The sequence below is a fragment of the Hypanus sabinus genome, chromosome 7, assembly GCF_030144855.1.
Source record: "Hypanus sabinus isolate sHypSab1 chromosome 7, sHypSab1.hap1, whole genome shotgun sequence".
NCBI lineage: Eukaryota > Metazoa > Chordata > Chondrichthyes > Myliobatiformes > Dasyatidae > Hypanus > Hypanus sabinus.
This window is the reverse complement of record NC_082712.1, coordinates 150838523-150910611: the sequence shown is the minus strand read 5'-3', so window position 1 is coordinate 150910611 and position 72089 is coordinate 150838523.

Below are 72089 nucleotides of genomic sequence, written 5' to 3'. Positions count from 1 at the left end.
AAATTAGCTGGTTTTCAAAGGGGAAACAGTTTTGTTTAATCTGTTGGCTTGTAAGTTTTTTGCATGCTCATGAAGGGTGCTTTGACCTCAGAAAGAGGGCAGAACTGGAACATTACTTGTGCTTGAAGGATTCTGAATCCCAATTAATTTGTCTGTGCAATGAGCGAAAGAGTGTCTAATTCAGGTATTTTAGATGGTTAAAGGATACAGAGAAAATATTAATATCAATAGACTAGGTCATACCTATGCGTGTCAACCATTTAAACTTCATTTTCTGGAATATTTCTTTTTACTGTTTGCTCCTTTCCAGTCATAGAGTCATGAAGCAAAGCACTGGAATGTATCCTTTGGCTCTTCATGTCCACAATGAACATCAAGGACCTGTCTACACTAATCACACTAACTAGCCTTCTATACCTTGGACATTGAAGTGCTCACCTTGATGTCCCTGAAATGTCATCAGAGTACTGTGTCCATCACCTACAGAAGCTGCTCTTTCCAGATTCCAAAGACTCTCTGGCTGATACAGTTCTTCCCCAGAGTCCTTCCAAACCTTTTACGCCTTATCCTGAACTTATGGACTCAGATTTTAAGTAACTCTGAAATAGAGAAATAATTCCTGTTTTCCCTTTATCCTCTTCCATTCCAGGAAGAAACCCAGCCTATTCAAAATCTTCTCATATGAGTAACACTCTATCCCAGGAAACATCCAGCAGAATATCTTTTGCATTCTCTCCAGTGCAATCACCTTCTTCTTAGAATGTGGTTACCAAACAGTTTGCAATACTGTATCTGTGAATTAACCACTGTATAGTTCTACTACAGTGTTTCTGCTCTTATATTCTTTTTTTTTTGTAGTTTTTTAAATTAAAGTTCATCATCAAACAAACATTTCCATGAGATGTATTTCAGACATTGTACATATATATCATATAATCATATATATCACAAATCTCCACAAAGTATTTATCTTATAGTAAAGAGTGGAAAGAAAAAAACAAGCAAAAGGAAAGAACTATGTACAAGTAGGGAGTGATCTTTTTTCTTACAACAGATTCATTGATTTGTGAGAATAAAATCAGGCCTATGAGACATTATGTAGTTAAACCATTTTCCCAGTATGAATCAAATTGTTCCAGCTTCTGATTAACAGATGCTGTTATCTTCTCCATTTTGTAGATGTCCATTGTAATTTTCATCCATGTATTTAAAGTTGGTCTCTCCTGTGATAACCATTTCCTAGTAAGAGTCTTTTTACCAGCCACCAACAGTATATTCATTAAATATTTATCTCGTTTTCACCATTCCTGAGGTATATATCCAAAATATATGGTCTTACTCTCTAAGGGTATTTCACATTTAAAGATGTCTTGTAGGGCATTGTGTATCCCCTTCCAATAGTTTTTGATAACAGGGCAGTCCCGAAAAATATGATAATGATATGCATTTTGATTTCCACAATTTCTCCAGCAAACAGGGAGGTTACTATCATAATGGGATTTCTGAGAGGGTGCAATAAAATATCTTATCAAGTTTTACCATCCAAACTCCCTCCATTTCTGTGAATTGGTACACTTCCATTGATATCTCCATATTGTTGTCCATTCTTCCTCAGATATAATTATCCCTCCTTCCTTCTCCCATTTTGTTTTAATGTATGAAGTCGAATGTGTTTTAAGATTTGACAACCCCTTATACATGCTTGAAATGAATCTACTACGATTATCTGAATTATATGCTTTTCTAAAGAGCTCTATCAAGCATGTATTTGCCTTGGTTACATTTTTAAGCGTCTTATTAACATATTGTCACATCTGAAAATACCAATAAAAGTCTTGTTTTTCTAATAAGTGTTTCTCCTTAAGCATTTCAAAACTGAACAGTGTTCCTTCTTTCATTATGTTGCAAAGAGCTGTTATTCCTTTAGCTGTCCAGTCCTTAAATCTAGCATCCAGTTTATTTGGTGTAAAATCCGAGTCATATGCACACCATTTAAGAATTGCAATATCTCCCTCTAGATTATATTCTTTTATAGTAGTTTTCCATATTTTAAGAGTCAATTTCACCCATGGGTTATCAATAGTATTTATGTACCTTTGCAGGTTGTTATCAGCCAAAATTGCTTGTATGGGGATGGGAAGTACCCGATCCTCAATGTTTTTCCATTGAGCGTCATATGATGGGTTGCACCAACATATCACAGCTCTCAACTGTGCTGCAAAATAATAATCTCTAAGAGAAGGTAGGCCCCATCCCCCCCTTCCTTTGCTAATTGCAGAGTTTTGAGACAAACTCTAGGCCTTTTACCCTGCCAAATATATCTTGATAGTATCTTGTTCCATTCATTGAACTGATTTTGATTAATCTCTATTGGTAGGGTCTGAAAGAGATATTAACAGTCTGGGCAGTATATTCATTTTAATAGACTCAATCCTTGAACTGAGAATGAAAAAAGGAATCAGGTTCCATCTTGCCACATCTTCCTTAATTTTTTTATATAAAGGCTGATAATTACATTCCGATAATTTTGCCAAATCTTTTGGCATAATGATGCCCAAATATTTGAAAGACTCTGTGTGCCATGCCCAAGGGTATCGACTTTCAATTTCTCTTGGTGGACTATAGTAATATGAAAATAATTGGGTTTTATCTATTTTGATCTTGTATCTCGATAATTGACCATATTGTGCTCTTATATTCTATGCCTTGGTTAATAAATGCATGCATTTCATATGCCTACTTCACCATATTATCTACCTGTGCTGTGTTCAAGGTTCCTTGAACTTATACAGTGCAGTCCATCTGTTCCTTAATTCATTCCAGGCCCTGCCATTCATCATGTATTTTCTACTCTTAATTTTCAGATGATTAGATAACATCTGTCATTACTCAGCTATCTTACTAGAAGGTGCTCACCCACTTGTCTGTCAGATTGACTGCTTTCTCATGTTACTGACTGCATTGACTTTGAATTTGATCTCTTCCTGGGTATTCTGAACTATATTGACCCAGAAAACTTCCTTCAATTCACTGATGTAGAGTTCAAGTCCTTTGTGCTGAGAGAGTGTCTGCATTTGATAAAAATAGTTTGTAGTTTCAACTAACTTGCTTGCAAGTGACATCATCACCAATTTTGTGTCATCAGGAAAGTTATTAATCATACCTCAGGCATTCATATCCAAATTAATATGTATATACAAAACAGTAAGAGTCCTTGTAAGTGTACATGACTGACCAAGGCATCAATGAAAAGTATACAACATTGGAATATGTGCCAGGTCGACAATCTCTGAAGATAGTAATGGTTGGGGTCACCCGCGACTGCCCAACAGAAGGATATAGCAAACCAATTCTATTGACAAATTTGCCAAGAACAATCATGATCATGAAAAGACCATGATCGCCTATGTCATAAAGACACAACACGTAATGAATGAATGAACACCATTAGTTACAGGTTCTCAATCAGAGCATTGATGCAAATTATTGTGAATTGTATGGCAGGACTATGTCAATGAAATCAGGCTTTTCTGCACACCAGACACTCCCAGATATGAACGTATTAGTTCACGTATATACCATAACTGGGAAATAAAGAGTGGACATGAAGTGTAAAGTGTAAAGTGTTAGAAGAGGTAGGGTAGTAATGGAGAGTTGGTCTCTCAGCAAGATCTGCCAGGACTGAGATGTGTGCATGGACATTCTCAACAAAATCTGTCATGTACTGAAGTCACAAGTTCAATGTAAAGTAGAAATCACAGTGCTAATCATTTTAGTAATTAAGTTAATGAACCTAGCTACAACAGGCCAAAGTTGGAGATATCTGCAACATCATGCAGTTTGCCATCTGCTCCTGGATGAGGGAATTCACTGAAGCTCTCTGCTCAAAGAAACCAACTACATGTTATTCTCTTGCCAACAGGAGAAGTTAATATGTGAAACTTGCAAGCTTCTCCATTGTAACGTGTTCAATTTCTATTTGCACATTGTTTAGTAGGTGCTAAATACCAACTCTGGTCTAGAACAGAAACCGAACTAACCCTTCCTCTTAATATTCAACTGCTTTGTGACCATAATAAATCACATTGCCCAATGCCCAACATTTAATTAGAAGTCTGAATTAGAATCCCAAATAAAAATTATTTTTAATCATTTATAATTTAAATAATAATTCCATATTCCAGTCAAAGACAACTAATTGCATTTGGGCACAAACCAAAGAAAATCTGCAGATGCTGGAAATCCAAGCAACACGCACAAAATACTGGAGGAACTCAGGAGGCCAGGCAGCATCTATGAAAAGAGTAAACACTCAATGTTTTGAGTCAAGGCCCTTCAACAGGACTGGAGAAAAAAGATAAGAGTTCACAGTAAGAAGATGGGTGGAGGGAAGGGGGAGACCACACTTCGGTTGGACCATTGTCTTTTCAGCTGATGCAATGAGGCCACATTCAGGTTGAAGGGGCAACACCTTATATTCCACCTGGGTAGCCTCCAACCTAATGGCATGAACATCGATTTCTCAAACTTCCAGTAAGACCCACCCCTCTCTTTCACTATTCCCCCTTCCATTTCCCTCTCTCACCTAATCACTTCACCTAATTCTTCCCTTTTTTCCATGGCCTTCAGTCCTCTCCTCTCAGATTCACCATTCTCCAGCCCTTCATCACTTTCACCAATCAATTTTCCAGCTCCTTATTTCCTGCCTCCCCTCTTCCAGTTCCACCTATCACCTACTACCTTGTATTTCTTCCTCTTCCTTCCCCCACCATCTTACTCTGACTGCATCTTTTTTCTCCAGTCCTAATGAGGTGTCTCAGCCCAAAACATTGACTGTTTGCTCTTCCCCATGGACGCTGCCTGACCTGCTGAGTTCCGGCAGCATTTTGTGTGTGTTAATTGCATCTGAACATTTCTTATTCTTTGTGTCTTTGCTTGTCCTAGTACTCTGACGTAGAGCTCTAAAGAGGCTTCAACATCTGCAGTTCAATGATCCTGCCTCATACAAATAGTCTTGAGCATCTCTGAGCCTAGAAAGACTAAGATAGAGATTGCTGTATTCTGGCATAGGTTGCGGGGTCTATGTGCCAGGGCTGAGAGAATAACTCATGTTTTCCTCAATTAGAGCAGTGGATTTGTACATCACGAGGCCCGAGTACTTCCTTAGGGCAAAACCAGCAAATCCAGGACTGTACTACTCCTCGCTGGTCCCACTACTTATTGTAATCCATACCCAAGATGCCAGTCATCTGAGCTGGCATGGTTGTAGTCAGCAGGACATCCTTTATTTTTCACTGGAAATTTGTGTTTAAGATGTTCTATGAGCTCCAAATGTATTAGTGGAATTGCCATAATTTCTGTATGGTTCCCTTTGCCAAATTCTTGCAAGACTTCCTGGCAGCTTCTCTAAGTCCCAAGCATTTCATTTAGATAGCCAGCCATCTTCCATTAAAGTCATCAAATGGATCTCTGAGGCAGAAATAGATCGCAAGCTGGCATATTCACTGCTCTGTTCATCACCCTGGCTTCAGATCACTTGTGTTGATCTCTCCCTGTAGATATGCCCCAACTCTATGCTTTTCTTCAAGTCGCACACACCGCTGATTTTTCAGCTCATGGCTGCAAGCATGAAAACAGCTGTCAAGGGTTTTCACTTTCACTATCTGTTTATCATTCTTTCAATCCTCAGATAGCTGCAGTTCTGGGACATCTGGAGAAAGGCATTATGTTTCATGGGGTGGGCTCTAAAAGTAAAAGGTATTCTTCAACCATTAACTGCCACGAAATCATGAACTGAGAGGGACATACGATCTGAGAAGGAAGATTAGGTGCAAGGACACTAACATCTTCCATGGGTTCAGCCCAATGCTGACCAAGGCCTTGAGGGTAACTTCTCCTATAATAGTGTTAATGCATTATTTCTTCCAGAGCAGTTGCCACATGAGGTGCACTTGTCGCATCTGGTCACTATTGCTGTCTGCTACTGTCGTTTGTAAGACAAACTTAAATATGTCATTGGGATGATGTGTGAACCATAGCTGCGTGGATAGCATTGTGTGCAAGCTCTCTGAGTTATGTATATGACAGCTGCAGCAATGGTAGGTATGGATCCCAATCAGGATTAGAATGCAGTGAACTGAACAATATTTAATATGGCGAGGGCAGTTGAGGATTGTGACATTTGAAGGCATATTAAGTATGATTTTAACTGTTTATAAAAGGCCCTTGAACATCTTATACCATTGCTTCCCAGTCTTAAAGGTCAATCTTGATCTATCTCATTATCTATTCCCTCGCTATCTGAGCATGTGTCTGTCACTCGTCCTTTCTTGCATCCTGTATATCTATTCATCCTTCCACCTTCTCCTCCAACATCCTACAATGTAATGTTCACAAACCCCTGATTCTCCCCTCTCCTCTTGTATGCCACTATATTTGCATACCTGCTCTGGCCAGGCTACACCTTCCTTTTAAGAGCCTTCGAGTGGGTATTAAGCAGTGCAAACTCACTTTGCTTAATGCTTACCACTCACAGCATTGGCATCTTGTGGAAGCATTTCGCCATTCAAGGGTATGGTCTCAGAGGGCCAAGGGAACCTGTTTCTATACTGTGTAATTCTACATCTCCTTAAAAAGCAAAAGCACAATCATTATCAAAATAGATACAAAGTCAGCATGCTTCCTGCGTTGAACTCAACATTCAATCTCTTACCACTATCACCACATCCATTTTGGAGGTAATTATTTCTACTGATAGGAAATCAAAACAAGCAAACAAAGACTTTTAATACGAGTGAAGAGACTGGGGAAGAATTTCACACTCAGACATGTTGCAGTTTAGAAGTCTCTCTCAGAAGGTTATGTATGGCAGAATAACTGAAGGTCTTCAAACTGAGATTGATAGATTTTTGCTAATTATGTGCATTATCTGAATTGCTGCTCAGGTATAGATTAGCCGTAACCTAATTGCAAAAAGGAAGGTTGAAGAGACTGAATGGCCTAGTTCAATTTCTTTATTCCAAATCAATATCCTTCTGAAATTAAAACTTGGAGGGTTACCATGTTGTGCTCTGTGCTATCAGAAATAATATATTTAAAACATATTCAAGCATTTGTGGCAGACTTTTGAGATATTCAGTAGCTAATTTATCACAGTCCTTTGCTTCTGGCTGCTAACGTGTTTTGAAGGAGGCTGTTGGTTCCATCAGTAAGTCCAGGTTTTGTCAGTCATATTATTAATTAAATATCCTTCACTTGAGCAGAAGACGCTTGCAAGAGTTTCCAGTGCAATTATTAAATGCAGGTTTATTCAGGTGCCTCATTTATTGTGTGGATTTCATCAGTCTGTGGAAACTGTTAACATATTTTAGATTACAAAATTGTATATCTAGAAAGTAAAAATGTCATTGTCTCGCTGATTCAGAAGCAATAACTGAAACTATCATTCATTTTATAGATTGTAGTTTCAACAGAAATGTCAAACTCCAAAACTGTAGAAAATCAGCAATGGATTGTACATGGGAGCAAACGAGTGAAAATTGTGGGATTGTAAAATCCAGTCACTAAAAGAAATTTTGTTTCCAAATGCTGTCAGTAGAATACAGAGAATTGAAATGTATTTTTTAAGCACCAAGTTATCCAAAATGCAGTATAATTAATTTCAATTTTGGAAGAATGAACCGAAATAATGTGTGATTTTTATTCTATTCACATATTGTAATCATTAGCACCATTCATTCTCCAGGAAATATTACTGTAAAAAGCATTTACCTTAATTGTTTGACATTCCTATCCTTCGTGATTAATTGGAAGCATTAAAATAACATGCAAGAGAATAAGATTACCAGAAGATTAGCATTACCATTGTTTAGAGTAACTTCTCTAATAGTTAACTAATGATGGAATATAATTTTCTTTGTCACTTGGAGTTCTCTAAGCATTGCCGCACCTTTAAATGATCCCTTCAATTTTTGGATATTAAAGCCACTTGGTCCATAGAGATTTTGAAGTTAATTTATGTCATTATACTGAAGGAGCAATCCCAGACACTGATCACAAAATTCAGCATCACAATGGCATCGTTCTGAAAGTTGTTTGTCCCTCAGACATAATCTGCTGCAGGAATTCAGCAAGTTGGGCACCACTGAATAAACTAAACTGCCAAATCTTTTACAAAATAGCATCCATCACATGCAACCCATTTTGTGGTATAAATCATGCAAGATATGATGCTGTTGAGGCTGTTTTCTGCAGAGTAGGTTAATTGTTACAACAATCAGCATCCAATGTGAATTTGATGGTACTGTTGTAATTCTGGATTTCAATATTATGGCTAAAGCACTTTATTAACCTTACGGATCCGTCCAGCAGTATGATCTCCATTACTGCACCTCGATACTTTGCCTCACAAACCCGCAATCTCTCAGCTCCTCTGATCCATCCACAGGTTATTAAGCATGAGACACAATCATTTTACCCTTGTCAGTACCTCCATTTTAACTCTGTTTTTTTGTGTGTTTCCCCCAGCTATCAGTCTATGGTTTTGTAATGCCATGTGCTCCTGTCCCCACTCCTGCACTTCTCCAGCCCCTGTATCACTGAGTACTCCATCTCTCATCTGTTTCTCATTATTACCTGTATTGCTGCCACTTGTGTCTCATTGTGATCCACCTATCATCTGCCTCTCTGTTTATTGTTCAGTGTATTTCAGTCCTTTGTTTTTACCTGTTTGTTGCCAGATTGTGCCAGTGAATTTTTCTGAGCTTTTCCTGTATTCATATCAGTACTCTGTCCAACTGAATATCGACTCTGCCTGTTTCCAGAGAAATCTAAAAATTCAGAATCAGGATGACTTGATCTTTGTCTGAACTTTGACGCTGACTTTGTTTGCACTTTGGAATGTGTCACTCAATTAATATCACTGAGTGCACAGCACTGGGTCTGCAATTGGATCCCTGCTCCAGCATCCTGACAACCCTAACATATATCACTAAACCAAGCTCTTCTTTTGCTGCAACCGCTTCCAAATTTGTGCCTGTCAGTCAGAGCTTACTGGTAGGAAAACTGAAACTCAAAAACATCTCATGAAATGGCATGAGAGTGTGGTTTCCTGTTTACATTTTGAGTGTCTGATGGCGAGCACCTGGTAAACACACTCTTTACACAAGCATGTTCTGTCGCACACAATCATTACCTCGTCATTTTGCTGTCATTCTGGTGTGCGTATGCTCTTCAGTGTCTTCCTTGGTATATTCTCATAATTAACCCACTGTTTTTCCGCTGCATTGCTCCATATGTTCGGAGCCAGACATCAAAGTTTAGTTTAATTTCATTCTTCGTGTGATTGTGCTGTGTGTTTTGCTGTTTTGTGCTTTTGTCTCCCATCAGTCCAGCTGCGTACATTGCACCCTAAACTGTGCAGACGAGCTCGGATTGTCTTCATGGTTCCCCTCCCGCCAAACATGCAAAATGCTCCATTTCTTTAATAATGGGGATATGTAACTGTGTAACTGTTGATTGTATACTGTGTTTAATGTAGATGCTTCTGTTTATTTTATAATATGATTGTAGCTACATTGTGTCATGCATCATATTCTAATTCACGTGTGGTTTTGTTAATTTTGTTGGTAATTAAAGATGGTATGTTCTAGTGCCTAATAAGAGGAGCTCATCACCCTCAGCATGAGAGAGGGAGAGAGATAAGGACTGCCAGGAGTTCACACTGTATAAGTACAATAGAATAAGTACATAGCTATTACTTGTTTTCTTGTAGATATCATTTTGTAAGTATTGGCATTCTTCTTTTCACTCTTTTTACTAATCTTCATTGATTTTTGTAAATTTGATTTTGATGCATCAAATAAACAGCCTTTCACTAACGTGCTAAGCGATTCCAATCATTTTAGTTTTGGCCATAGCCCACATTTCTAACAGAGTTCACCACCCTAAGGTTGAAAGATAATATGTAGACAGTGACAAGAGCAGAAATTGAAACCAATCATGATACAATGATTTGTTATATCATCACTGCGCCCAAGAAACTAGGCATGCTTAGAACTATACAATTTTAAAACAGAACTTATAATAGGGTTGGATTCTTAATCTATTAAAAGAAAATATTTGTAGATAAAAGAAATGCAGAAAATAAAAGAAAGAAAGATGAAATGTAACAAGAATAATGGTTTATGATTGAACAGGCTCAGAAGAACCTGGAGAAATATATACGTATATTTTTTTTTAAATTTCAGTTCATTTTTAATGCTTTGTGACAGCACAGTATATATATATATATATATATAAAACAAAAAGCTTAATATCTATTACAAAATATCTTCCCGGGAATGCTGTTATTGGAAAAGACAAAATTTATTTTACATCAGTTCTTTACAGAGGACCACCCTCAGTATAATTAGTTCAATAGATCCATTTAATGTCAGAAATATAAATCCTGAAATTATTGTTCTTCACAGATATCATCAAAAACAGAAGAATGCCTCAAAAATGAGTGATAGTTAAGACTTAAGAACACCAAAGCACCCCCCCCATTCCCCCCTCCCAAGCACAGGCAGCAGTAAAGCAACAACCCTCCCCCACCCTCACCCACATCTGCAAAAAGCATTGTTATACTCCACCCACCAAGCAAGCAATAGCAAAGCTCCCAAGAAGGACCATAATCTGCAGTACAACAAAAACTAATCACCCACTTGACAATTTGACATACCGCTGGCTCTCTCGCTCTCTCTCTCTCTCCCTCCTTTCCCCCTCCCAGTAAAGGAAAAAAAGAGGTGTCCCACTTTCCCAGCTAAAAGGCAGATGTCACAAAACAACTTGCTGATTTGCGATGCTGACGTCTGTTGCTTCACTTTTTTTTTCCTTGGTGTTCCCTGACTGAAAAGTTGGCAAACAAACTTCAATGAGAGAGCGAAAGCACGATTCGCTGAATACAGAGCCCCGACAGTTGATCCACTGATCTTGATGTTCCACTTTCCCCTGCGATGTTTCAGTCAGCGGCACCGCCATGAAATCCGCCCATCAGCAGGGCCGTGAAACCCTATCATCCAGTTCAGTTACCCTATTATACAATTTATTTACACAAGCAATTCCTTTTAAGCTTTATTGAGTGCTTATTTAAATATTCCAGCAGTTCTTGAAGATGGATTGGATACTTTGCATTTAACTTCAGAGCTCATGTATACTGCTTCAAATGACATGTCCAAAATAGGGTACCCATTACTGTACTCATAAAAATGTCTCTTGTGTTCACAGAGCAAAATTAACTCATTTTGGTTGGGTGAACCATAATAATTGCCACCACTGCCTGTGATATAAAGTGCCATTGTTGATACAAATAGCTTCTGGCTGTGACATGTCTGAAACAAAACAAAGGTAGCCAGATGCTGCTTAATTCATCAGATGTTTTGTATTGCAATGTAGGCATACATAAAAGGCATCAAATAACCTTGCAACCTCAACGGATCAAAGCACAATTTAGAAACACAGGTTGATGTAGGTGGAGGTTTAATGGATTCCATGCAGTTAGCTGGTTGGACGGGCACTCAGTCATCGATCACTGACTGCTGAGGAGTAGGACACTGAAGGGAATATCAGAAATCGAAGGGCTTTCCTTGCACACTATCGATAACATTAACAGCTACTGAACAAAATCAAGGCAAGGTGCTGTATGTAACTCCTACTAGCAACAATGACAATGAAATGTTGGTTTTAGAAGATTGAGACCAACAGTTCTCTCAATTTCCTTAAAATAGGTAGGGACTCAATACAAAACTTCTTCCACTGGTCTTGGCAGTGGAATTTGAATTACATGCCTCTTTGATGTGCAACCCAGGACATTGGGTACTTTCAAATTCCACCATGAAATTGGATGTTTGGGTTTTGTTCAAGCACTCTCAAATTATTACAGATCTCGTAGGCTGAGTGGCCAAAGTCACTCGCTAGCTTCTACAGATGTACTGTGGACAGCAATCTAACTGGCTGTATCACCGTCTGGTTTGGGGCGGGGGGTGGTGTGCGGATACAGCACAGGATTGAAATAAGCTGCAGAGAGTTGTAAACTTAGTCAGCTCCACATGGGCAACTGGCCTCCATAGTGTACAGAAACTCTTTCGGAACGATGTTTCAAAGTTGCAGTATCCATCATTAAGGACCCCCATCACCCAGGTCATGCCTTGCTTGCGTTACTACTGTTAGGATGGAGGTACAGAAGCTTGAAGGCACACGCACAATAATTGAGGAACAGCTTCAAATAACTTCCTCTACTCTTCAATCTGATTTCTGAGTGGACATTGAACCTATAAACACTACTTTTTTTATGTCTATTTTTGCACTACCAATTTAATTTAACTATTTTATATATATATATATATATACAGTGCCTATTAGAAGTATTCACTCCCCCTTAGAAGTTTTCATGTTTTATTGTTTTACAATATTGAATCACAGTGGATTTAATTTGACTTTTTTAACACTGACCAACAGAAAAAGACTCTTTTGTGTTAAAGTAAAAAAACAATCTCTACAAAGAGATCTAAATTAGTTGCAAATATAAAATACAAAATAATTGATGAAGAATTCATACCCCTTTAATATGACACACCAAATCATCACTGGTGCAGCCAACTGGTTTTAGAAGTCATATAATTTGTTAACTGGAGGTCTGTTTTTGGGAACCTGTGTGCAGTCAAGGTTTTTCAATTGATTGTAGTAAATTGCACCTATATCTGGAAGGTCCAACTGCTGGTGAGTCAGTATCCTGGCAAAAACTACACCATGAAGACAAAAGAACACTCCAAGCAACTCTGTGAAAATTTTATTGAAAAGCTTTAGTCAGCAGATGGATACAGGAAAATTTCCAAGTCACTGAATATCCCATGGAGTACAGTTAAGTCAATCAGTTAAGAACATGTAAATCTGCCCAAAGCAGGCCATCCTCTAAAACTCAGTAACTATGCGAGAAGAAGATGAGTGATGGAGGTCACAAAGAGACCTAGAACAACTCTGGTGGAGCTACAAGCTTCAGTGGCTAGGATGGGAGAGACTGTGCATGCTTCACCAGTCACTGATTTATGAGAGAGTGGCAAAGAGAAAGCTATTTTTGAAAAATACTCACATGACATTTTGGCTAGAGTTTGCCAGAAGGCATGTGAGAGACTCTGAATTCAGCTGGAAGAGGTTCTATGGTCTGATTAAACCAAAAAAGAGCTTTTTGACCATCAGACTAAGCGGTATGTTTGGCATAAGCCAAACACCTTACAGCTTAAAAACACAACATCCTTACCATGAAACAGGGTGGTGGCTGCACCACACTGTGGGGCTGCTTCAATGCAGCAGGCCCTGTAAGGCCTGTGAAGGAAGAGGGTAAAATGAATGCAACAAAACACAGGAAAATCCTGGAGGAAAACCTGATGAAGTCTGCAAGAGAACTGCAATTTGCGAGAAGATTTGTTTTCCAGCAAACCGATAGCCCCAGGCATAAAGCCAAAGCTACACAGGAATGTCTTAAAAATAACAAAGTTAAGTCCTGGCATGGCCAAGTCAGACCTCAATTCAACTGAGTATTTGTAGCTGGACTTGAAAAGTGCTGCTCACTAATAATCCCCATGCAATCTTACAGAGCCTGAGCAGTTTTGTAAAGAAGAATGGGCAAAAATTGTAGAGTCCAGATGTGCAAAGCTGATAGAGACCTATCCACACAGACTCAAGGCTGTAATTGCTGCCAAAGTTGTATCTACTAAATACTGACTTGAAGGTGGTGAATACTTATGCAATCTATTATTTTGTGTGTTATATTTCTGTAATGCCCTGGTTCATATTTTTACTATTATGCTGTATGTATTTCATTTTGGTGCTCTGTTTTCATGCCTGTTTGGGTTACTGTTGAAGATAAGAGAGAGGAGAAATGTGTGCCATCCAATTAGGATGGTTCGATTAAGGGGAGGTTTCTCTAGTGAGGGACACTAAGATTGGGCTTGGGGCTTTTGTTTGAGAGGAGATGATGAGAGTAGATGCTGGAGAGAACCGGTCAGTGCATATGATCAGTGGGAGAACTATTTGTTCAAGATGGATTGTGGACGACATTCGGAAGGTGGTGTGTGCTTTTACGTTAACCGAGGGCTCAGCGCATGAGTGACAGAGCAGTTCAAGTTGAGCTGCAACTTGTGCACATTTGACTGTTTAATTAGAATGGGCCCTTTTCTTTTACTTATTCTTTACTAACCCTTCAGATAAGCTTGTTAAATAGAATTCCTTTAATTGTATGCAGAGTACTGTCTGTTATTTTGTGGCGCTAATTTGCAGCAGGGTGGCAAATGACACAGCACCCACACAAACAGGGGTTTGGGGTGGGATCGAGTGTGCCTCAATCTCAGGATTTAGCAGGGCTGCAGGTTGTCTTTCTTAGACTTACAGGGAAACCAATGTGTATCATTTGTAATTAAATCTGTTTTCACTTTGCTCTGAAAGAGTCTTTTTCTGTTGCTCAGTGTCAGAAAAGCCCACTGTGATTCAACATTGTAAAACAACAAACCATGAAAACTTCCAAGGGGGTGTATACTTTTTATAGGCATTGTGTATACATACTGTAATTCACAGTCTTTATCTATTATTATGTATTGCATTGTACTGCTGCCAGAAAGACAGCAAATTTCACGACATATACTGACGATATTAAACCTAATGCTGATTCTGATTTAAATAGTAAAAACCGCATAAAGCAGCATGAAAATCAGATAAAGGTACAATGCATTATGGCCAAAACTAATTCATCATATCTTTGATCTTGCTGTGCTTTCTGACCAGAGTAGGAGATGCTTTTATATGATAGTTCAGGTCTCAGGAGAATGCCACTCAAGTGCAGACCCATCACCTTTTTGCGGTGCTCTCCTCAGTTTACTTCAAGCTCTGTCATCACACTCATTTATGGAGTTACTTTTTCAGCATTGTGTATATCCATCTTTGTTATGTTTGTCAATGTCTGAGTTGAGAAGCCTCATGACTCATGTTAATGCATGATGCACACTCATGCTGGGCTAGGAATATAAATAAGTTTATACTTATCCATGTCATAATGCCACTCAAAAGAAGTACACAGCTTATCTCAGTGGACTTAGCTGAAGCTCATTTGGTAGCATTTTAACTCGCAGAAGGTTGTGTGATCCCACTCTTGGCTGCTGTCCAGAATGCTAAAGGAGTGCAGTGTGGTTGGTTCACCTCTTGAATAGGATGTTAAATTAAGGTATTGGTTGCTTTCACAAATGTAGAATATCACATTTTACCATCCTCTTATTTAATCTGACTTTCACAGATGAGGCTGACAGATTTCAGAAGGCATTCAACTAATGCTTCTTATTCACAACAAAACGGCAGCTCTTTGCATTCTTTAATCTTCAAATTTAGGAAATACCATGAGAAAAGGACACAGCAGAGCTGAACTGAAATTGACATTCAACTTTGCAGCAGTATTATAGGCAGATAGCATTGTAAAAGCAGCATTCACTAGAAAACATAAGCATAAATTATACACAATTTTTACAAGAAAAAACACAGCTAGTCAAAAAAAAAAGACTGTTTTATTGCAGTGACCAAAGCAGTCATAGCAACACACACAGCTTTTGCAAATGTTCTCTGCTTAGAGCAGTCATAGCATTGCTAAACTCTAGTGGTTCAAGAACAAAATGGTTGAGGGATGTAATTGTTCTTGAACCTAGTGCTATGACACTTTAGGTCTCTGTATCTCTTGCCTGATGATAGCTGCAAGATGATTGAAAGGTTGGGATAATGGAAAGCTTTGACACTCAGCAGATATTACTGATGTTGGGGAGGGATGTACAGTGCCTGTAATGTATTCGGTTGAGGACTGTTGAACAATGTTGATTCAATAACTGTACAATGATTACTGTTCTGATCTACTTCTGAAGTTATGGAAATGTTGGGAGTTTTACTGCCAGAAAAGTGGAACTTTCAAACCAGTACTATAAAGAATTCAGGTCACAATGTATTTAAAACAATGAATTTGTTCTTTTAGGACAGAGCATTGTTGGAAATTAAGTTTACCAGATAGTGAATAGAGATGCCTAGGAGCGTGAATGTAAAATCTTCACTAAGTTCTAAAATGGACGATAGTGAACTTACTGAACTTAAAGCAAGTGCAAAGAACCAAACATCTCAGTCCTCTTACTTAGGTTAATAATTAGGAAAACAAGCGCAAAATGGGGATTTAGAATGACCTTGATTTTTTACAGGACTGAAACTATTTTGTCGAAGAAGATGCACCATTAAATTTTATGTTGTGGATAGAAGTAGCATTAGCTGTGAACATCTGCATGAGTGTACAGTGTTGTGAACTTGCAAGCAGTTCTCTTTTTTACAATGAGCATGTACTGAGGAGGAGATCAATTTCTGCTGTGGACATCCATCTCCTACTCTGCTCTGCAGCTATGATCACAATGTGCTGTTCATTTCACATTCATGAAACTGGCGGAAAATGTACAGAATGACCACTGGTATACCAAAGTAATAGCTTAGTGTTGGCTCCTGCAGTTCAATGAATCAATAGGATGCAGTTCAATGGAAAATCTGCTTCCTTTATAAGAACAATAAGCAGAATTTGTATTTCTTTTACAGAAATATACTTATGAGTTTTAGTTGATCACATTGCAGATCATGGATATTCCTTGCTTGCTTTCTAGATATCAAGGCAGAGAGCTTGAGATTCACTCAGCATGTGGATTTGCTTCAGTGAGCATGAACAAATGTCTGCCTCTGATGGCTTCACAGAAGCTTCAGTATGAATACTAAAATGCTGGCAGGAATTCCTGCCCATATTTTTAAAGGGACAGTCCTCACTTTGTCACAGTGTAGGACACATCATCTATAGTCGCCAAACCCACCTCTTGTTGGAATGGCTTTCACATTTCCCCTGTTTTGATCATTCTTTTTGCTGTTTGCCAACAACTGGTAGTTGAAATGCATAGTCACTTTTTGGAAACTCATGAATATCAACACATGCCAATGCTAATAACTGCATTCTTACTGAAAAGGAAAGCAAGTTGAAGCAGCAAAACCTTCACAGCTTTGCATTTTTGTTGGGAAAACAATTTTTTTCAATCCTCCATCAAAGTTTGTCAGAGCTCCTTGGCTAGAACATGCACTGGAAATATTGTTATTTGTCAGGAACGGTTTACTGTTATTTGAATAACTGAACCATACTCTCTCTGTAAACTTTTACATGTGGAACTTAAATCAATAACTTAATGTACAGTACATAGTAGGTATCATATGAGTCCAGAGGTAAGAATGCTGCGGATTAAGCTGGCAGTATTCCAAAAGAGAAACAGTTAATTTTCCAGAGGTTCTGAAGACATATTTCACAGTTTTTTAAAAAAATCTAAGGCTACTAATTCAGGTAGTACTTGAGACTAGTGATTGGGAATGAGGTGTTGGGCTGCTTTGCACAACTGATCCAATGAAATTTCACTCCTCTGTCCTCATGATGTGGTATTTCAATGGCTCACAAATGAAATTGTAGCACTCACTAGCACAAGGTCTATGCCTTGTCCTATTGCCCCAAGAGCTTAAATTCTGAATAAATAGCATAACTTCAAGCTAGCCTAATGCTAACCTCTGGTGCTCAAAGCGAAGCTGCATTATAGTCGCAGCTGGTCATGGTCATTGGATTGCAATTTGCCAAATATCTGGTGACATTATATAGGACAGAGGACAACTGCCATACTTTTCCAGCACTACATTTGTATCTTTTGGAGAGCTGAAGGGCAAGACAGGAAATCTCCTCTATCCTTGGTGACTGAAGAGACTTTCCAGACATAGACATGTGGGTGGAGAGAACAATGGCAGTCAATGAAAGGAGTCAAGACTTGAAGGCCTGGGATGTACTGCTACTAAAGTTCACAGATTTTATACTTATTAAGATCAGTGAAATTGTCTTCAAATGGCATTTCCCACTACCTGCAGCACTGCCCCCAAACACCGCTCAGTTAATCAATTTTCAGCATTTTCTTGCTCATCTGTGGCCATCAGTGGGGCTGAAATTATTTTATTGTTTGCTATATTGTGTATTGACAAGTCTGGGATCCAGGAGCTCACTCTTTCCCACATGAAGTTTCTTATGCATATAAGTTGACATAACCATAACATAATACAGGATGGTCAATATTTCAGCCTCCATTTTTGCACAATAGAAGGTATTTAATATATAGTGCTACATTGAATCTCAGAATGCACCTGACTCAGATTAGATTGTTTCCATCTTGGCTGTGCTATTTTCAAATGGTAGTGGGTAATATAACAATATGACTTTCTATAGAGTACCGAAACTGCTGAGGAACCATTTCATGCCTCAGAGATATAAGTATGCTGCTATTACTGAGAATAACAACATCCACCATCCCATTGCTGGCTGTTGACCTGTACTAATACGCAGGCTAGGTTGGTACTGCTCTTACCAGGATAGTGGTATCTGAAGACCAATTATATTTTTAAATCCAGGAATATTTCCCACCAAAATCATCTATAATCAGTTAAATGGACAATTAATTATCATCTATTAACAAAGTTGTATTCAATGGGATAAGGCCGGGGTCGGTGGTGGGGGGGGGAGGAATGATAGGTATAGAATTGGATTGCAAGGGCAGAGAAAGGAACTTTAGGGACTTGCATTAGCAGAAGATAAATCAATTGATGTTTGTAATTTTTCACTTCACCAATACAAAATGGAAAGGATTTCTATTATTATGGGTACTGAGGCCAAGTAGATGTTATTATGGTCAACAACAGGGGAAAGGATCAGTGAAGGAGGAAATGAAATTTTGAATTGTTCAAGCTTGGCAATGGCAGGAAGTGATGGTTTAACCCCCTTCTTTTCTTACAGGTGAGACCCTCCCTGCAGTCTTCCAGAAAACTCCAAAGCATCAAATCCTTGTAGCATCACAGAAGCAGCTGGTAGAATTTTAGAAAAGAACTTTTAAGTGGCTAATGATCCCTTTAAAACTGTTGAGTGCATGTGAGACTACAAGATTAAGAGCACTGATTTCCATTTCAGTAATGCTAGTGGCAAGACAGGACTGCACATTGATTGGTAATTTGGCTAACACACTTGGTATACATCTGATAGAGGGAGATACTTCTGAAATAACAGACAAATACCTCAGACCACCAAGCTTTATATGCATATTGTTTGCCATTTAGCATCCACAGAGCCTAATCCCCAAATTCTTAACACCATGATGATATCAGGCCTGACTGTTTTCTGAGGCAAAATCTAGACTGAGTCAATTCAAGATTTTCCTGCTGGCAAAGCACATTGTTCACATTGTCAGGAATTCCTATTATCATGTGAATTTAAGCAGACTGCTAGATTGGTGAAATTTCTGGAATATTCATTGGATGTCAGTCTTTAGCTTCTGTTAGTGGTGAAATTTTGCCTCCTGAGAAATGGACTTTAATTTTGTGTTCTGGGTCTTTCTTCAAAAACAAGTACAATCACAATTATATTACAGGCTGCTAATGAAGCAAACAATAACATTTAATGGCCATCTCTAAGGAATGGTTAAATTCTACCTTGGATTGAAAGGCAAAAAAAACTCTCCATAGAGCATAGAACAGTAAAGCTCAAGAGCAGACCATTTGTCCCACAATATATTGCCAAACTAATTAAATTAACAGACAAATCATAAACAAGAGAAAATCTTCAGACACTGGAAATCCAAGCAACACACTCAAAATACAGGAGGAATTCAGCAGACTAGGCAGCATTTATGGAAAAGAGTAAATAGTTACTGTTTTGGGACTCTTTTCCATAGATGCTGCCTAGTCTGCTGAGTTCCTCCAGCATTTTGTGTGTACTGCTTAAATTACTAGCTAAATGTCCACGAAACTAATACCTGTTGCCTACACTTTGTCCATATTGTGCATTTCATACAGATTCATGCACATTCATGTGTCTATCTTAGAGCCTTTTGAATGTCCCTGCCTCCATCACCTCCTCAAGCACAGCATTCCAGACACCCAGCACTCTCTGTGTAAAATAACTTGTCCCACACATCACTTTAATTTACTTCCTGTCACCTTAAATACAGGCCGTCTGGTATTAGCATTTAAATTCTAGATAAACCTCTATCAAATTTCTTCTCTGTCTCCACCATTCCAGAGAAAACATCCTAAATTGGTCCAACCTCTTCTTATAGGGCATGCCTCAAAATCCAGGCAACATCATGGTAAATCTCTTCCGCACCATCTCCAAAACCTCCATGTCCTTCTAATGATGGGGATACCAGAGCTGAATGCAATATTCCAGATATGGCCTAACTAGAGATTTATAAAGTCACAACATAACTTCCTGATTCTTGAGCTCAGTTCCTCAACTAATAAAGGCAAGTATGCCATATCTCTTATGTAGCCACTTTTAGGGAGTTTTGAACTTGGATGCCAAGATCAATTCTGCACATTTGGCCAGGTTAGCTTCCATCTGTCATTTATCCACCTATATCTGCAACTGATCTGTAATCCCACTATATACTTTGCCAGTCTTCTATGCTATTCACAACACCATCAGTCTTCACATCTTATGCAAACTTATGAGTCAAAGCATTTATGTTTTCATCCAGGTTGTTTATATATGTCACAAACATCAGAGATCACAGTATGGATCAGCGGGGAACAACACTACTCACATATCCCCAGCCATGATAAGTCCTGTCGACTACATCCACTTCTAATTCTGAGTCCAAATGGCCAGTTCATCATACATTTTAATCTGGATGAGCCTTCCATGAGGGACTTCATCAAAATCTATGTAGACAGCATTCACAGCTCTACCTTTGTTATCTCTTTCAAAAAAACTCAGCCAAGACAGTAAGACACAACTTGCCTCACACAAAGCAATTGCTCATACATCTTGTCCCTAAGAATCATCTCCAGTACCTTCCCTACCTCTAATGTGAAACTGGCCGATCTATAGCTTCCAGGATTACACCTGGTTCCCCAAACAATTTTAAATACTTGCCGGTCCTCCAGGACCTCTCCTGTAGCTAGGGAGGTCAAGTGCTGGGACATTGAAAGTACTGCGAGCTCTCAGAAATACTGTTGTTGTTTATGAGAGAACACTGGATATTCAGTGATTATAACAAAAGAAACTGTATGTAGTTTAGTGTCTTTGTAACGTTCTCCTTCGGGTGTAACGAAACGCCGAATTTAACGTCCGGATAAACCACAGCCAATGCAAACCAGATCGCAGTAAGATTAACCATTTACTGTTCACTCTTCACATTAACATATGGTGAAAACTGTTGATAAAACAATACAAGATTGATACAGTATTTGTTCCTTCCTTAATATCACATTTCAAGTGTAAATACTTGCAAAGGTGACTATAACTACATTACACTAAGGTGCAGTATACAGGGAGAGTTTACCTGCTCCATTGACTACTTTAAATACACTTCCATGCAAACTATCCACGACTCTTTAACTAACGAAAGCATAAACATTATCTACCGTCGTTACTTCTAACAGGATCGGCATTAACATCTTAGTTCAATATATCGATTATCTATTAACTTACAGCGTTGCTCTCACTGTGATTTCTCATGCCTGCAAAACTGCTTCTGCTCAGGTGAGCCTCGTGGAAAGCCCCCACCCTCGCGCTAATTTCAAACCGGTGTTTTCCCACAAGACGCGGCGAAACCGGATGTGACGTCATCGCATGCCGATATATTTTACATGCAATGAATACAATTTAAACACTTCTAATTCTAACTAGAAAATACTATTGAATGAATTACTAAGCGAAAATATTATAAACTAAATAGCTGTCGTAAAGACAGCACACTCCCCGCTTGACCTTCGTAAGGTCACAATGAGCAGAGTACAAAACTTAGTCTCTTAATCAGTCATTGGGTAGAAGTAGAATAACTTCTGTAACTGGCCTTTGGTAAATTTTCACATCGCCTTGGTCGGTAGTCTTCAATTCGATCTTCCTGACATGTCCATCCTCGCTAGGGAATGTAGCAGTGATTCTGGCCGTTGGCCAGCTGTTGCGGGTGGCTTGCTTGTCCCTGAACAGGACTAAGTCTTCAACTTGAAGATTCCTTCGGGGTTCTGTCCACTTTTGTCTCTGTTGCAACGAGGGTAGATATTTTTGTCTCCAGCGAGGCCAGAACTGATTTGCCAAAGCCTGGACTTGTCTCCATTGCTTTGTGTACAAATCCTTGTCTGAAAAGTCTCCTGGTGGAGGAGGTGCTCCTGCCTTCTGTGTAAGGAGCGTTGATGGCGAAAGTATAAAGGGGTTTTCTGGGTCAGAAGACACAGGTAGGAATGATTGTGCGTTTATAATGGCTGTGACCTCTGCCATTAGGGTGCACAGTACCTCGTGGGCCAATCGGGTGTGTTGCTGCATCTCAGGTTTCCTTTTCCGGGTTTTCCGTAAGGACGTGAACCGTTTGACTGCCTGCTCTTTGTTATCTGGTGAGTGCTGGCATGGTTCTCTGATAGGCAATGGGGCAACCCCATTATTTGCTTCATCTCTGAAGACCTTGGTGTCTTTGGGTTTTAAAGAAATGGTATCTTGAGCTGATTGTGCAAGTTTGTTTCCGTGCTCGGTTTGAACGAAAACTGACTGACCTAGCGTCTCGTCGGTTACTTTACGCTTGGTAATGTCTTGTTGTGCTTCTTTAGGGTACACCTCAGTGAGGCAGATCTCGGAACAAGAACGGCTTGACTGAGTTTGACCGCAAACTTCTGTACAGTTCGAGCTGACAATTGTTGTCCTGGAGTGAACCTCTCCCTCCCCGCCGTCCTGTTGTGGGGGTGAAGGAGCGTTGACGGTTCTTTCATTCTTGACTTCATCACGGAGCCGTGAGGGTAAATTTCCTTCCTCGTATGGATGTGATGCAATCGTGACTCTCTGAGGTTCCTCGTAGCTGGGGAAGTTATCGAATACGTATGGAGAAGGGAGACGAGCCTGCCTGTCTATTTGAGATTGTACATAGTCGCTTGTGCGTTCCAGTCTGGTCCTTTCTAAAGTAGATCTTGCTGCGGTCAGATCACGCGACCCTTCAGCTTCTTCTATGTACTTTGCTTCCGCCACGGCAGCTTCTTCTTCTCTTTCTAGCTGCAGCACTTGCAACTCTGTCGATATTTTTGCCATTTCCAACTGGGTTTCGGCTTCTCTGGCGGCCTCTTCTCTTTGTCTGGCGGCCCTTTCGGCTTCTTTGGTGGCCAGTTTCATTTTCAAAACTGCTTCTTGTTTGGCGTAATGCAGTCGCACCTTGGCGGCTTCTGCCTTGGCTCTTGCCTGTGTGGACTTACTTGATGTCGTTCTACTGCCCTTGTCGCTGGGCGCCATCGACTTGATCCCGGATCGAGCTGACATTGCAGCACTTGGAACACCTGATAACGCCCGGGTGGGCTTACTTGATGTCGGTTTACTGCCCCTGTCGCTGGGCGGCGTCGACTTGATGCTGGATTGAGCTGACATTGCAGCACTTGAAACACCTGATAATGTCGCTTTTTCACTGTAACGTTCTCCTTCGGGTGTAACGAAACGCCGAATTTAACGTCCGGATAAACCACAGCCAATGCAAACCAGATCGCAGTAAGATTAACCATTTACTGTTCACTCTTCACATTAACATATGGTGAAAACTGTTGATAAAACAATACAAGATTGATACAGTATTTGTTCCTTCCTTAATATCACATTTCAAGTGTAAATACTTGCAAAGGTGACTATAACTACATTACACTAAGGTGCAGTATACAGGGAGAGTTTACCTGCTCCATTGACTACTTTAAATACACTTCCATGCAAACTATCCACGACTCTTTAACTAACGAAAGCATAAACATTATCTACCGTCGTTACTTTTAACAGGATCGGCATTAACATCTTAGTTCAATATATCGATTATCTATTAACTTACAGCGTTGCTCTCACTGTGATTTCTCATGCCTGCAAACAACTTCTGCTCAGGTGAGCCTCGTGGTGAGCCCCCACCCTCGCGCTAATTTCAAACCGGTGTTTTCCCACAAGACGCGGCGAAACCGGATGTGACGTCATCGCATGCCGATATATTTTACATGCAATGAATACACTTTAAACACTTCTAATTCTAACTAGAAAATACTATTGAATGAATTACTAAGCGAAAATATTATAAACTAAATAGCTGTCGTAAAGACAGCACAGTCTTCATGAATATTTAGTTCTGTTTCACAATAAACATTTTTATTTATATTAATAAAACTATGTTATTTAAGTTTATCAGTGAGTAGTTTTAAAATTGGTTTTAATCTTTTCAGCTTTTTTGGAATGTTAATTCCACACAGCTTTCCAGACCAAAAAAAAATTAGTGCATAAAGGATTTTCTACCGAGCAGAAACAGAGTAAAAGATAGAATATTAATGATGAGAATAAACACAGCAGAACAACTAACTAAAGACATTAGTTAATGTACATTTCTTTCCATTCTTCTAGATACCGTAACTGCACTATGTTATGTCATCAGCTGGGCTAGCCATTATTGCTTGGTTTTGTAAGGATGATGAAATATGTGAAGAACTGGTTAACTTGGTAACGTTACCTGAGCATGGGTTGAAATATGTAAGGCATTAGTAAAAGAGTTGTCTGGTCAACAAGTTAACCTTTCAAAAATAGTTTCCATGACAACTGATGGTGCACCCAGCTTGTTTTGTAAAGAGACAGCTTTCAACAATTGATTTGCAAAATATGTTAGACATCCAACAATCTTGAATTGGAATTTGAATAAACTGCACAATTTATCAAAAATACAGACAGTGCAACATTAGACAAACAGAATTTGGAAATGTTGCAGTGGATTGATTTGGATGAATTTGAAATATATTTGACGGATTTAGAAAGCATAAAAATCCGGAAAAAGAAATTCCATTTTTGAAATCTTTAACTATCTGAAAAATCTTGCAATAGCAATATTAACAGAATTTAATTGATATATTCATGTGAGTCATTGTTTTCAGTGAAACCAGTGTTGTGTGTATGGCTCTCAAAACAACCAAATACAAAATGGACGTAAAGCGTGTATTTAATTTTCCCTGATCTTTTATGAATATGCACCAAAGCTTATAATTTCAAACCTACATGTCTTATGTGAATTTGGTATTATTATTAATTGTCTTTTTAAAAAATTAATATTAATAATTTGCAACAGGTTTTCTAAAATCCTTCATTTATTTCAGTTTTTCAGTTATGCTTTTATTAATAGTAAAAATAATGAATACACATAAAATCGTATCAGGACTCATCCATTTTCCTTGAAGTCCATAGATGTTGTTACTAGTTTGTTAATCAATGGTAATCTCTGCTCAAAGTTACCATGGCATGTAAGAGAGGAGTTTTTTTGAAGATTATTGTCAATTTGAACAGACATTCTCAAAAAGGCTTGCCACTCCTGGTTGAGAGGGATTATGGACAAAATGCAGGCAAATGGCACTACCTTAGATGGGCATCTTGGATGGCATGGATGATTTAGACTGAACGGCTTATCTCCATGCTGTGTTACTCTATGATTCTATGATACTAGTACTCTAGTTTATGATACATGACTTTTACTACATTGGCACCTGTAGATAAAGGGCAAAGTGAAGATAATAAAACTGAAATATTAACAGTATTTCTCTCCTTACAGATGCTGCCTAATCTGTTAGATTAGTCCAGCATACTGTATTTTATTAATCGTAAGAAAATCTTCCTGATGTGCAGGCTACTGTTGTAAATGGAAAGTCACTGTCAAACTTGCTTTAAAACATACATTTTGTTCAGACTTTTGTGTACACCTTTCATGATTTTGAAAAGAAAGGCATGTTCACTACCTGGATGCTTGAACATGACTTGGGGAAACAACATGCCATCATTTTCGAATAATAACAAACTGGCAGCATTCTCACATATAAAGATCTGATTTGTAAAAATCAACTATCATATTAATCACAGTCTGATAATTTAAGATGGCAGTTTGATGTTTCATTAAATTATAAATATTATTATGCAATTAATATATTCCATTAATTATAACACAATTAATTTAACAAGTTGTTAATCACACAGATCCAAATAAATATATTCTTCTATCAGACATAGATTTTCTACAAAAAGTTATCTTGCATATAAAACATACATAATGGAATGAATGATCAAACATTTTAAGACTCTGTGTGTCTTTGAACCAGTTTTAATGAATTATCTTCCTTTGAAAAAGTTGTTTGAGTTCGCATTGTCACAAGAAAATATGTACACATGTTTTTCTTCAGAAATTATGAAACCCTCTATTAGGTCAATACTTCATTGTTAAGTTTGTAATGATGATTAATTACTTGGCATTTGGACTAGAAGTAAGATGTCATTTGCAGTAAATGAATTATTTTCAATTATTGGCCTTACTGAGTGAACTATAAAACTCTTTCAACAGCACATCACTAGCAATGCTATGATTGGTCAGCTTCTGGTGTTCTAAGTTATATTATTTGCTAGTATGCAAACTTACTTAAACAATTAAATTTGCAAAAAAAAATTTAACCTACACAGTTATGCCTGGGAGTACCTTAGATGACTTTTCGTTGCAGTGATGTTCAATAAATATTGATCTCCCAGCAATACTCCCCATCCATGAGTTATAGTCAATAAGGAGAAACAAGATCCCCTGAAGTAAAACAGTTATATTGTTACTTTCTCTGAGTTACTGATCACCTCATGTTCACTTGAGTACAAGTCATGAAAGCCAGAGCAAAACATTATAAAATTTTGCATATTGCAAATATTTCTATGCATCCAATCAAGTCTAAAATCTTGAGTAATGCCTATAAAATACTGAAGGAATTCATCAATTCAGACATCATACACTCAGTAGCTATATTTATTAGTCACTTTCTGTACCCAATAAAGTGGCCACTGTGTGTACGTTCATGGTCTTCTACTGCTGTAGCCCATCCACTTCAAGGCTTGACATGCCATGTATTCAGAGATGGTCTTCTTCACACCAATGATGTGGTTATTTGAGTTAATATCACCTTTCTGTCAGCTTGAAGTAGTCAGGCTATTCTCCTCTGAACTCTCTCAGATCTACTGCTCACTGGATGTTTTATTTTGTTTGTTTTTGCATCATTCTCTGTAAACTCCAGAGAAGTTGAGCATAAAAACCCAAAGAGATCAGTAGTTTCTAAGATACTCAAACCACCCCATCTGACACCAACACCATTCCATGATCAAAGTTTCTTAGCTCTCCCCATTCAGATGTTTGGTTTGAACAACAACTAAACCTCTTGACTGTATCTGGATGTTTTTATGCATTGAGTTGTTGTCTGATCAAGATATATTTTTTAGATATTTTCATTTTCATGTATGTTGACAGGCCGACTAGGGGGAATGCCATACTAGATCTAGTATTAGGTAACAAACCAGGTCAGGTCACAGATCTGTCAGTGGATAAGCATCTGGGGGACTGTGATCACTGCTCCCTGACATTTAGCATTATCATGGAAAAGGATAGAATCAGAGAGGACAGGAATATTTTTAATTGGGGAGGGGCAAATTATGAGGCTATAAGGCTAGAACTTGCGGGTGTGAATTGGGATGATGTTTTTGCAGGGAAATGTACTATGGACATGTGGTTGATGTTTAAGGATCTCTTGCAGGATGTTAGGGGTAAATTTGTCCCGGTGAAGAAGATAAAGAATGGCAGTGTGAAGGAACCATGGGTGATAAGTGAAGTGGAAAATCTAGTCAGGTGGAAGAAGGCAGCATACATGAGGTTTAGGAAGCAAGGATCGGATGGGTCTATTGAGGAATATAGGGTAGCAAGAAAGGAGCTTAAGAAGGGGCTGAGAAGAGCAAGAAGGGGGCATGAGAAGGCCTTCGCGAGTAGAGTAAAGGAAAACCCCAAGGCATTCTTCAATTATGTGAAGAACAAAGGGATGACAGAATTGAGGTTAGGACCGATTAGAGATAAAAGTGGAAAGATGTTCCTGGAGGCTGTGGAAGTGAGCGAGGTCCTCAATGAATACTTCTCTTCGGTATTCACCACTGAGAGGGAACTTGATGATGGTAAGGACAATATGAGTGAGGTTGATGTTCTGGAGCATGTTGATATTAAGGGGGAGAAGGTGTTGGAGTTGTTAAAATACGTTAGGATGGTTAAGCCCCTGGGGCCTGACAGAATATTCCCCAGGCTGCTCCACGAGGCAAGGGAAGAGATCGCTGAACCTCTGGCTAGGATCTTTATGTCCTCGTTGTCCACGGGAATGGTACTGGAGAATTGGAGGGAGGCAAATGTTGTTCCCTTGTTCAAAAAAGGTAGTAGAGATAGCCCAGGTAATTATAGACCAGTGAGCCTTACATCTGTGGTGGGAAAGCTGTTGGAAAAGATTCTTAGAGATAGGATCTATGGGCATTTAGAGAATCATGGTCTGATCAGGGACAGTCAGCATGGCTTTGTGAAGGGCAAATCGTGCCTAACAAGCCTGATAGAGCTCTACAAGGAGGTGACCAGGCATATAGATGAGGGTAATGCAGTGGATGTGATCTACATGGATTTTAATAAGGCATTTGACAAGGTTCCACACAGTAGGCTTATTCAGAAAGTCAGAAGGCATGGGATCCAGGGAAGTTTGGCCAGGTGGATTCAAAATTGGCTTGCCTGCAGAAGGCAGAGGGTCATGGTGGAGGGAGTACATTCAGATTGGAACATTGTGACTAGTGGTGTCCCACTAGGATCTGTTCTGGGACCTCTACTTTCTGTGATTTTTTTTTAACAACCTGAATGTGGGGATAGAAGGGTGGGTTGGCAAGTTTGCAGACAACACAGAGGTTGGTGGTGTTGTAGATAGTGTAGAGGATTGTCAAAGATTGCAGACAGACATTGATAGGATGCAGAATTGGGCTGAGAAGTGGCAGATGGAGTTCAACCTGGAGAAGTGTGAGGTGGTACACTTTGGAAGGACAGACTCCAAGGCTAAGTACAAAGTAAATGGCAGGATACTTGATAGTGTGGAGGAGCAGAGGGATCTGGGGGTACATGTCCACAGATCCCTGAAAGTAGATAGTGTAGTTAAGAAAGCTTATGGGGTGTTAGCTTTCATAAGTCGAGGGATAGTGTTTAAGAGAAGTGATATAATGATGCAGCTCTATAAAACTCTGGTTAGGCCACACTTGGAGTATAGTGTCCAGTTCTGGTTGCCTCACTATAGGAAGGATGTGGAAGCATTGGAAAGGGTACTGAGGAGATTTACCAGGATGCTGCCTGGTTTAGAGAGTATGGATTATGATCAGAGATTAAGGGAGCTAGGGCTTTACTCTTTGCAGAGAAGGAGGATGAGAGGAGACATGATAGAGGTGTACAAGATATTAAGAGGAATAGACAGAGTGGACAGCCAGCGCCTCTTCCCCAGCGCACCACTGCTCAGTACAAGAGGACATGGCTTTAAGGTAAGGGGAGGAAAGTTCAAGGGGGATATTAAAGGAATGTTTTTCACTCAGAGAGTGGTTGGTATGTGGAATGCACTGCCTGAGTCAGTGGTGGAGGCAGATACACAAGTGAAGTTTAAGGGACTACTAGACAGGTTTATGGAGGAATTTAAGGTGGGGGGGTTATATGGGAGGCAGGGTTCGAAGGTCGGCACAACATTGTGGGCCGAAGGGCCTGTAATGTGCTGTACTATTCTATGTTCTATGTTCTATGAATTTCTAGACCATTAATCTACACTTTCCAAATACTCTTTCTTGCTGTTGATCATCACATTTATGCCTTTTTCTGCTGCATTATTTCCTTGATTTGAGCTCCTTTGCCTGTTGAGACATCTAAAATGAATTTCAAATGATCCTGAAGAAGCAGTCAATGGATGTAACACAGACATATCAGAATGCACATCAGGGTAGTTGATAATGATCAGGCTTATGAAATATATTTGTTGATCTTGCCTTGAAGCCAATGAAGTTCATTTAATAAAAGTTGATTGAAGTGTGCAACATTAGTTGTTAGTTGACATAGTTTTCTACTTTACCATCAAGCTAGTATATCCTTTCAAACACTGACAACTATCTGCCCTCTGGTTCAAGAGTTTCAATCATTGGACTCTAGAATCCTAGGATCTAGATAACTTCACATAACTTCACCCTCCCCATTACTGAACTCTTCCCACAAGCTATGGACACAACTTCAATGATTTTTCATCACATAATGCCGATATTTGTTGCCTATTTTATTAATAATATTAGTTAAAAGACTTATTTCTCATTCATTTGAAACCTTTGGACTATTTTAGTGGTGTTTAGTATTATGGCTTTCTGAAGATTTACATAGCTATTGCTGTGTAGCCCTAATTGTTTAAAGCGGTTGTGTAGTATCTTTGGGATAATATCAGTTGTAGATATTACTATCGGACAATGTATACTCTGTTCGTGTTCCCTGGTCTTTCAGTTTCCTCTTTTAATTCAGCATGTTCCTTTTTTAAAACACACAGTTATGTGTCTTTGGAATGGCTGTAAGTGAGTTTTTCTTGCTTTCTTATTATACTCAGATGGTTATTATTGATGGTCCTATTTGTAATCATGGATCGTTCATAACATAACTTGTGGGATTCTGACTCTAAAACTGGATCAGGCTTGTATTTATAGTAAGATACAATTTAATTTATAAGTTTGTATTTTAAAGTAAGATTTAGGTGAATGATGTTTGCCACATGATTTTGCCTGTGTAAATAATCAGTTAAGCGGTTACAGGATCCTGTAAGGTGTAGGATTGTTTTTGTTTATTTCTTGACATTTTCTACATTCATCATTTTGAATTTGTTAGTCTTTTATTATCTATTTTGATCTTTTTGTGTTAACCACCTGGTCCCGTATTGTCTCAAGGAACCCTTCTGTTTGTGGGAAGAGATCTCCCTCTCTAAGCAAGGCATTCAGCGCTTCCTTGTTGATATCTAGTGTGCTCAGACCCTGGGGATGTCTTCCATGGAGAGTCATGCTCTTCCATAGGTTAACTTTGTCTCCAATGGTGATAATTTATTCATTTTTCTGGGTTATACTCTCATTTAAATGTAGTGTTGTATACTTCTTATGGGAATTACATAGCTTCTGTGGAGTGCTGAATCTCGTTTTTGTTAATGAAAATTTATCTTTATTTAGTTTTATTTGACTGTTGTGTAGATTTTTAATGTCTATTATCCCTTTCCCCTCTTCTTTCCTAGGAGGTGTTAATCTAAGTACATTTGAGTGTACATAATATTTTCTGAAATTTGTCATTTCTGTTCTTATTTTTCTTTGTAAATTTTCCAGATTGATTTCATACCAAGGTATTATGTCAGAAGAATACACTAATATAGCAAAAGTGTTTATTTCCTTTCTAATATTCTTACTGTCGAGCTCTGTTTGGCATATTTTCTTAAGCCTTGAAATAAATTCTGTCAAAAGTTTTCCATTATCACAATATGATCTGTTTTCTTGTTGATAAGCTTTATATTCATCCATCAGTTGTATTGTATCCTGCTGTTCTGTTTTGTATTGCACCTTTCTTTATGTTTAATTTTCTGCATTTATTCAGTTATTATTATTGTTATCTTTATTTTGTACTTGCACACTTTGGTTTTTGGCACATTGGTTGTCCTGTTGAGTGCGGTCTTTCATTGATTCTATTGTGTTTCTTGTATTTACTGTCGTTGCCCCAAGAAAATGAATCTTTGAGTTTTATACGGTGACACACATGTACTTTGATAATAACTTACTTTCTGCTTTGAACTTTGAACTCTGTACTCTCAGCCAGGAGATATGCTCTTCTCATTACTACTATCAGGGAAGAGGTAAAGGGCAATTAACTGGAATCCACTGTATATCTATATACAGCATATTCTAGTTAATTGTCCAGCCTGTTAATCAGGGTAGCCACTTATTTGGGCCAAACCTTAAAGAATAAAAGCTAATATTAAAAAAAGCCAGGATTACCTTAGTTTATTTGGGATAGTATGACACTTAATTGGGTCAGGAAACTGTTGCTGAACAGTTTCTAACTAGTATCAGATGCATGCACTTGTGTGGTCGTTAGACACTACACCGTGCTTAGGGCGGACCGTTTTTAAACAGGATCAGCTGTATGTGCTTGTGTCCAAAATGCAGCATTTTTATCACTGATTGTTAGCAAGAAATGAGCAGTAAGACAGTGCAGAAATATTTTACCCACTGTGGTTTCAGCATTCAGGCTTAGAGATGCCAAAAACGGCCAGGAGTGAAAATAATACAACTTCACTACTTCAACAAGTTAAGGACTATGAAGAATTTGAAGGTATCAATAGTTATCTTGCATGTTACAATGAAAATGAAGATTTGGTGGATGCACTGTTTGAGAGCTTTGCATTGTCATGTACCCCGTGACCGGGTTAAGAACCAGCGGAAATTGAAAATACTTTGGAATCTGGTATTACTAGTAACTAATAGTGTTTATTAGTAAACTAAGCAATACAGTAATATAAATGCAAATATATATGAAACATGTTAGCAATGATATATACAGAAGTGTGGAAATAGCAACCAAAACCAGGCTCTTTCGAAGCTAGGGGCAAATGGATACAGTCTTACGATATGATGAAGAAAGTTCAGTTCAGTTTGAGGTAGCTGTTTGAGTAACGTTGGAGAGAGAGAGAGAGGTGATGAGAGGTGATGCCGTTGCCATCAATCTTCCCATTGTCTTCTGAAGTCCTGTTGTGGTCACCGACTATGACCATATCATGTACAACCATTCTTCAGAGGTAAAACTATCACCCAGGCAAGGGAGGAACACAAATATTTGCCCGTCAGTCACACCTTTTCACACTGTGAGCCACTGATCACTTCCCTGAATCGATCCTCCAAAACCCCACCTTCATGTGGGTGCACGAGCTTGTTCAGTGTCCCGTGGTGTGTCTACCTGTGTCTTTGCAGACCTGCTTTTCATCTCCACATGCTGGACACTGGCTGTCCATCAACTGGCTCCACCCTGCTGTCTCTGCAGGAATCTTAACAAGCAGGCAAAAGTGTCCTTGGAGGAAAGGTAAACAATCAACCGAGCAACCATAACATTAAATCTTGTCTCTCTCTCTCTCTCTCTTACATTTGTGCTGGCCACCTCCCCCTCTCTCTCTCTCAATAGCAGCAGTGTTCATAGGGTCAATTCTGGACCCCATCTCAAACTCGGTTTACCCATCACAGCATGAAGGCAGCCCATTATTTACAACAGGTGTCTGCACTGATTTTGATTATTTGTGGACAATCAAAAGAACAAGGCAAAGCACAACATATGAATTCCTTTGTAAATAACTAATAGGAACTAATAAACAGTTTTATGGTATTGTAGTAGTATTGATAGTGTACTAAGTTGTTCTGTATTTTATTTAAGTACATAATTTATAACTCTTATATTAAAGTTTTTCTATTCTACAATGTTATTTACTTTTATAAGATTTCAGCTAACCAGAGCAACCAATTAATTGGGTCAAAATGTACTGGTTCTAATGTGTAACAATTAACGGGAAAATACTGTATTTTTTACTGTAATTTATAATATATTTTATGCATTGCACTGTACTGCTGTCGCAAAACAACATGTTTCACAACAATCAGAAATAAATAAACCTGTTTCTGATTCTATCAATTCAGTTATCCAACAATGATTTTGCTGTTGGTTTAACAGATGATATTGGTGTTTTCTTGATAGAGAACTAGAATATGTAAATTTCTTTACCTCGATCAACACGTATAAATTTGTAAAAAATTTTATTCAGTGAGAATAAACTAAAAATTATTATCTTCTGCATTCAATTAAACAAGATCTTGTAAATTTGTTTTATTCTGATATATGTGATAGTGGTGACTCCGTTGAATAATAAAAAAGAGATAAATACCATTAATCATTTTGTTTTACAAGGCAGGCCAGGCTTCATCCAAAAAGTCTTCAACCAGTTCATTCCTTGCTGTTGACAATTTAGCAGCCATCATGTAGAATAGCTTAGTTCCTTTTTGACAACATAATTGTGGTCTCAGTTAATACTAGAGTCAAACCTCTTGAGCAATGTGGAAAACTTATTAGGGAAGCAGGTCACTGTTGCTACCATCTGTCACACGTGACATACTTAATGCCTGTGACCTGATGTTTTATTATCTTTTTGTCTGCTCATTGGAGAAAGTGGACAAGTGAGGGCAAAGGTTTAATCAACAGCATGCATCACCTCTGTGTGGCTGTATTATTTTCTTCCCTGGTGATGAATACAAATAGCAAACTTTATGGTATAGTACAGACCAAACAGGACACAATGGGGTTGAAAGTGATCTATGGCAGTAGTTTGCACTTAGTACATAGTCAAGCAGAAGTCACCTGCAGACCATGTTCAATATCCTATTGAAAAGTGTGCAATACAGTACTGTTGATGGCTAGACACATAAATCAATTATACCATTGGTACACTTGTAAATCAATTTTACTTTTAATAAGTCTCACTCTAATTCATGCGCATCAGAATTAATAAATCATCCTTCTCTGCACTATTCCTCTTGACATGTGGTAGCTCTGCTGCAAAGTGATGGTGCTAGATAAGGAATACCTTGCTCTACTTACTTTCTATCTGGTAATAGTCCCCATTTCAGTCTTGCAGCAAGTGCAGTACTCAATATATATAACTTGCTTTAAAAAATGTACTTAAAATAATCTTATCCCTTGCTGATTCTGAATCATGGTATAAATTCCTCTTAAACATCATTATGGATTTTTATTAAGATTATCAAATTATTACTAATTTAAGAATTGATAAATAAAAGGTACATTTCTTTATCTTGGCTTTTAATATCAGATTTAATTTAAAACTTTTGAACTATATTGGGAGTCAAATTGGATAGTATCCAAAATTGGTCATAGTGAGTTGTGAAGTATGATATACTCTGGGCTCTTTAATTGTGATGCGCTTTCTTCTCAAGTGAATTGATTTTACATTCAGCTGATGTTAGCCAGGCTGTTGATTATCTGCATATCAGCTGGAGAGAAGTATCGTCAGTGGTTAGTTTGCTCTTCTTCGATCGGCAGTTGCAGTTGGAGAAGATGAGGACATCAACTGAAGAAGGAAATCTGAAATGTAAAGTATCAAGGAATAATACAAGGGAGAAGTGGGGTCTGATTTTTATATAATGTATGGAAGGCCTTGGTGGAGAATACAGCCGAAAGAGCATTAGTGTCTCCATGTGAGTCAGTAGACTCAACAAATGTAGCTCAAGAAGGCTTTGGGAGCACAAAGCAATGGAAGTCAATTTTCTTCACCATCTCAGGACTCATTGTCATTAATGAAACAGTCCACTGAGTCCATGCCCACCATCAAGTATATATTTACATTAATCCTATTTTATTCTCTTATTCCTGTCAACTGCTTTCTGATTCTAGCACTCATCTATAACATTAAGGACCAGTTAAAGTGACCAATTAACCTACCAACCTCTACACATTTGGAATGTTAAAGGGAATGGAACACCAGGAGAAAGCCATTACAGTCATAAGGAGAACATCTAGACTCCACACAGACAGCACCAGAAGCCAAGATTGAACATGAGTCATTCGAGCTACTGGGCAACCGCTCTACCTGCTGGGCTATTGTGTCACTTACTGAGGGCAGCCCAAAGTTCTATTATGTCGCATTAATGAATGAAGCTTTGAATGTCATTAGTTTCAGTCAATTACAATGCATAATTTTCCTATCATTCATCTTCCAGCAATTCTGACTCATTCTTAACAATCATAAACATTTTAGTTTTCCTACAAATGTCACAGATGAAAGATACACAGTTCATACATATAGTACCATCAAAGTAAAATTTATTATCAGAGTACATACATGTCACCACATATATGTTTTTCTGTGGGCATACTTAGCAAATCTATAGAACAGTAACTGTAAACTGTAAACAAACTGTGCAGATATAAATTAATAGCAATAAATGATGAGCATGAAATAACAATATAACAGAGTCCTTAAATGAGTGTAGTTATCCCCTTTTGTTCAAGAGCCCGATGGGAGCAGGGTAGTAACAGTTCTTGAATCTGGTGATGCAAGTCCCAAGGAAACTGATGGCAGCTGCAAGAAAATAGCATGGCCTGGGTGGTAAGGATCTTTGATGATGGATGCTGCTTTTCTACAGTAATGTTTCATGTAGATGTGCTCAATGGTTGGAAAGATTTTATCCATGATGTACTGGGCTAAATCCATTATCTTTCATAGGACTTTCCATTCAAAGGCATTGGTGCTCCCATGCTATGCTGTAAAACAGCCAGTCAGCACACTCTTCTGTTGAAGTTTTCGATGATATGCCAAACTCTGAGGAAGTAGAGACACTGTCATATTTTTGCTACAATAATATTTTATGATAGGTCCAGGATTAGTCCTCTGACATAGTAACACACAGGAATTCTAACTTACTGACCCTCTCCACCTGTGATTCTCCAATGATTACTGGTTTCACTCTCCTGAAGTCTACAATCAGTTCCTTGGGCTTATTGACATTGAGTAAGGGTTTGTTGTTATTACACCACTCAGCCAAGTTTTCAGTCTCCCATCTGTATGCTGATTCATCACCCCCTTTGATACAGCCCACAACAGTGGTGTTGTCAGCAAAGTTGTATATGTACTTAACCACACAGTTGTAGGTGTGAAGCGAGTAGTATGGGAGCTAAGTACATATCCTTAAGATGCTCCTGTGCTGATAGAGATTTTGGAGGACATGTTTTTGCCAAACTGAACTGACTGGGGTCTATAAGTGACGAAATCCAGGATCCAGTTGCACAAGAGGGTATTCAGGCCCAGGTATTGTAGTTTACTGATTAGTTTTGAGGGGATGATGGTGTTAACTGCCAAGCTATAATTGACAAAGGGCATTCTGATGTACAGAATGCCTCTTTGCTGTTCAGATGTACCAAGGCTGTGTGAAGAGCATCTGCTGCAGTCCTGTTGCTTTAGTAGGCAAATTGAAGTGGATGCAAGTCACTATTCAGACACAAGCTGAACCCTGGATGCCTTCTGACTACTGGTTAAGGCTACATCTGACTTGCACTTCAGTCTAAATCGATGAGAAGATCAGTGGAACTAGTCAGTCAGATTGGGATCTGCCAAAACCTCTGCTTCCTGTCTCAAGTAGCAAGACTGTCTCATTGTCATCAGCAAAGACTGCAATGGTGCATCTTGCAAAGAAGCAGATTATGTATGGTAGCATTGTTCAATAGCTTCCAACGGTGATCACCAATTGGCATTTGACTTTCATCACTGTTTGTAGGGAGCTTGTATGTTCACTCCATGACAGTGTGGGTTTTCTCCAAGTGTCTCACATTCTTTCCACATTGCAAAGGAGTAGAGTTTAGAGTTAGTAAGTTGTGTGCCTGTTATGTTGGTGCCAAAAGCACGGCGACACTTGTGGGCTGCCCACAGCACCATCTTCACCAGTTTGATTTGACACAAATAACACATTTCAAAACATGTTGCAAGTTTTTGATGTACCAGTGATACATAAAAAGCTTATCCTTTCTTATCTGCTGTCATTTCTAGATCTCTGTGTTTAATGCTGTATGCCTAAATGTCAGAAGGTGCTATATTACTTAGCAGTAATCAGCAATAATAGCAAGCACTAGTAATTCAAGTCAGGCAACATCAGTTGGGGGAGAAACTGCTGGACAAACTTTCATCAGAACTAGGAAAAGATAAAAAATGAGAGATGGGCAAGAGTTGGCACCATAATGGTGAACCTTTGATAGGGTAATGAATAAAGGACACTGGATTACTCACTTGCTGGTAATGTTGGCTGTTAATTACACATGATCTGTCTGAAAGCGTTGATTTCATTGGTGAAAACTGCAATGGGGCATTTTGTGGAGAGGCAAGTTATGCATGGTAGCATAGTGGTTAGTGCAATTGCTTTGCTGCAACAACAATCACTGACAGGAGTTTGATTTCCCAATAAGTATCGTTTGTGGAGAGGAAAGAAGAATGATAATATTTTTGGGTGACCTCCGTCCTAGTATCTGTACGCTAAATGTACTGTTAGTCCTTGAGGGCAACAATATAAGATGAGATGTCATTCCTTGAGCTTTCTTTGAATATTTTTGGATCATTGTAAACAGCCAAAGAATTTAGCATAGGAGTGGGGTGGAGCATCAAAGCAGTAAAAAACCAGAGGGTCAGGTTGGATTTTGCAAGTTGAACAGAGATGTTTACAAGTGTTCATCTAAATTGCAGTTGATTCCTTCAAATGAAATGGAGGCGATCTCTTCTGAGCTCTGAGGAACGTTGGATCTCTGAATGTTGGGAAGAGGAAAAGTAAAAGGCCAGATGTTGCACCTTCTGCATGAAAATGGGAATCTTCTGCAACAGAAAATGTGTATTAATGGATGGAATAATGGACCATAATACTGAGAATAGAGGGGAGGGAAAATACGTTGGTAAACAGTTGTAAAATGGTGGAAATTACAAAGTGTGATATATTGAATGTGAAAGCACGTGTGTTGGAGGGTGAGATCAAAGAGAATTCTACTTTTGCCTGGGTGGGAGGGGACAAGGTAACAGTAGAAGCATACAAGATCAAGAAAACGCCTGTCAGCAACTTTAGAAGGCAGACTATTATTGAGGAATAAAGAAAAAATATTTCAAAAGCATCACTGTCTGGCATTATCTTCAAACAGGTAGGGGAGAGCAGAAGTCACTATTCAACCAGGAGAAGGGAAGCAGGATAGGAGGGACAGTATTAACAGCTATGCCTTTCTGCGGGCTTGTAATGGCTTGTTAACCAATTCCCCTGTCACCTCGATCACAGTTAATAAAAGGAACAAAATGGCAAACATGGATACAGGTTGGCATCAAAAGGTATAGAAACATGAGTTCTGTATGAGGGCAGGAATCAGCACTGATAGTCTATCAATAAGCCATAATATATTGAAACAACTTCTAACATCTTGTATTTCCAGCATTTCTAAGTTAGATGAAAGGTCATTAATCTGAAACATAATTGTGTTTCTCTTTCTACAGATACTGCCTGAGTATTTCCTGACTATTTTCTTTTTTTTTTGAACATCTGTAGTATTTTGTTCTTCAATAACCTTATTAATGTCAGTACCACGAGTTCTGGGCCATTTTCCTTGTAAAATTCATTTACTATAAAATGTCACATCTTCAGTTTACTGTAAACACTGATCTCATGGGGATGACGAGAATCATGCTTGGATACAATCTGTTAATATTGTATTGAACAGTCTAAATGTCATTAAAATCATGCTTTTTTGGGTTCAGTGGAATGATCTTGTTGTAAGCATGTGGTAGATATGACAGCTTCCTTCAAGTCTCCAAGAAACATCATGGAAGTTGGAAGTTATAGATTTTTTCTTTAAAGATGCTATAATATAAAGTGATCTTTGAGATTGTGGGTCTTTGCTTTTGATGTGAGATGAAAATTAAATACAATTTGTGTGTTTCAATTGTCTTCTGTTGATTGTTGTATGGCAATGTGTTGCTATCAATACAAAAATACTTTAAGCACAAATTTACCACATCATATTTAAACCCTACAGCAAATTTAATGTTATCAATAAAGGTACAGAAATGTAAACAATACCATTCTTATGACAAAGTCTATTGAACTGTATTGCATGATTACAAAGTCATTTTGCCCTGGTGGTCCATATCAGTTTATATACACAGATTTCCTTCATTGACCATCATCACACTCTTTTATTGCTCTTTTATTCCTTAGCTCTTTATTCCTTTATTCAATTTGCTCTTTTATTCCTTCATAACACATTTACTTATCCAGAAACTTAAATACATCATGTTATACACCTTAACCACTGTGGCTCTGGAACACTTTTGTAGCTACAGTATTCAGATGCTGTGCCCAGTAGAGCTTTTGGTTAATAATTATTTTAAGAATGTTGATGTTGGGAAGCCAATAATGGTAAACTCATTAAATATCAAGAACAAATTATTAAAATCTCCCATGTAGAGATGTTCATTCTGTAGCTACGATATAGATTGAATGTTACTTTTAACTTACCATCTCATGACTGAATGCTATCTCAGATTTGCTGCATATGGGTTTAGATGGCTTGACTTGCTGAAGTGTTATAAATGGAATTAATTGTCATGCCATCAGTGATGAGCATCCTACTTCTGATCGTAAGTGGAAACAAGTGGAAACATTCATGATGCAGTTGATGAAGGTGAGTTCCAGTACTAACAATGGTTTCCTGGGGGTGATATTATTGATCACATACAACATCAATCCTCTTCTCTGTGAAGAATAACTGCAACTGTTAACAATGCCTTCCAGGAAACCATAAGCACGAACACCTTTCAATCTCTCTGCGTTTAAGACAATGTTACTTTTCCAATTTTCTACTAAGTAGATGGTTTTTTATTTTTTTCACATTATATTCCTACTACCACATTGTCACCAATTCAGTTACCCATTTTCAATTCTGATCTCGTGGAGAGCTGCTTTAAACTTACTAGTAATGAACTTTGTTGAATTCAGTACGAGAGCTGTCTTAAACTCTGAGTCCTGATGAAAGGTCTCAGCCCGAAATATAGACTGTTTATTTCCCACTGCCTCACCTGCTGCGTTCCTCCAGCATTTAGGGTGTCTTGTTCAAGATTCCCAGCATTAACAGAATCTTTTTTTGTCCGTTAAACTCTACCCTGTTAGAAAACTGAAATGAAAATATTCTTCTTAGAGAACTAGGTTTCATTGCATTTCATACGGAAATATGTTGCTTTGGACCATAAGTCTGAAACATGTATTTTACGCTTCTATTTAGAGTTACAGCATAGTAGCAGGCCCACACAACCTAGAAAACCTTTGTGCCACCAAATTACTTTCATTTGACCAATTAGCCTTCTAATACATACGTCTTTGGAATGTGGGAGGAAACCAGAGCTTCCGGAGGAAACTCATGCAGTCATGGTGAGAGCATAGAAGCTCCTTAAAGGCAGCAGTGGAATTGAACCACGATCACTGACACTGTAATAGCATTACACTAACAGCCACCTTATCATGCCACCCTTTTTCTTAAATGAAACTCCTTGCCTTTTTATGCCTTTTAAATCTTTCTTGAGCCTATTCTGCTGAATGGATGAACAGGAGAAGATTTCTGCAAAACTTGCTTGCTGCATATCCAAAATTGCTAATGGAGTTATATATGAGACAAGCAACCATTTGTCTATAATCTAGCATTACAAATGTCTCTTTCATTTTTATTGGGAAGATCCACCCACATACAGAGTTATCCCAGCTGGCTGCAGATAGAATAGGCAGTGGTAGTTCTGTTCAATTTATTATGAATGCTCCACGGAGTTGTTTATTCCAGCAGTGAAGAGCAATCCAGTTTTAAAGGCTGCTGATATGAGACACTTAGGAGCTTGCAGATAACGATGCACAGGCCAGTCTCTCTGAGTGAGACCCTTCTCTTTGGCACAACCTGACACTATTAATTGGTTCAGAATCAGTTTACTGGCTTCTCTGAGTCACTGTAGGTCAGGAATCTATTTAATAGCTCATGTTACAACTCCTTAAAATTTGTAGAGGATATTTGGCCTTCCCTGCTAATCAGGGATTTTATTATCTGCTGCTGAAAGCAGTGATAAAGCCAGTATAATGAGTACAGCAGACGTCTTTTGGAGAAGCAGCACTGAGACATTGTAATCAGCACTTTCAATTCCATGTATTTCTTTTGGCTCATATTTCTTCTGAACTTTGTATCGTTTATTCCTAGGCTATAATTGCTAAGTAATCTGCACTATTTGCAAATTATAAGATGTTCAGCAAAAGGACTGCTTTAGTTCAAGGCAGTAGCTAGCCTTCATGTTTTTTGCGGTAATTTAAAGGTGCCTTTTTAACAGTGACTTTTTTGGCAATGCCTTCATTCTATGAGTAAAGAGAAAGCTGCTTAAAAGATAATCCAAAACAGTACAGCAATGTCTAATGGATCTGTTTCTTGAAGCAAATCCCTTTAATTTCCTTTTAGTTCATTGCTTTGCATCAATTGGCTAATAAAGAAGTCAGGGAGATTTCCAAAAGCAGGTAACTTGTGTAATCCTGTTACTGCTGGCATCCCATGTCATGAGAGTGTTGACTAGGGAGATATGCCTGGATAAACAACCATTTCACATTATTCAATAGCAAGTAAACTAAAGTTCCTCACCATGGCAACATAGAGCTATGGTGAGCAATCAAAATAGCCTGTTAAGAGAGACGAAAATCCTTCATAAAGTAGGATAAAGTCTTATAATACAATCTAATCTCAACAGAAACATGTTTGTCATTTAAAGTAAATCCTTCCTGCTAAATCATTGCAAATATGTAATTGCTCGGAAAAGTTTGTAAACCAGTAGTGCTTGCATGCATTTTGTATGCTGTTGAGTGAATTGGGGGGAGTCGCGGGGGTGTTATGAACTCTACTGAAAGATGAGGTGTAGTTCATTAAGCTACTGTTGGCATCTCTAGTATTGAAGTGGCAAGTGACAGAACACCTGCAAAATATTTGCAAACATATGAAATGTTTAGCCCTCTGCCTCAACACAGAGTTCATATTTTAATGTGTGACCACTAACTTTGTTCTGTAATCAATATCTTTCCTTTTAAATATTTTTAATTGATTCATAGGATTAAGTTCTTTAAGATTATTATAGCTGGGAAGGTAGAGGAGAAAAGCTTTCACTACCTATTAAATGCTCCCAATGGCATGCATTTCCAATAGCCTCTGACAACCAAGTCTAGCTCCTGGTCTTCATGTGTGGCTTAAAGCCTGGGAGAACCATTTCTACTGGCAAAGGTAGGTTACTGGTGTCTTAAAACTAGTCACGTCAGGCAAATAGGGCTCATCAAACATGGTTGGCAGCTCACAAGGAGAAAGAAAACTCGGATCTCAAACCTTATGGCTATACCCACTCACAGGGAAGGCTTCAGGAGTAAACCCCGAGGAAAAATCCAGTGCTGGAATCCCTAAGGTAGTTCTGCATTGTTTAACGACGACTGGCAACTCCTGTGAGGCCGTTGGTGCCAAGTATATGAGTATCTTCTGTGTTCATCAGCTACATGGAGAGGGGTGCCTGCTAAGTGAGCAATAGCTTACTCTCTATATCATGCTGCCCTGGCTTGCTTATCTATACAGCTAGGACATAACAACGGAGGATCTGCTCGACCAACGGGGGATCCACTCATAGGTCGGGGCACCACTCCCAAATTCAGGTTTTACTCTCCATTCTCAAATGCATTAAAAACAAATAGGTTTTAGTGAGCTTCCGGACTCCCTTTCAAGGACTCCTCATCTCATGATCTCGATATTTATTGCTTATTTATTTATTCATATTTTGTTTGTCTTTTTGTATTCTCAGTTTATTCCCTTTTGCTTATCAGTTGTTTACTCATTCTGTTGGGTGCATTACTTCATGAATTCTATTGTGCTTCTTGGATTTACTCTGTCTGCCCACAAGAACACAAATTTCAGAGTTGGATATGGTAAAATATATACATTGATAATAAAATTTACTTTGAACTTTGAACTTAGTTCACAACCTAGTTAGTAAGCAACCAAATTGGTACGCTCAGAGCAGGTTAATTCAGCAAATATCCAACCCTGATGAGCCAGTTTGTTCTGTATATCAATGTTTTAGTTGTATGTTCACACTGACTGATATTGGCCTCAAGTTCTAAGTTTAATTATTTCATCAAATTCTTTAGATGCAATGGCTTCAAATCATTGGACAAATCTTATAGCTTTTTGTCCATTTACCAAGATTTTACATCAAAATAATAACACCATAAGACCATAACATATAGGAGCAGAGGTAGGCCATTCAGCCCATCAAGTCTGCTCCACCATTCAATCATGGGTTGATCCAATTCTTCCAAGCATTCCCACTCCCTTGATTTCACCTCATACGTTTTGATGCCCTGGCTAATCAAGAACCAAAATATCTCTGCCTTAAATACACCCAATGACTTGGCCTCCACAGCCGCTCGTGCCAACAAATTCCACAGATTTACCACCCTGTGACTAAAGTAATTTCTCCGCATTTCAGTTCTAAAAGGACGTTCTTTAGTCCTGAAGTCATGCCCTCCTGTCCTAGACTCCCCTACCACGGGAAATAACTTTGCCATATCAGGCCTTTTAACATTCAGAATGTTTCTATGAGATCCCATTCATTCTCCTGAACTCCAGGGAATACACCCCAGGAGCTGCCAGACATTCCTCATACAGTAACCCTTTAATTCCTGGAGTCATTCTTGTGAATCTTCTCTGTACCCTCTACAGTGTCAGTATATGCTTTCTAAACTAAGGAGCCCAAAACTGCACACAATACTACGGGTGTGGTCTCATGAGTGCCTTATAGAGCCTCAACATCACATCCATGCGCCTATATTCTATACCTCTAGAAATGAATGCCAATATTGCATTTGTCTTCTTCACAACGGACTCAAACTGGAGGTTAACCTTTAGGGTATCCTTCACAAGGACTCCCAAGTCCCTTTGCATCTCTGCATTTTGAATTCTCTCCCGCATCTAAATGATAGTCTGCCCATTTATTTCTTCCATCAAAGTGCATGACCATACACTTTCCAACATCTATTTCATTTTCCACTTCTTTGCCCATTCCCCTAAACTATCTAACTCTTTCTGCAGGCTCTCTGTTTCCTCAACACTACCTGCTCCTCCATCTATCTTTGTATCATTGGCAAATTTAGCCACAAATCCATTAATACCATAGTCTAAATCATTGACATACATTGTAAAAAGCAGAGGTTCCAACAGGGTGCTGGCAACCAGCCAGGATAGGATCCCACTCTCCACTTTCTGCCGACCAGCCAATGCTCCACCCATGCTAGTAACTTCCCTGTAATTCCATGGGCTCTTATCTTGCTAAGCAGCCTTGTGTGTAGCACCTTGTCAAAGGCCTTCTGAATATTCAAGTACTGTTTACTGCATCTCCTTTGTCTACCCTGCTTAAAAGTTCCTCAAAGAATTGCAGTAGTTTAGTCAGGCAGGATATTCCTTTCAGGAAACCATGCTGGCTGTGGCCTATCCTATCATGTACCTCCACGTACTTCGCAATCTCATCCCTAACAATTGATTCCAACAAATTCCCAACCACTGATGTCAGGCTAACACGTCTATAGTTTCCGTTATGCTTCCTCCCTCCTTTCTTAAATAGCAGAGTAACATTTGCAATTTTCCAGTCATCCGGTACAATGCCAGAATCTATTGATTTTTGAAAGATCATCGTTAATGCCTTCGTCATCTCTCCAGCTACTTCCTTCTGAACATGAAGATGCATTCTATCAGGTCCAGGAGATGTGTCCGCCCTCACATCATTAAGCATTCTGAGCGGCTTCTCAGTCATTATTTTCACTGCACAAACTTCACTTCACTCTTGAATGTCTGGTATACTGCAGACATCTTCCACTGTGAAGCCCGATGCAAAATATGCATTCAATGCCTCTACCATCTCTGCATCCCTCATTATAATATTTCCAGTGTAATTTTGTATTGGTCCTATATCTGTCCTCGACTCATTTTTACTCTTTATATACTTAAAAAGCTTTTAGTATCTTCTTTGATATTAGTCGTCAGCTTCCTCTCATAATTCATCTTTTCCTTCTGAATGACCTTCTTAGTTTCCTTTTGCAAGTTTTTAGAAGCTGCCCAATCGTCTATCTTCCCACTAGCTCTGAATTCCTTGTATTCCCTCTTTTTTGCTTTTACTTTGGCTCTGACTTCACTTGTCAGTCGTGGTAGTGCGCTCCTTCCCTTTGAAAATTTCTTCTTATTTGGAATATCTCTGTCCTGCACTTCCCTCATTTTTCGCAGAAACTCCAGCCATTGCTCTCCTGCTGTCTTTCTAGCAAATGTTCCTTTCCTGTCAGCCGGTCCCCGTCCCATGCCATTGTAATTTCCTTTATTCAAATGAAATACCAACACATTGGATTTTATTTTTCCCTCTCAAATTTCAAAGTGAACTCGATTATATTGTGATCACTGTTCCCTAAGGATTCCTTAATCTTAAGCTCTCTTATCACCTCTGGATCATTTCATGACACCCAGTCCAGTACAGCCGATCCCCTAATGGGCTCAATAACAAGTTGCTCTACAGTGCCATCCCTTAGACATTCCACAAATTCTCTCTCAAGGTCCAGTACTGACCTGGTTTTCCCAATCCACTTTCATGACGTTGCCTTTCTGACACACCTTTTCTATCTCCTGCTATAATTTGTAATCCACTTCCTGGCTGCTGTTTGGAGGCCTGCATACCACTGCCATGAAGTTCCTTTTACCCTTGCCATTTCATAACTCAACCCATAGAGGCTCTATGCCTTCCAATCCTATGTCATCTCTTTCCAATGATTTAATATCATTTCATCTACACAGAGCTACACTACCCCCAGTTTACTAACCTATCTTTCCAATATACTGTATATTATGGGATGTTAAACTCCCAATGGCAGCCATTCTTTAGCCAAGTTTCAGAGATGGCCACAATGTCGTATTTGCCAATCTGTAGCTGAGTCCATTTTATTCCTTATGCTGCATGCATTCAAATTTAACACTCTCAGTCCAGTATTTGTATTTGTTGCTTTCTGAAATTCTGAAATAATAATACCAGAAAAACTCAGTGGATCAGGCAAGCACCTTCTGTCAGAACCATTTTGCTGTAAGCAACACACACAAATGCTGGAGAAACTCAGCAGGTCAGGAAGAATTCAAAGAAATGAATAAAGAGTTGATGTTTCTGACTGAGACCCTTTATCCAGGATTGGAATGGAAGGGGGAAGACGTCAGAAAGGAAAAAAGGATGTAGAAATCCCAAAGGGAGTGATCCTTGTGGAAAGCTGAGTGTTTGAGGGCGGGTGAAATAAAGGTATTTTTAGTGGTAGGATCCCTTTGGAGATGCCATAAGTAGTGAAAGCTGCTGTGTACTTTTCTTTGTTCCACTTTTGTTTTCTACTGACACACAACACACTTCTGTCCATTTTCGTCATTTAAGCTCTCCTAACTTCCATTCTATTACAGCCTTTTCACTTGTTCTTTTAAGTTTGCTCATAACCTCTCCAACCATTCCAGTTCTGGTGAAATGGAATAGGTTTGGGAAGTTTACAGTTTCTATCAGCAAGGATCCATTTGCAGAGGGAGGTACAGAGGCCCAGGTTTTGGAGCTTGTAATTAGTACCGAGGCTATGACGGTGTTGAATGCTGAGCTGCAATCAATGAAAAGCAGCCTGACACAGGTATTACTGTTGTCCTTGTGGTTCAGTGCAACAATGACAAATAGAAGGTGCCCTTGAAAGCTCCCGCCAGTTGGTTGTCACAGGTTTTCAGTACCCTCCCAGGTGAAACTGTGGAGCTTGATGTCTTGCAAGGGTTCACACTCTTGAATGATGCTCTGACATCAGCCTCGGAGATCACAGGATCACCAGATGTTTCAGGGATACACACAGGTGTAGTTTTATTCTCTGATTTTAAGAATGCATAAAAAGCATTGAGTCATCTGAAGTGAAACATCACAGCCATTCATGATGTTAGGTTTCAATTGTAGGAAGTAATAGGCTGTAACTCTTGTCAAAACTGACATGCATCCAATTCCCTCTTTAACTTCAGTCAGAATTGTTCTGTCACTCTTAAAATAGCCTTCTGTACCTGGACTTCTTGTATAATTCTGAGCCACCATTCTTTAACACCACTGATCTAGCCCTCAGCAAACTACAAGTCTCTTGGTTCATCCATGGCTTTTGGTCCAATATGTTCTTGAAGGCACACACTCATCCACACAGATCTTGATGAAGTTGGTGACAACTGTGGCATATGTATTCAGGTTCAAAATGAGTCCCTAAATATTGTCCAATCCACTGATTAAAATCAGTCCTGCAGGCTCTCCTCTGATTCCTGACCACAAATTCATGGTCCACACTACTGGTGCTGCAGTACTAGGTGATCAGTTTTACCAAGTGCAGGAGTGGGATGGCATGGTAAGCATTGTACTGTAACAGTAGTCCAGTGTGTTAGCCCCACTAGTTCCACAGGCTATGTTTGTGGCAGTTGTTCATAGACTTCTTTAAGTTAGCTTAGCTGAAATCCCCTGTGTGATTGGGAAGGCATCGGAGTGTGTTTTTTGTGACTGCTGATCACAGTGCAAAACTTCTCTAGTGCTGCTTGACTTTGGCCGGGGGGTAGATAAAATGGATAACACTTGATTGTCAAATATTCCAAGTCAGTTATGCAGGACTGAGTCAGAACTGCCATGCATATGCACTATGATAAGTTGATCGAGAAACACACTTCACCCCCTCTACCTTTAAGAGACTCTACTGTCCTGCCCAACCAGTGGATCGTGAAGCCCTCGGGCTGCAGTGCTATACCCAAAATGATATGGTGGGCCATGTCTCTGTGAAACAAAGTATACAGCAGTTTCTGATGTCCCTCAGATACTTGCATTCCGCTCTGAGCACTTCAATTTTATTTTCCGGAGACTGTAGAGTCACCAGCAGGATAGTAAGACATTCGGGCCTCAGGACCCTACATTCGTAACATGAGTCTCCAGTCCGTGGCCAGCTGATTTTGAGGAGTGATAGATTTTTTTAAAATGTCTTGAAGCAATGCTGCTTACTGAAGTCCTCATGGCTGTAAGGGTGGATTTAAGTTGTAGTAGTCTTAAATAGAAATGTTTGATGATTCCCTTTGGAGCTGCGTGCAAAGAGTCACCACTTTCCAGAGCCATCTTGAGCCTGGTGGTACGTGTCTTCTGTGCAATGGTATTCTGGGATATTAGGTTAAAGTGCTTTTTATACTAAAACAATATATTGTAGACACTTTTGCTCTGGCATGGCTGGTTTCTGATAATTGAATGGAAAAGATGTCTCACAATTATACAGTATATTGAACATACAGACAAAATATGGAAGAGATTATTTTATCGTAAGTTGAAAACAATAACTCATTTATTTGATTGTTGTTTTACTTTACTTTGAGTCATCATCATCAGTATGTACCTGATCATATGATATGGCTGATCATGGTCTTTCCATGATTGTCAATGCTCGTGGCAAATTTTTCCACCAAAATGGTTTGCCATTGCCTTCTACTGGGCAGTACCTTTACAAGATGTGTGACCCCAGCCATTATCAATACTCCTCAAAGATTGTCTGCCCAGCATCAGTGGTCACATAAATAGGACTGGTGATATCTACCAGCTTGCTCATATGGCCATCCACCACCTGCTCCTATGGCTTCACATGACCCTAATCGGGGAGGGGGTTGGGTGTCAATCAAATGTTACACCTTGCCCAAGGGTGACCTCCAGGTTGGTGGAGGGAAGGAGCATGTTATTCTTCCTTTGGTAGGGATATTTTTCCACCTCACCTCCCTTTACTTTAAGTATCTGACCTAGTTCATACAGCTTGATTGAATTTTAGGGGAACATCTGAGTGAGACCTAATTGGTTTAAATGACAGAAAATGAATTGTTTTTTTCCCCTCCACTTCTCCTTGTTCTTTTGCTCATACACTGACACATGACAGACTGAGAATCTTTACATAAAGAAGGCTGCAGAGAAAATGCCCTCTAATGAAATCAGTAGAATAGTTTAAAAGTTGTGATATTATTATCAAAAACAGTGTAATGAAATCATTATAATGCTGGGGATTATTGCACATAAATATAAAACTGCAATTTGAAATGTAGATGATAAATGTATCACAGATTGTGTCTGCACTAGCAAGTTGGCAGTAATATAATGCCATGTAAACACACCGTTGAGATCATTAACACCTTATTTCAAAGTGTGTGATTCGCAGGATTATGCAACAGGATGATAAGGTAGCCAAATTTTTGGGAATACTTCAACACTTTGTTTCCTTTAAGTTAGAACTGCAAATCGAGTTCACTTAAAATCTAACAGAAAATGCGACAGATTTGTAAACGGGGCTCTGAAAATGTGTATCTATCTATCTATCTATCTATCCCCTTCCAGCCCTTTGAGCTGAGTTGCCCAGCTCTCACGGCACAATTTGCAATGACCAATTAACCTAACAATCATCTTTGGACAGTGGAGGAAACCGAAGCACCCAGAAGGAACGAATGCAGTCACGGGGAGAATGTACAAACTCCTCACAGGCAGCAGTGGGAATTGAACCTGGGTCGCTGGTACTGTAAAGCATTGTGCAAACCACTATGCTACTTTGCCACCATTATCAGAATATACCAGTTGCTGAAGTACTGACTTAAGTCCTGCTCTACTCCAGTCACGATGCCACAGTCTTAATAGTTCTTCTCCTGCAGGAGTTGAGGGGAAGGCGGGTGGGTTGGATACCCCTGAACAAGTGTATGTAAGTAAGAAGTAACAGAGAGCCACCTGGGTGGCTAAAATGTGGGAATGTAAAGACTGTACTGGAAACATTGGTAAAGGACTGAGAGTCATTGAATGGTTTATTGCATATAATTTTATTTTTGAATAAAGTATATTTTGATTAAAAAAACTGATCTCCATTTACACTCTTCTCACTATTTGAATTTTGTATAAAATGCAATCATATGAACATCGTATTCTTTACGATTTTCTTATCTGACCCCGAAAACAGAATCTTTTACCTTCTATAAACTTCATTCAGCTTCTGGAATGATACCTTGAAAATTCCCTACCCATGTCTATCTTTCAATTTGCCTTGAAAATAGTATCCTGAAAGTCAATCCTATTCACCCAACCATGTTTTTGATGGCACCTGAAAACCTCTCCACTGAGGTACCTCTTCTTTGCTTCTAAGAAATGCCTTGGGATGAAAGCTGGTTTACAGATGTAAATCGTTACCATAATGAAAACAACTACTGAACACTGACTCAATTAAAAGATTTTGAACATACAAAAACGAGCTGCTTACCAATTCGTGACAGATTTTTCTAGTTATAGATATGAGTGAGATTCCAGGCCTTTAATTTTCTCTACCTTATTTTGGCTGAATTGTGCATATGATTTGCTTTCAAATTAAATTGATACACCTTGTCATATTACTTTAATATAAGTGTTTATGTGAAATTGGTTAGGTAATATCATAGTTTATTGTATGTACATAATGAAAGTTTTTAAGCCTTTTTTAATTAGAGTAGGTGTTAATTTGCTTTTCAGGTATATATATTACATCCTTATTTTTCTTTAACCATCAACATTGGATGACCCAGTCTGCTTCATTAATTTCTTATTCCTTCATACCTGATTTGTTGGTTAGATTATGAGAGCAGATCAGTAAACTTGTTATGGACAACATATCCTTATAACAACAGTAGATTATATTCCAAGATGAAATTTTACATATATTTAGTAGTTTCAAGATCACTATTACAAAAACAAGTTTTGTAGTTAACAGTTAACTAAAAATTAATTAATATTTCTCACCTGTCAATTTGGCATTTGAAATCCGTTCTCCCAGTCATTTGACCAGACTGCTAGATTAGTAATGTAACTACTACTGTGTTAAAAACAGTAATTCCCAACTCATAGTTCACGTACTCATCCAGTAACCTTATTAAATGCAATGGGGATTTTCATCTGTACTAACTTTTTTAGCAGTAGAATTCTGAATCTATCATACTCATTGGAAAGGGATCTTCAATTTTTCTCCAGTTCTTCAACATATTTCCTTAAGCCTATGCCAACAGGTCCTTCCTAAGTTCTACATGACTTCCTTGTTCACCAAGAGTGGAATTGTAATTTATTAAATTTACTAAATTTCTCCTCTTTTTTTTGATTCCAAAGAAAAACCACCATATCTTTACCATTCTTCCCTCATAACTAATATTCTCTTTTCCTGGTAAATTCTTCATCTATTTCCTTCATTGCCTTCTCTCATATTATCAAACCTTTCCCCTAATGTGGTGACCAAAATTGTACACATTACGTGTTATATGATACTGGCCCCATGCCCTTGACTTAAACAATGTAGTCTTGAACAATAAAGGCAAATATGCTGTATGCTGCCTTGACTTCTTCATTTATGTGGGTATTTCCCTTTAGAGTAACGTGGCTATACAATCCATGGTCTACCAGTTCCTCTTCACTGTTCAATATCCTACAATATATTGTGTACTCTCTTCCCTTGTCTGCTCATTTAAAGTCTACCTGATATGTAGCTTACAAGTATTAATCACAGTGCCAAATTTGGAGCCTTCTGAAAAATTCCAAATCAGTGCTCTTCTTTTTAAGTATAAAATAATTGATATACACAGTACCTTAAAAATAAATAATACAGAACCTCATCTCATCTAATTACTAATATTTCCTTCTACTTTTTAACCACTCATCTTACCTCATTTGCTCTTTTTCTATAGGTTTTTAAGTTTCTTATCTCATTTGAAACCATATCAAGAATCTTTCTAACAATCATTGAGACAACAGCAAATATATTGTCCTTATTTTGCCTTCAGTCACACTTTGACCTAAGTAAGTGTTCACTGAATGACCTTGATTAAACTATTCTATTCTGTTTATGATTTATAATGATCTTCATTTTTTCAGAATAATTTCTCCAGCTGCCATGCTTGAATGAACAGGCTGTGATGATACTGCAGTTAAAAGCATTACAATGTGAGGACAAGTTGCATAATCTGGGCAATATCCTCTTGGTTACAAAGCTGAATCATGACACAACAGGGTGAACAATAAAAAAAATCAATAAACTAAATGGAAAGCTTACTTTTTCTGCTGGATAGATCCAGAACAAATAAGCATAATTTTACAGCAAGGCCATTTAGGATTAAAATGCAGGACATTTTTTAATGCAAAGGTGGTAGAAATATAAATTGTACTTACCCTGAAGGACATTGATGCCAATTTACATGACAAAAATCAACCAATTATTAAATAAGTGATAGAAGATTTAATCAAATTGAATATAGGTGCATAATTCTTTGATAGTGGCATCATAGGTAGATAGTTTCATAAAGCACATTGACCTTCATAAATCAATATATTATGTACAGAAGATGGGATGTCATGTTGACGTTGTATAAGACTTTGTTGAGGCCTAATTTGGAGTATTGTGTGCAGTTTTGGTCACCCGCCTATTGGAAAGATGTAAACCAGGTTGAAAGAGTGCAGAGAAAATTTACGAGGATGTTGCTGTTTCTGGAGGACCTGAGTTATAAGGAAAGACTGAATACGTTAGAACTGTATTATCTAGATGTCAAAGGTTAAGAGCAGAATTGATAGAGGCGTACAAAATTATGAGGGGTATAGATAGAGTAAATGTAAGCAGGCATTTACTGCGGCTGGGTGGAATAACAACTTGAGGTCATGCCTTAATTGTGAAAGGTGAGAAGTTTAAGGGGAACATGAGAGGCAGCTTCACTCAGAGGGTTGTGAGAGTGTGGACTGAGCTGACAGCACATGTGGTCAAAGTGAGCTCGATTTCAATGTTTAAGAGAAGTTTGGATAGGTATAGGTATACAGATAGTAGAGATATGGAGGGCTAAGGTCCCATTGCAGGTTTTTGAATGTAAGCAGTTTAAATGGTTTTGGTGTGGAGTAGATGGGCTGAAGGGCCTTTTCAGTGCTGTACTTCTCTTTTCTATGAATAGAGAAAAAGCTGACAGGGCATATTGTTTTACTCATGTTCCTTTGTGCATTCTTTTTTATTTTGCCATTTTTGACACATAGGGACTAAGAAGAAGATTCCTAACCCACATTTATAATGTGTACTAAATAATCCAAAGACAGCTTTAAGTTCTTAATCTACCATTGCTGCACCTCATGTTTAGTCTATATTATAAATTCTGCGTACCATAACTGGTGATGATAATGGCAGAATTTTTAAACAGTTTCCTCCTTGTTGTATACCAAATGTAAAATATTGTAGATTCATTTAGTTTAATACTTCAGATAATTTCTGAAGCTTGACCACTAACCTTCATGTAACAAATCTTCATCTTTTACTCATTTTACTGTTTTAAGCGTTGTTTTGAATATTTGTCAACATAATGGTCTTTGATCTAGTGATGTGTAAGCAATCTTTTATATTAAACTGCACAACCTTGTGGAAAAAGCTTTCCTGCAAAACTTGACTGAATAGATGTTGTGATGATATTTTCTTTGTTGGTAGAGGACTAGAGGGCTTTTTTCTCCCCCCAGTTAGGGATGAATATGTTGTTGTTTTGTATGACATTCACACTTCTAATTGAAGTGCAGCCTGGGAGGGGTAGATATGAGTCTGTTGTTTTGGGAGTTGGGATTGGATTGGTCTTCACCTGTTATCTTCTCCACAGCCAGTGTAACATGGGTCGCCCTGAGTTGGCGTTGCCTGATGGAGTCCTTGAAGCACACAAGCCTCCACATGATGTCAATGTGTTGATCCAGGTCATGGAGGAGGAATGAATGTGAAGGGATAGGAATTCTTTATCCCATCATATTGTGGATGCTGAGTCATTAAGCATAGTAATGGTAAAAACTGAAATATGAAGTATGTTCAACGAGGAGATAGATAGATTATTTAACATTTGGGACCCAAAATAATTTCAGGGATAGGGCAGTTATTTGGAGTGAATGCCATGATCAGCCATTACTTAACTGCATGTCAGTGCATGTTCAAACAAGCCGTGTTACTCCAATTTCTATAATTTAGACACAATTTCATTAAGAACCAATTTTCCACCTTTTAAATGGCATTAAAATTATTGGAAGTTTCATCATAAATTCGAAACTATGTAATACTGGTTTTTTCAGTCCAGTGCAGTTTTAAAATGTAAATATTAAGCAAGGGGTACCTAGAAATAACTTGACACTTTGATAACTTCCCTAAACTGATGACATATCATTTTTGGAAACCAATCATTTTGATGAAGTTTCAGCTTTATATATTCCTTCAAATCTCTTCTATATAAAGTCACCCATCTGTCATAAAGAATAAATAAGTAAACTCTCACATTCTTTTCACCAGAAATGGAATCAACAATAAAAGGATGATTATGTTAATTCAGTTTTCTTACTTATTGGTACTCTTGAAAGTATGCGATCATCATTGAGCTTTAAGGTATGACATCTGTCAATGGTTTCATAGTCAACAATCCTTCAGTAAATGTATCCCATCAATTTCAGCTGGATTATGCAGATGCCAAACCAATTTATATTACATAAGCACAGGAGAAGAACAAGAAAAGTTATTCAATTGAAACAGCATCACATGTTTATTAATAAATAAAGATACAACACAGGCTAATCCCCAAGAGGTTGGTCAGTAATTGTGGACATCTATAAAGCTGCAAAGGCAACAGTTTATTTTAGTTTATTGATGCTGGTTGCTTTACTGCTTGAATCAGTTTTAATTAGAACACTACTGAGGTGCTGGGCTGTTAATTACAAACCAATAAATGTTATCCATAAAAGTTCCTTATATTAATATATTATACCACTTCTTATATATCATTCCAGTAACTTATCTCCGATAAATTAATCAACAGTATTAACCAAGGTACCTTTTTGTCTATAATTCCTGGAAAGTAAATCAGCAGTAAAAACTGTTATCAGTTCCTGCCTGTACCGAAAAGGCGATGTATTTTGCTAGGAGTATCAATGAGAAATTCTTTCTCTCCATACATACAGCTTTCCGACCAGCTAAACCATAACTGAAATGCAAAATGTACATCAAAATATATACCATGGGCAACCAAATCTGCTCAGCAGGAGGAACTCTGATAGATATTCACTTTCCAGGGCCCAAGAGGATTAAGGCCAACCTCAGCTTTATAATACAGTAGCATGACCTTTCCAGAAAGTCAGTTTGTTTCTAACAAAGATAAGCTTCTAACCAATATTTCCTGCTCAGCTTCTTGTTGTAAAGAAGAACCAGCTTTCGGGTTTTAATGTAAAATTGCAAGCAATAAACAATCTGATATTAAAAGGAAACCTTCAGTGTCTGCAGTGGACAACCTGTTCATCTGCCACTCATTGGTATGTTTCTTTAGTTCATAGGTATTGATCCTGTATTTGAAATGCTTTGTAGTTTATAAATCTTTTGGATTTCACAATCTTTCATAAGTCAGCAATGCTCTGTGAGTTTTAAGAACTATTTGCTAAATTTAAACATAATATCATTAAACATTCTACTTTGATTAACCATGCAAAAATTATTTCAGGCCCAGAAAGTCTTCTTTAAGAAATAAGACAATTATACATAACATTCCTGCAGAATGGCTACAAAATGGAAATCAATCAGGCCCTTAAAAGGGCTGACAAAAAAAGAAGGAAACTGTCACTACCATGTTTTCCTTATATTTCCATAGTTTCTGGTAGGATCGCCAGGGTCCTGAAGAAATACTGGATTAATACCACCCACAACCCAAAAGGAAGCACAAATTACAGATTATGTGTGTCAAAGGTGACCTGGGACTCAGGATGGCTGGCATTTGCAGGAATCCCTGTGAATCTGGAGCAGCGTTTATCGGCCAGGTGGGACACATGGTGGAAACCCGCATCAAGGAGCACAGGGGGTATATTCATTTGGGTTACCTGGAGAAATCATCCGTAGCAGAACATTGCATGCAAAATGGCCATAGGATTGACTTAGACAGCACAAAACTACTGTGCCATGCTAATAGCTTTTCGGACCACCTGCTAATGGAAGCTACTGAAATAAAACTAGAGGAAAACAGTTTTAACAAAGACAAAAGTCTTGCCCTAAGTAAGAACTGGAACTCGATTGTAAAAAAGGTGAGGGAAGCAGAAACCTGATTGGATGTGGACTAACCAATCAGGAAAGATAGACTACAAGGGTATAACTACCACCAGAGTAGGCATGCCAAAGCATCACCAAGTTTGTCACCAAAATGTTGGTCATAATCGATACCTGTGCCTGGCCATAAGTCCAAAAAGTTTATTCATATATCATTAAAAATACAATAAACTGTGTTTAAATTACTTTGTTAGCTGGAAGCATCTCCTCCTTTGCAGGGAGGGGGATCTCATCAATCAAGTATTTGGTATTGGCAGCTAGATCTCACCAGAGAGACTAGACAAGGAAGTAAGTTATCTTTGAATAAATTAATACAGTATAACCTGTTTATAGTGAGGGCATCCATAGTTACCTATATAAATCAGGGCTTAAAATCTCCTTTCGTGTTTGGGGCATTGTGGACAGTGAACTCAATACCGATAACATTACAGCACAAGTTAGAAAATTTAAATATTTCAAAAATTAAGGACAATTTTTAGTTTGCAATTCTGTGCTTACACTGAGAAAATGAATTCAAGTGAGGAGTAGATATACTAAACATATAGCATCACCAAAAAGCATTTGCGTTACACTTTTTTGTCTCTTTCAGGATACAGAATGCTTTTGGGAGAATGTTGTTCTTAGACCACAGTTCAATATTCAAGACCACAATTCCCTCCAGGCTTGACAAGAAGCTCAGAGACCTTGGCCACCCTGCCTTGTGCAGCAAGATCCTGGACTTCTTGTCAGATTGCTGGCAGGTGGAAAGAGTGGACTCCCTCACCTCTGCCCTTCTGATCCTCAACACAGGAACCCCGGAGGGCTGTGTCCTAAGCCCCCTCCTTTACTCTCTGTATACCCATGGCTGTGGGGCTACCCACTACTTCAAACGGCTAATTAAACATGTCAGCCTACAGAGAGGAAGTCATCACCCTGACACAGTGGTATCGAGAAATCAACCCCTCCCTCAATGTCGCAAAAACAAAGGAGCAGGTTGTGGACTACAGGAGGAATGGAGATAGGCTAACCCCTACAGACATCAATGGATCTGGGGTGGAAATGGTGAACAGCTTTAAGTTCCTTGGTATACACATCACCAAGAATCTCAGGTGATCTCTACATACTGGATGTGTGGTGAAAATAGTACGACAGCGCTTTCTTCCCCTCAAACAATTGAAGATGTTTGGCATGAGTCCCCATATCCCAAGAACTTTCTACAGGGGGACAATTGAGAGCATCCTGACTGCCTGTAACACTGCCTGGTATGGGAACTGTACTTCCCTCAATCGCAGGACTCCGCAGAGAGTGGTGCAGACAGCCCAGCACATCTGTAGGTGTGAACTTCCCACTATTCAGGACATTTACAGAGACAGGTGCATAAAAAGGACCCGAAGGATCATTGGGGATCTGAGCTACCCCAACCACGAACTGTTCCAGCTGCTACCTTCTGGGAAATGGTACTGCAGCATTAAAACCAGGACCAACTGGCTCTGGGACAGCTTCTTCCACCAGGCCATCAGACTGATTAATTCACGCTGATACAATTGTATTTCTATGCTATATTGACTATCTTGTTGTACATACCATTTACTATAAATTACTATAAATTGAACATTGTGCATTTAGATGGAGGCACAATGTAAAGATTACACTACTCCTCAAGTATGTGAAGGTTGTAAGAAATAAAGTCAATTCAATTCAGCATTAAAGGAAGTAAGGGGCGTTAATATTGTGGGAAATTATGGAGGAAATAAGCAGTTCATTTGGGTACGGCAGGTTTGCAGAAAAGAAAACAAAGGCAATAACCAAATAATTGGACCAATCTGTTTGAAATTCAATGTTTTCCAAACAATTGGTATAAATCCCTCCTCGTGTTTTTGAATAACGTTGGGAAGAGTTTAACTGATATAAGTCTATGATCCAGTTTCAAGTCTATGATCCCTTCTCAGTGTTAGCAGATACCCAGGAAAGGATACCAATGGAATAGATATTGTGGCTGTTGTGGATAACATTTTCTGGATAATATTTTAAGATGTTATTAGATACCACCCGAAAGTTAAAAGAAGGTTCCTCTTGAATTGCAGAAATCATGGGATTAATGTCAAAAGCTTGGATAGTTGTGTTTATAGCAGCTAATTTGTTTGAATTCCTGCCACCTAGTGAGAGGTCTGAATCCCGTTGAGTTACTCCCCAGAGGGAAAGTGATAAAGTAGGTACCTTTCAAAGTCATTCATTTCAAGGATAAATGTTGTATTCAATTCAACCTGTAGCTGCTTGATACAAGCCTGTCTTGAAAATTGGAGATGATACTGACAGATTTCTAAATTATCCAAGTAGGTGTGATGGGACTTGGAATAATGACAAGTGAGACAAAACATTTCAGGTATTGTTGCACCCTTTATTTTTCTTTCTCTACTAAATCATTCACTGCTTTTCAACTACTTGATGGAATTTCTGCCATGATCACTTAGGGTAATGCTTTTGTAGAAAATCCAATCAACAATAATAGATGAGTTATTGAAAATATTTGGAAAAAAAAGAAAAACTTAATTGTTTTCTTTGCAGCTGTTAAAATAATATCAATAGAAAATAAGCAAAAAAAAAAAAAGTACTAATTCAGAAGATACACTGTCAACAAATTCATCAGATATTCTCTTGAGGTCTCTTTTCTCAATGGTCCTAGATCACTTGCCTTGATGGAAAGGGAAAAGTTACCAGTCAGTGAAAGAGAGAAAGAAAGAGATAAGAAAAAACTTTCCACAGTATTTCAGCAGTGAAGTACTCATTAATTAGGCTCCTGATCACATGAAGTAGATTGCTTAACAAATGCTGGGGAAAGTGAAGAGAAATCTTGAAAGTGTCTTGTTTTTAAATGAGTCAATATCTCAGTTAATAGAATGAGACTGACCTTTACAGAAGTGATGGCTTTACAGCCAAGTTTGTAGATGATACAAGGATATATAAAGGAAGAGGTAGTGAGTCTGCAGAAGGACTTAGATTGGCACAATGGGCAAAGTACTGTGTGGGGAAGTGAGTGTTCATGCGCTTTGGTAGGAGGAATAAATGCGTAGGCTATTTTCTAAATAGGGACAAATTCAGAAATTGGAGGTGCTAAGGAACTTGCAAGTCTTAGTGCAGGATTCCCTAAAAGGTTACTTGTATGTTGAGTTAGCGTTAAGGAAGGCAGATGCAATGTTAGTATTTATTTCGAGAGGAATAGAATATAAAAACAAGGATGAGACCAATGAGGCATTCGTATGATCGCATTTGGAGTATTATGAGTATATCTAAGAAAGGATGCGATGGCACTGGAAAGGGCTCAGATAAACTTTCCAAGCATGATCCTGGGAATCAAAGAGCATTTGGTGGCTCTGGGCCTGTATTTGCTGGAGTTCAGAAGAATGAAGGAGGATCTCATTGAATTGTACCAATTATTGAAAAGCCTAGATTGAGTGTACAAGACAGGATGTGTCCTATAGTGGAAATGTCTAGGTCCAGAGGGCACAGGCTCAGAATAGAAAAATGTCCCTTTGGATCTGAGATGAGGAGGAATTTCTTCATTCAGGCTGGTGAATCTGTGGAAGTTATTACCACAGACAGCTGTGCAGGCCAAGTAGTTGGGTATATTTAAGACAGAAGTTGTTATCTTCTTGCTTGATAAAGATTTGAGAGAGAAAATAAATCAGCTGTGATAGAATGAAGTTGCAGACTCAATGGGCCAAATGGGCTAATTCTACTCCTATGTTTTATAGTCTTATGATGTAAAGGTCTTTGCAAATGTCAGTTCAACACCACTGACCACTTTGTTCTGATCAAAGGATCATAGTTTTAATGAGCCCTATTGAGTCCGTGGAGACAATAGGATTTGTTAATTCAGAAATCATTTGTTTTGAATCTCTATTTGATGTGCAATTATTTGCAAACCAATTAAAATTCCAATTGCATTTTGAGTTTATAGTCTGCCGGGTATGTGCACAGAGAGGTGAGGTATTGTCATCAAATTCTTCATTTATGCTCATTTCACATTTGCTTCAGATGCTTATACAAGCTGTGCTCATGGCTGCTAGGTTATGAGCTCCACATCTCTTTCCATTTGGGGAAGTCTTCACTGGACTGTCCAGTCATTTTCTTATCCTTAGATTTCCCATTGTCACTAACGTTTTCCAATAATTTGTGAATTAATTACTATTGTCCATCTACAAATTAACTTCTGTTCCTGCAGTGTTTTCTTTCTGATATTTGCTTATAAATTATGTTTTGGAGTAAATTGAGGGGGATCAGTGCTATTCAACACCAGAGGCATTCCATTCTCCACATCCTCAAGTGATTTAAGCTGACCAATTAACCTTCATTGTAGCCCCTAAAAATGGCTGAGGAAAACTGTGACAGGGTGATACCTTCTGACCTATAGTTAAATACCAATGCACAACGCAAGCATTGTCAGCTGGTGTACAATATCCCAATCACACACAGATTTTGTGTGCTGGGTTCGTTTTAAGATCCCCCGGGAATTTCATGAATCAACCGTGCAGAGATGTGTGCAATGATATACATTCTATCCTTGAGCCATACAATTTATCCCAATCCCTTGGGCAACTAACAACAGTTCTATTATATAGCATATTTCCCAGGAGTCAGGAAGATTATAAGTTATACCTATGTTTTGCCACAAACTCCACAGAGTTTTGATTATGTAAGGGTTCTCTCAATGAATTGTCAACACAATGAATATTGATTTATATTTCCTTCCTCTGGGTGTCGTAAGGGTTGGTTCTTGAGATGTTTCACCACCTTTCATTATTCTGAAGTGGAGGGCATGTTTCCTGTGCCCATTGAGAGTCAGAATTACACTGCCAGCTACATTGGTATCCCCATGAATGGAAACACATGGGCCAATGGCTGAGGCGAGGAAGTGGACCATCAGGCCATCCTGCAGTGTTCATTTGCCCTCAGTCAGCCGAACTTCCATCAGGGAAACAAGGAAATCCTTGCAGCAGCTACTGCAGACGGTCACCAAAATGAGAAATCTATTAAAAGTGTTTATCTGAACACGGAGTCAGGCAGAGGTGGCTGGCTTCCCCAAACCCCATGGCAAACCTGCAGTACAGCCTGCCTCTGACTGATTCATTATGGCCACCCCTATCCCTCTGTACACCATCATCACAATCATTGTTTAAAAAGTTGTGTTATTTCTCTGATTGCAGGAAAACTAATATATAAAAGTATGCAAATACAATGACAACATCCTTCCAAATTTGTCGTGTTGCCCTGAATCTTTTTAAAGCATCATCTTTTTACACGGATCTTTCTATATCGTGATTGGAAACTTCTTATATGTGTTTTAGGATATGATTCAGTGGATAATAGATTCCTCTGACTGAAAGGTGCGAGTGCAAAGTCTGCAATTGTTTTCCTTTTAGTAGCAGTCTTTCTTCCTTTGTATAGGTGTGTTTATAGGACATATCTTCTTATTATTTATTACAGATGTTCCCAATCTAGGGGCCATGGACCCCTCAGTTAACCTTTCCATACTGTTTGGGTCAAATTTGATCCGTTTTGACATTTGACAGCCGTAAAAACACCCTAAATGCCATTTTTTTAAGCTGACATTTGGTGACTTTTCCGAAAGTGACCCAAAATGCGTAAAAATGAAAATATTTAAAAATTTTATACTTTTGTACAGATGCTACAAATCTTTGTACATTGAGGCTGTTCCAGGTCAAATTTGACCCGTATCTATTGAACTGGATTTTAGATCTCTGAAACATTAATTAAGGATTAATCACCCATTTATTAATGTCAGATAGGCTATTTATATATTCTAAATAGATCTGTAGTTCAAAATTTGGTATAGACACTTGTTATGAGGGAATTCTTGGGCCGGGTCAAAATTGACCTGGACCAAATTGTGAACATGTAGAATATGAACAGGTTGTCTAGGTTAATGGTAATGCTCCATGGTATAAAAAAGTTTGGGAAATTCTGATTTTGTGAAATCTGGCTACTCTTCTTCATTCTATTCACTTAATTATTTTTCAAACTGTCTGATAGCTAACTGTTCATCAAAGGGTAATACTAAATTAGCTAAGCAAATGAAAATTCTAGAAAACAGAAAATACTGAAATGGGGAACATGCTAAACAGTGTCTGAAGAGACTTATAGTTAACCCTTAACAAAGACCTTTCATCAGACATTTAATGTGTAATATCATACCTTGTTGAGAAAGTAAGAATAGAGAGATAGCCAGAAACAGGCCTAGCAAACTTGCAGCACACAAGAGAACTCCTAGAGGAGTGGTTTTCTGTAATTAGTTCTGCAAACAAATATTCTTAATCCTATTTATGAGCTGATGCAGGCAAAATTCCAGGCCATATTGCAGGAAGTTCGCATACACCCAATCAGTGATGAGATTTCCTCCCATATAACAAATTAATTTCTGAAATTATGTCCAATCTGCTGATTGAAAACTATATAAAGTCCAAGCATTTGGAAGACATACTACAATTAACAGCACACTGACAATGTCTCAAAGAACAAAGAACAATACAGCACAGTACAGGCCATTTGGCCCACAATGTTGTGCTGACCCTTAAATCCTGCCTCCCATGTAACCCTCCACCTTAAATTCCTCCATATACCTGTACAGTAGTCTCTGAAATTTCACTAGTGCATCTGCCTCCACCACTGACTCAGGCAGTGCATTCCACGCACCAACCACTCTCTGAGTGAAAAAACCTTCCTCTAATATCCCGCTTGAACTTTCCGCCCCTTACCTTAAAGCCATGTCCTCTTGTACTGAGCAGTGGTGTCCTGGGGAAGAGCCGCTGGCTGCCCACTCTGTCTGTTCCTCTTAATATCTTGTATACCTCTATCATGTCTCCTCTCATCCTCCTTCCCTCCAGAGAGTAAAGCCCTAGCTCCTTAGCATGGGGATGAAATGTTCGCAAGTAAACGGCAAGATCGGAGAACAATTCGACCCAACCATCAACCACACAATGTATACATTTTCCAAATAACTTCCAGATCTAAAACACTTTAGTTTTGACTATATGATCCATGTCTCTACTCGTATGAGAATGAATATGCATTCTCATATGGTGAGCATCCATTCTCTTGTCATTTAGAAAGTGTATGTACAGTAGGAAACCTGAATAAAATACTGCAGAATCCATTTCACTTCTATTTCTGCATCCTGTATTAAAATGAGGTGATTATATTTTATTCACTTTTACTTTTTTGTAAGGAAAATTATCCATCACCTTCTAAAATCCAATTTCAGTGAAACCTGTGAAAAATCTTTAATCACTGTCATTCTAGCCTTATGAATATAAGAATAATGAAAAATGACAAGAACATATATGCTGATCCAAAGATATAGTCCTTAACTCTAACTTCAATATTAATTGGCCACCAGCAGCACACTTAATCAGTATCCACAGTACAATCGATCAATAAATTTCATGGGAGTGGCATAAAAAAGAAATAACTCCTCAACTAATTTAAGAAGTATATCCCTGAAATTTCTATCAATCTCCAAACATAATTGAATAAGACAATTAATCTTCACTTACCTCGCATGCTGACAACTTATCCTAGAGGTAGATGAAAAGATCAGTGAAAAGGCTAACCTCCTCTCTTTTAAACTAGACCCTTAAAGAATTGATTATAAAAGCCAGACTTATTAAAACAAATTTTAATTGCTTTTGCGATGAAGTGAGAATTGCTCCTTGATTACATTCAAGGTGTGTGATGACTCAAAATAGGCAAAAGTACTGCTGAGAGTGTAAATCTTAGCTTAAAGTTTATTAGACCATAGCACATAGGAGCAGGATTAGGCCATCCAGCCCATTGACTCTGCTTCACTACTTCATCATAGCTGATTTATTTTTTCACTGTCAACCCCATTCTCTTGCTTTCTCCCCATAGCCTTCGGCATACTGATTAATGAACCTATCAACCTCCACCTTAAATATACACAATGACTTGGCCTGCAAAACCACCTGTGGCAATGAATTTCACAGAGTTACCACCCTCTGGCTAAAGAAATTTTTCCTCATCTCTGTTCTAAATGGGCATCCCTCAATTCTGAGTCTGTGTCCTTTGGTCTTCAACTCCTCCACTACAGGGGACATCCTCTCCACATCCACATTATCCTGACCTTTCAATAAAGTTCAAAGTACATTTATTCTCAAAGTATGTATGCAGTATACAATCTTGAGAATTGTCTTCCCACAGACAGCCATAAAACAAAGAAACACTATGAACCCTGTTCACAGAAAACATCAAAAACCCAACACGCAAAAATTTGCGCAAATGGCAAAAAAAAACAAGGGAAGAACACAAATTATAAGACGTCAAACTACAGAGTCATTGAAACAGTCTTAGGCATGTTCAGTTCAGTTTAGTTCAGTTAAGTGCTGTGTCCTTCATTGAAGGCTGTAGAGCCAGTCTGTTCCGATCAAAATTGCAAAAGATAACAATAAAAAAGGAGTAACCAGAAACTAGAAGTACATATGACATGAATAGAGTCCAATCACAATCCACGTTGACTAAACCTTGCCCAAGATTCAAGGCTCTGGCAGCATCGGGTGAGCAAGAGACAGGTGAAATGCAAGCACCTACCTCTGGCAGCAGCAAACAAGAGTAAGAGAGAGACACCTCAAACACAGGCACTGAACACCTAATCTCCTTCTGTTCTCATCCTTGTTGATTTGAATCTTGTTCTACACATTAATAGATGAGATCGGTGAGAAATGGAGTGAATTATAAAGTATAGAACATGCAATTCCAATGTTTAGACTGTTAAAAGGAATTCAACTCTGAAAGTTGATTTTGCTCATAGCATACACAGTGTAAGAAAAGTTACAATAAATTTGCATGGGCAATGGAAATATTGCAGATTAATTATTTCAAACATGTTCCCAATTACTATGCTGGAGCCCCAGAAATCAAATCATTGCGTAGAAACTCAGGCATTGTCTTATTGGTAATTGTCCTTTAGCTGAATGATGCCTGTGTTCACTCAGTATTCGGCCCTAAGCTCCAAACTACACATCACTTGACATTTTCATTATATTTCAAAAGTAAACACCCTGATTCTCTTAGGTTACTGAAGATTGGAGTGGATTGAATGAAGATTCATGGAAAAGGAAAATTGGAAAGCCAGGCTATGGTAAATGGACTTTCTACTCCTCACATACCTCATGCAGGTAAGGCTCAAATGTGCCCACAATGACACTAGGCTCTCCTGTGACCCAATCTCTGCTTCTGCCTCTTGCAGTTCTTTCAGGAGGCTCACAATTGTGCCACATTTTCAAGAGTTCATTGTGGACAGAGGTATGTATCTGGCTGAAACAAACTTGCCTATCCTGTGGCTTAGCTGCTCAAAAGAAAAACACTAGAAGACAAATGGGGAATTAGATAACAGATTGCAGAATCAAAGGCCTCAGTATGATTGATGATATACATAAGAATTTCTAGCCTCACTATATTAGCCTTGCTTTTCTGGATGACAGTTAATGTGTGAATGTGTTTAGTAAATATGTGGGATGGATAGCATTATACATCATATTATTAAAGTAAGATACCTTTGGACCTTAAGCATGGGGTTTTCACGGGCCAGGATTTGTTGCCTGTTCTCAGTGATAAACTCCATTGTCAGCTTCAGGTCACAAGCCAACCTGATCCGCACAAACAGGTTTTATGTAGGACAATGCTATCACCTTGTGGAATCTGGACAAGCCCCAGCAGGGGAAATCTGGTTAAAAAAAAACCTTGGCAGAAAATTTAATCCAGTTCCTTGATTTAGCCAGTTGTCAAACTTGTTAAAAGTTATGTTTATTTGCAAAATCTCTGACAATTAGAGACATTCAGAGATAGTTTTTTTTTAAAGTTAAGTTTGGTTGATATATTAACACAGTTTGGGTGGAATACCATCTTGATTGAGAACAGTGTCGCATATTTGGCAATTCAGATTAATGTACCTTATTCGATATTAGCCAGTCAGTGGTGTATACACCGGACTTCAAGGAGAGTGGTCCCAAGTTCAATTCCGGCTAGCTCCCTGCACAATCCGTGTTCGGTTGAGCATTGACCTAATGACTTGGGCTTACAAAAAAAAGACAAATGCTAAAGAAATGGCAAGATTGCTGCCCAATGCACCACAAGGTGCGGAAAGGAAGAACAGCAATCCTTTGATGTTACTGTTTTGTGATTAACTAATCATCGATTTTATTTGCCAGGAAACATCTACAAATTCTGCCCCTTCCCATTAGGCAGTAGATATAAAAGCCTGAAAGCACCTATCACCTGTTTCAAGGACAATTTCTACTCCACTGTTATAAGACTGTTGAATTGTCCCTTGAATGGACTGTTGAATGGAAGATGAACTCTTGACCCCACAGTTTATGACCTTGCATCTTACTAGTCTGCCTGCACTGCACTTTCTCTGTAACGGTAATACTTTATTCTACATTCTGCTGATGTTTTCCTGTGAATTAACATGATACACTGTTGTAATTAAAAATCTGTATGGATGGCATGCAAAATGAAGTTTTATCACTGTACATGTAGCAATAACAAAACAAATTTACCAATATAAATGCTGTACCATTTAATTGTTCTGAAAGGATTCTGTTTCATATTGCCAAAGTTTAGATTAGACTGACTATGAAGTTTCATAGAATATTGCATGGACAAATCATTTGCTTATAGTAGTTTTTAGTACAGTCTGTAGCAGGAAACAATGTGTAAAGAATTTTGAGATGTTTGGTGGCAGAATAAGGTACAATATTGATGATATTTTTGTTGCAAATTGAGTAAATGTATGTGGAGTGCTGCCACAGAAAAGTAATACCCATTATCAGAGACCCCCACCATACCCTCTTCTTGCTACTACCATCAAGCAGGCGGTATACTGCCTTCAATCCCACACCACAGTTATTTCAGGAACAGTAATTACCTAATATTCATGAGGCTTCTGAAGTGGCATGGATAGCTTTAATCACCACCACACTGAGCTGATTCTATGTCCTATAGACTCAATTTCAAAGACTCTTTACAAGTCCTGTTCTCAGTATTATATTTTTATTTGTATAGTTTATTTCCTTTTGCACTTGGTTCCAGTTTCTTGTTAGTCCTCGTCTGTTTCTGCGCAATTTTTCATAGTTTCCATGGCATTTCTTTTCCTCCTTAATTGCCTGCAAAAAAAAGAATCAGAAGGTAGTACAGTTGACCTTCACTAATCTGACTACCTGTAATCTGGTTCCTTCGATAATTCGGCACTGATTTCAAATTTTCCATGCAACTGTAATTTCAAATTTCCTGGGCCGTCATACTATTGTTTTGGTTGCATTAGATCTGTTCATGTGTTGGTGTGCTCTTGTAAGCACAGACAGGTGATTCCTGCTTGTTTTCCTGCATTTATTAATTTCATTTGCTTTTTTTAAGCCCCAATTATGGCCCCAGTGAGTAAAGGAAATGCACCTTGTGCTGTGAAGCAAAAACATCGCACATTATCCATTAAAGATAAGGTTTAACTCTTGAAAAAACTGGACAGTGGTGTATCTGTGAAAAGCTTGTGTGAGTGTTACAACACTGGCTCTTCATTTTTTTGCTGATAGTGGCTCAAAGAAACAGATATACATAATAAAAACAATGGAAGGCAGAAGAGGTTCGGAACTAGATAAAGTACTGATAACGTGGTTAAAGTACTGATAAGGTGTTGAACTATCTGGAGATACGGTGAAGGAACAAGTAAAAGTGTTTCATAAAGGACTAGGACTAGATTATGAGTGTGACTGTAGTGAACGCTGGCTTCATTGGTTCAAGCAGCATCATGTCTTACAGTTTCATACAGTGTGTGGTGAAAAACATTCAGCAGACAAAGAAGCAGCAGCAGAACTTGTTAACGAGTTCACCAAGTTAGTCTCCGATGATAAATTAAGCCCCAAGCAGGTGTTCAATGCTGATGAGACTACCTTGTATTGGAGATGTACACCAAGAACACTAACAACAACAGATGCAGAATCGCCAACAGGGTATAAGGCATTGAAAGATCGTGCGACTTTACTAGGTTGTTCTAATGCTGAAGGAACCCACAGATGTAAGTTACTGGTCATTGGCAAACATTTATATGATGAAGATGAGGAAGTTGTAGCAGAGAGACTTTCTATTGACAGTCTAATTAAGTTGACAGGTGAATGGCGGAAAGGATTAGAGCAACAATGTTTTATAACTGAGCAAGAAATAATGAGTGTTTATATGCTGCAGGATAAGCTAATCAGAGAGACACCAAAATATATGAAACAGCTTCCTTGGAAGGTATGTTCAAAGAAACTGATAGAAAAAGGGCAACATGGGTGCTAATACTTCAAAATCCAGTGCCATCGACTTCTGCTCACCCAGATGTGCTGCCACCAACATCAACCATTTTTGAAGAAACTGTTGTGCCAGTTTCAGCATCGGTCCCTGATGCTGATGCTGATGCTGATGTTTCACTCAAGATTTTCAAGATGAAGATGTTGATGATTCTGACAACCCCACACTTGAAAACATGTAACTTTGCCTGAAGGTATATTAGACATTTCACTTTAGAAGCAGAAGTGCTCAAATTTTCTGTATAAGTTAATTACTGTACATTTACCTGTACCCTTTATTTTATCTGTGCCTGTGCAGTATATTACTTTATTAAAATTTCACTTGCTACTCATTCAATATTTCTGTTTCATTATTATCTAACTTGTACTGAATTACATGATATTTTAAAGGTATAATGAGGCAGTTAGCTGTTGCTTAATGTGATTCTTCTGTAATTCAGCATTTTCACTAATCCGGCACTCCTCAGGTCCCAGTGGTGCCGGATTAGTGAAGGTTGACCTGTACATGGTAACATATATGGACTTTGATACTAAACTTACATGAACTTTGAAAAATAAATTGCGATTAAGTTTGAAAATTGTTCTTGAATCTATGCAAAGACCGTATCATAAATTTTCTTTTGGCTTTATTTTCTTTATTGCTTCTCCTTGCTGAACTTTTTATTACTTTGGCTATTTCTCCATTTAAGTTTCCCCCTTTCATTGCAAATTTATCCACCACTTCCTTCTCCTTTGAAACAACTTAGCTAATGTAATTGTGACAAGTTTAGTCTCTCGTGATCTCCATCACTCAATAGACTTAAACATTAGATTATTATTACTGGCTCTAACATACATAAGACTTCAGATAGAATCCTGGGATTTGTAGGTGCATCGCAACTAAAGGGGCAGATATTCAGGAAAGTTCATTTACATCTCTATTATGGAAGTCTCAAAATGTGAACAATGATTCAGAGAATTTTTTGATAAACTCTCTTAAATCAAAATATGATCAGTCATGAGGGATTACTAAAATTAGCAGTTAAGTATCAGTGAAATTCTTCTCATAAAACTCTCTAATTTTCATTTTAAACATTTGCATTTATTTATACCACTTAATTTAAACCTGTATAGCTTGACCCATGGATGTTCTTATTTGATAGTATTACAATTTGGGAAAGAGTAATGATGTTGGGGAGGCAAGGAGTGGGGTTGGAGTAAGCAGTAATGTCTGTACTTAATTGTGAGAGCAACTGAGAACAATGAAGAACCAATTAGAGTAGAAGTCTATCTGAATAACATTGATGTTCATTATTTCAGTTTTGAAGGATTGAATGATAATGCTAGTTAACCATAAGAAGTCACCATCAACCATGATATTTCCTCTAGTGTGAAGCTACTTCTCAAAAGTAATCAACTCCATTCATATTTGAATAGCTCATTACAGACAAGATAACATTGCAAGTGCTGATATGCTGATGTGTGACCAGAAGTTATATATGTTATTATAGAACAGCATACAAAATATAACAACTGAACAGGTTTGAGCATGAAAGCTGTTTGTTATCCTCGTTTTGGTCTTGCAGCTATCACTACTACAGTACTGAATGATCAGGCAACTTTAATTACCACTTTGTGTCAAACCAATGTGAATAACACAGAAAGCTACTTTGATTCAAACGTATTACTTTTTTTCTATTTCAGCAGTTGTTATTTCAATTTAAATTGTCTTTGGACTTTCCTGCAGTCCCTAACAATATGCCAAATCAGAGCAGGGCTTCTTCTTGTGTTTGAGAGTTAACTAGTCCGATAACCAAGCTGCGTTAATATCACAACTATAGTGGCATCTATCCAAAAAAGTGCAATGTGCCCTCAAAATCTGTAAATATCATCCATCATCAATCACTGCTCTATTAGCTTAAGATTAATGATAAGCAAAATAATGGAAAGAGATATTAATTGTGTTAGCACTTACAGCCTCCATATGCTTTTCTTGGAGGCTCATTGAAAGTGATGGGCAATGGTGAAATATTAAATCAGCTTGTGTGTGAGAAAAGGTGAGACATAAAGGGACAGTTGGAATTTATATACCTTCCCTGCAAGTGCAGAACAGATTTCCCCCAGAAGGAAAGCTTGTTTCGTCCAATTTACTGGACAAAACCAGACTCCATATTATGTGCATATCTGTAGCATCTTGGTAGAGTAAAGGTGCAGAGGCTGATTATATTACTTCTGTAAATCAGCTATTTTTATAGGTTTATTATTAACAAATGTAAAAGGTATTCCAGAATGTACACATTATTCTATATACCAACCCAATTATTGTGAATTGCACAATTGGAATTTAATTTAAATGCTGTGTATGGCTCATTACTGTATTATTAACAGCACTGCAAAGTCACATCAGAATAATGGCTTTGCCTTGTTTCTTCAAAACATAATTTAAGATGGAATACATGCAAGTAGCTCTTAGTTTCTTGATTTATTCTCATTAAATTGGTAGCTCTGAAATAGGATGGTGAAAGTGGATAGTAATTATTTCAGAAGTCAAAGGGCAGGACACTGAAAGACTGAGCATTATCTACTCTCAAGTTTAAACATAATGGAGTTGCGGTTGTGTTGCAGTGCTCAACACATACTTACTGTATGCCTGGAAGTGTACTGCTATTTTTGATGGCTTAAGATCACTGTCTCATAAAATTAGACTAGTCTGTTTTGGGTGTCTTTAAAAATAACAGAATGCAAATCTTGAGCATAGCATACTGAAACAAAAACATCTATATAACATCAATTAAATAACTTATGGGTCCAAAGAATTTTCAGACTTTCTAGGCGTCCTTGAAATTTGCATTGAGTTAATCTCATGTTTGTTTTATTGTGGTGTTAATCAAATTGATTTATGGAAATGCATCTTTTATGAATGAGTAAATGAAAATAATTTAGTTGCAAATATT